We start from the raw sequence: 61,698 nt of genomic DNA on the forward strand, positions 1-61,698 counted from the left end.
GCAGCTTTATGTCAAGGAAATTGTCTGCCGCCATGGTACTCCTTTGAGCATCATATCCGATCGCGATGGCCGTTTTATATCTCGCTTTTGGAAATCTCTCCAATCTGCACTAGGAACTCGCTTGGACATGAGTACGGCATATCATCCTCAGACCGACGGACAGTCTGAGCGAACTATTCAAACTCTTGAGGATATGCTCCGATCTTGTGTTCTTGATTTTGGAGGTAATTGGGATTCACACCTGCCTTTGATTGAGTTCTCTTATAATAACAGCTATCATTCCAGTATCGGTATGGCCCCATTTGAAGCACTTTACGGTCGTAAGTGCCGCTCCCCGATTTGTTGGAGCGAAGTGGGTGAAGCTCAAATCACAGGACCCGAACTTGTTCAAGAGACAACCGATAAAATCGCCAAGATCCGTGATCATCTGCTGACTGCCAGAAGCCGACAGAAGAGTTACGCAGATCGTAGGCGAAAGCCTCTCGAATTTCAAGTTGGTGATCTTGTTCTCCTCAAAGTGTCGCCCTGGAAGGGTGTTGTCCGCTTTGGGAAGAAGGGTAAGCTTGCTCCTCGTTATGTTGGTCCATTTAAGATTCTCGCGCTTGTGGGAAAAGTTGCCTACAGACTTGACCTGCCGCCCGCGCTCAGTAATGTGCATCCAACGTTCCATGTATCCAATCTCAAGAAGTGTTTAGCTGACGAGAACCTTTACATTCCACTTGATGAAGTTCAATGTAAGGCCCCGTTACCGGTAACCCTACTTTCGTGTTGGATTTACTCATAAACACAGTTCTAAATATCAGAGTTAATTAAAACTTTACGCGGAATATAAAACTTTCATAAAACATTACATATCAATTCATAATCATGTCTTAAAACATTCCTCTTGTCTTTCAAAATCAAAACATAACTTATAAAACATATCAGATCTTCAGATGCCAGGCTTTAATCTTCTGCCATGTGTCCTCCACTCAAGCCAGCTGTCTCATCCTACTCACCTGCGTGCATACTAAAAGTCAGCTACGCTGAGTGAGTTCTAGTTAATCATACAATACTATACAACACCTTCTTACATACATACGTACTTAACCTCATAACTTTCTTTTATACACACATAAGTACTCATACCTTCATTCTTACTTACATACTTTCTTTACATTCATAATCATACGTTTTAAAGAGCCTTTCGCCCTATAACCTCACAGATATTATAAGGGTCTGGTCCCTAACATCACAGATATTATAAGGGTCTGGTCCCTAACATCACAGATATTATAAGGGTCTGGTCCCTAACATCACAGATATTATAAGGGTCTGGTCCCTAACATCACAGATATTATTAGGGTCTGGTCCCTAACATCACAGATATTATTAGGGTCTGGTCCCTAACATCACAGATATTATTAGGGTCTGGTCCCTTGTTTTCGGATATTAGTAGGGTTCGATTCCCTCTTCGTTACCATACAACCATACATAATACCTCGAGTATTATTAGGGCTCGGTACCCTTTTCGTAACCATACAACCATACAACCGTCATTTCCTTCCTTTATTAACTTTATTACGTTCATACACATAAACATACATATCATACTTGCCATATTTATAACGTTACAACCTGACAGTACGTGCAATATCCGAAGATCGTTCACGTACCATCAAGCAATCGTTCATACATATCATACTTACCATATTTATAACGTTACAACCTGACAGTACGTGCAATATCCGAAGATCGTTCACGTACCATCAAGCAATCATTCATACATATCACATATATCACATATGGCATACACTTATCACTTAGGATAAATGTATTAACAACACATCAAGTATGCACACAGCCCCGAAAACATAACAAGGAATGGGGCTAGAAACTCACCTGGATCCTGTTACGTTCGCCGTTGATCGTAATTCCTTTCTTTAACTGGGCTCGGCTAACTGTATAATATTTACACATATCAATTAACTACTACTACTCGTTTTGTATTTCTATCTATATATGACCCACAACGAACGGGGGTCCGGGGGCAGCGCCCCTGGCAGCGGGGTTCTAGGGGCGGCAGCCCCTAGCGGGGTCCAAGGGGCAGAGCCCCTGGCTGGGGTTAAGCTGCCAGGTCAGCTTGGAAAAATTTTATTTTCGATAACTGCCTTAACACATTTTCCATTAGGTTTTTAATTTATTTTCTAAGCGAACTTCACTTTAGGCGAAGTTAAACCTTAGACGAACTTGGCTTCAGGCGAAGTTAAACCTTAGGCGAACTTGGCTTCAGGCGAAGTTAAACCTTAGGCGAACTTGGCTTTTAGGCGAAGTTAAACCTCAGGCGAACTTGGCTTTTAGGCGAAGTTAAACCTTAGGCGAACTTGGCTTTTAGGCGAAGTTAAACCTCAGGCGAACTTGGCTTTTAGGCGAAGTTAAACCTCAGGCGAACTTGGCTTTTAGGCGAAGTTAACCCTCAGGCGAACCTGGCTTTTAGGCGAAGTTATCATTTCAGCGAAGTTGCCATCAGGCGAACTTGGCTTCAGGCGAACTTATCATCAGACGAACTTGGCTTGCAGGCGAAGTTCATCAGGCGAACTTAGCTTGCAGGCGAAGTTCATCGCTTGAAGGCGAAGTTGCCCAGATGAAGGCGAAGTTGTCGCGCTGCAGATCTGTTTGCCCATAACTCCTTCGTTTCTTAGCCAAATAACTCGATTTTGGTACCCACGGAATCGTATGATCGGCGCCTACAAATCCCAACCATCAAATCGGCCTAAAATCGACGTTTTAGGGGTCCGATTTGGGCAGTTGTGTTTCGGGTCCGATTAACCCGTCAAATCCTAACCATTTTCAGTAATATTAGCTTTGCGGGATTAGTTCTTACCTTTCCAACTCAGATCTACCAGCAAAATCTCGGGTCTCGACTTCGGATCTCGGTCGGTTATGTGTGTGTTTTTGAGTGTGTAAAAGAGAAAGATGGAAATAAAATGATATCTTGGGCTTGGGATGGGTATTTATATCTCTCAAGCCCACGGACCCAAAGCCCATTCTCATTTAACCCATCTTACGTAATCTAAGCACATGACCCGTTCCTTACTCGACATTAAATAACTAAAACGTGAAATCACTAAACATAACTTTCTTTATTCAACATTATAAATTTTAGGATGTTACATTCAAGTTGATGAATCTATGCATTTCGTTGAGAAGCCTGTTGAGATTATGGATCGCGAGGTTAAGCAAACCAAGCGCAGTCGTATCCCTATCGTGAAAGTTCGCTGGGAGTCCAAGCGCGGAGCCGAGTTTACATGGGAAAGGGAAGATCAAATGAAGATCAAGTACCCGCACCTGTTCTCTGCGCAACCTACTTCGAGATAAATTTCGGGACGAAATTTCTTAAAGTAGGGGAGACTGTGACATCTGCCCCGATCCGACCCGACCCAGGTACCCGTTTCTCTGACCCGATCTCTTTCTTGTATGATTTAATATTTATTTATACTTATATTTTACTTTTAATAATAATAATATACTTTTCCTTCCCGCCTCTCTCTCTTTTCCTTCCCGCCGTCCCGTCTCTCTTCTCTCTTTCCGCCTTCTTTTCCCTCTTGTCGCCGTCCCGCCCTTACGCCTTGTTTCCCTCTTTTTCTTCTAACTCTTTGCTTGTCCTTTGTTCCTTCCCGCCTAAGGTTGTCTGCGCAGCTCCTCACGCCAGACTCCTTACAAGGAATCCTGCGTGAAGACCACCTGTTTCAGCGATACGCGAGATGAACTCTTCTCGCAGTGCGCTAAGAATTGTAATTCTTCTCGCAGCGCGCGAAGGACGGTAGTTCTTCCCGCGACGCGCTAAGGATTTGTAGTTCTTCTCGCAGCACGCTAAGAATCGTAGTTCATCCCTCGACGCGCGAAGAATTATAGTTCTTCCCGCGGCGCGCTAGGAATTTTAGTTCCTCCCGCGGCGCGCTAAGAAATGTGATTCTTCCCGCGGCGCGCTTAGAAATGTAGTTCTTTCCGCGACGCGTTAAGGTTAGTTCTGTCTGCCTTCGCGCTCGCGCTCTCTTGACCTTCTGTGTCTGCCTTCGCGCCTTAGCCTTCTCGCGCTGAATCCTTCGAGTTTTCTTTTGTTTAAATCTAGCCGTTTGCTTTTGTGTTGTCTTATCTTTTGAGCTGTTGACCTAATCTGCTTTATGTCTGAAAAGTTACTTTCGGCGCAGCATGCGCACCAACCCCATTGGTTGACAGATAAAGTGACTGACATAATCTTTTGAGATCTGCTTTTTCCATGCTTGACCAGTACCTTTTTCTGATTCGCCCATGCTTTTTACTGTTCCCTGACAGCTTTATCTTGCCTCTGCAGCTGCCATATCTTTTGATATCTTTTGCTTTTGGAATCTTTTACTTTTTGAGATCTTTTCCCCTTTTTCTAGGGATTGTGTTCCCTAGGGTTTCTCTATAAATAATAATAATATTTTCATAACACTACACACACAAAACACTTAATCTCTCCTGTCCTCCTCCTTGCTCTCTCTGCCGCCTCCCTCTCTGCCTCCGTCTTCCTCCCTGTTCTGCCCTGTTTTCCGGTAATATATTATATATAATAACTTACTTATTAATTATGCTAACTTATAATCAAGACTTAAAACAAATCATTAAAACAATAATCTTATTTATAGGTTAACTTGTGCTTGTTTAAAGTTGGTTCTTGCTTTATCTTACACCGCATCGTTTATCAAGTGAGTAATCTCGTACCTAATCCCTTTTTGCTTTTAATGTTTTGGGATGTTCATGTGTTCATACAAACTTAGAGTCTTAAACTTGTTTATGAACTTTAGTCGCGCAGTATCCCATGTGTTGAGGACGTAGACTTGGCTGTTTATTTGTATGTGTGGATCATTAACCGTCTTGTCGGTCTATTCCGCAGTTTTCATGGTACCATTAGATGAACACGGGAGAACTATCGTTTATGATTTTCTCTTTTGTTTACACATGCACAGTTTGTTTTGTTTGTGAGCTCAATTGTGAGCAATGGCAGTCTTATGAATCTTAGAGTTGGTCCCGATCAGATTACACCCTTGTTGAAAACCAGACATACACATGTTGCGCGCAGATTTATTGTTACCTATGTATTGTATTAAACTTGATTTCTCACCAACACGCAAGTGTTTGACGTTTATTTTAACACATGTTCAGGTTTGCAGTAGCTGTTTTGGAGCTTGTGGACACATAGGAAGTTTTCTTTATTTTGGACCTAGATTAAAATGTATCAAGACAAGTTATTGTTGTTCGAATATTATGATTTATAATATATTGATTTATGATGATTTATGTTATCTTGTGTTTACCCTGCGCGGCGCGCGAATGAATGTATTTATTAAATATTGACACCCAATAGTGTCACGAGTAATGAAACAATATGTGGCACCCCGATGTATAATCCGCCTTTGGTCGGGGTGTTACAGTGAAATCCACAACCGCCTGTCGACAAGTTCATAAAAACGGAATGCAATCAAAGATCCGTCTATTTACAGGAAATTCATAACCAATACAAGTATACAACTCCTGATAAAGATAGGCAACCCAAAACTAGGGGCGTAAACGAGCCCGAGCTTCACTTCTCGATCCGGCTCGTGAACCTAAACTAGCCGGCTCGTGAGCCTAAACAAGCATATTATTTATATAATAATTAAATTTCAAAATGTTCGATATATATTTATTTAATCATTATTATTATATGTAAAAGTATTATAAAAACAACTACATATGATAAAAACAACTAAATAATATATATATTATGTTTTATATAAAAGTATAACTAGAATTTAGAAATATATGCAAAAACAATTATAAATTTATAAATATATAATCTAACTATCTATATAATTGCCTACCATAAAATCTTAGGTGTCGCTCTCAGGTTGTTCCCCCCATTCTCTAGAGCCTCCAGATTGCTTGATTTATAAATGGAGGCTTCTCATGCAATTGACCCGAATTCGCGGGTATGGGTTTCACCAAACCCGGATAGTCTTTAAATGGGTTATAACATCTCATCTAATTGTAAAACTATTTCATAAACAAACAATAATTTTCACGGGTTACGGGTCTCACCAAACCCGGATAACCCTTAAACGGGTTATAACATCTCATTTATTTGTGAAATAACCCTTAATTATCAAAGAATAACATTCACGGGTTATGTGTCTTACCAAACTCTAATAGCCCTCAAATGTGTTATAAGATCTCCTTTATTGATAAACTCTTTCATTATCAAACCCTAATTTAATTTATTTGCTTTACATGTTCTTCGTTACTGGTCTATCATCTCCATCGTCGGTTAACTTCCAATACTACCAATCATCGTCAACTAAATCAACGCCTCTTTTTTGATTAGACATATATTTGTGTTCATGTTTGTACATTTAAAAAAATCAACATGCTCGTGTTCGTTTATGTTTGTTCGTTAAAAATCTAAAAAACCTAAACATCTCAACTGATAAACCCAAACGTTAAAAAATATAATAACAAACTAATATATATGTATTAGATTAAAACAAAACTACATTAAAAAATAAAATAATCATCATAAATTAGCAAAACGATTAAAAACAAAAGTTTAAATAAACTCCCGTAACACGGGAGGATCAAACTAGTTTAATTAATAATAATTTAACGAGCCAAGCTCAAGCTTGAAAAACTACTCATGAACCGAGCTTGAGCTTTAAAATAGAGCTCGAAATGATCCCAGATCAAACTCAGCCGCTCGTGTACACCACTATGCTAAACCCTAAATTCAGCAAAGATATGTCGCGATTAAAGATGTTAATACAAAACCAGGAATCAATATCAAACGAAAAATGATCGAATGAATCGATTACCGATCGGTATAATCTAATCAATGAACCCTAAAACGAAAATCAAGCTTATAATCTTCATCGACAACATTAACAACATCGAATTCAACATAATCGAGTGCGTAACGTGTAAACATATATAAGAAATTATTAAAAATTGAATAAAAAAGGGGGGATTTAGGGTTAATAATATACCAGTTTCTGAGAAGCCTTGTGCTTATCAAGCTGTTCCTTCCACTGATCAACGTTGTGGCACCCAATCACAACTCCTTCTTCTGCCATAATATTCCCTTCGATTATATATCTTAGGCTGAGGGGTGTGGGGCTTCAGCGGGGGCGCGAGAGCCCCTCCGCTCGCGCCCCCAGGCGCGAGCACCACACCACCGAGGCGCGAGAGGGGCGCGAGAGGGGCGCGAGCACGGGAACCAAGGCGGGCGCAAGGCCGGTCGCGGGAAGGCTGAGGCGTAAACGGACGTGGGAATGCGTGAAAGAGCCGTTGGGATGAGAAATGAGGCGTTGGACTTGTTTATTTTTATTCACATAAAATCTGTTTATCCTATATATAAACCTAAACCAATTACCACACCCTAAATCACATACCACACCCAAAATCACATAAAACAATTACCACAACTTCAAAAAAAATCTAAAATCAACCCATCTTCCAAACCTTTTTTTAAAAACATGGCTGGAAATTGGTACCCAAACCTAGATTCAGGTTATAGTTACGACGATTTATGGTCGTCACCAGACCAATCGATGTTTTTTTCGGGGTCGCAAGAAACATCCGGCTTTCAACCATCCAACATACAACCGTCTCCTAACTTTGTTGTTCCGGAGACACAAGAATCACACGGTGAAGCTACGGGACAAAGAAGACGCGCCCACCGGAAAAAACAAGTTGCAACGGACGGGTCGGGACCGGCTTCGACTCCGAGGACGAAACGGAAAACCACTCCGTGGTCATCGGATGAGAAGGAAGCCTTGTGTCGGGCTTGGATAGTCATTTCTGAGGATCGGCGTTGCGGTAATTGTTTTAACGTTTTTAAAAATGATTTTTAATAAAAAAGTTAAATAAAAAAGTTAACTGGAAATCTAATTTAATTATTCATTTTGCAGCCGACTACCAAAAAAGCAAGGTTTTTTGGACAAAGGTTAGGAAGACGTTCTATATGCTCGTTGGGAGTATAGAGCGAAACGCCGATATGATTTCGGGTCGGTGGTCCGAAATCAGAAAATTTGTCGGCTTGTTTACTAATCTTTTCAACAGGAACGCCGGTCGTATGAGACCAAGTGGCAGTGATGATTTGGCGGTTTACAATTTCACTGTCGAAGAGTGGAAGCAGGAGTGTTTGCGGAGGTATGAGACGGTGAAGACGTGGGACGATGTAAAGGTGTGGGAGAGGTTGAAAAGGTGTTCCAAGTGGGTTGAGCTGGTGGCGCCGGACCATGATGCGGAAGTAGGGCCGAAACGGTCTAAAACTAGTTCGTCTGGAGCGTATAGCACTACTGCCGGGTCGGATTGCCGCGTTGGATTCGACCTAAACCTTGCGGGGGAGGAAACGTCTTCACCGCCGAGGAGGCGGCCATTGGGACGGGACGCCAAGGGGAAAAAACCGGCTGAGGGGGGAGCCGTAAACATCGTCGATCTTGTTGAATGTCTCAATAAATTCAACAAAACCATGGAGGTGGTCTCTAATGACAAAAAGGAAAAAAGTCGAATGAGAGATTTGGACTTCCTTACAAGAGACTTCAGTAACCTAAATCCGGTCGATCAAATGCTGATGGAAAAGCAAAAGGAACGTATCCGAAAGAGGTTGATCGAAGAAGACCAAGCCGAAGAATAAGAATAATGTTTTTTTAGTACTTTAATTTTTTTTTTATTTTTAGATATTAATGTGTTTTTTTTTTAATAATTTATGAGTTTTTTAATAATACGTTTTTTGAATATATTTATAAAAAAATAAAAAAAAAAATCCGCTGGAGCCCCTGCTGGAGCCCCTCCACACCAGGGCCAGGGCTCCAGCGGGGGCTCCATCACCCATCTTATCCAGTTTCTCTCTCTGCCACACGTCACAATATTATTGGCTGGAGCCCCCACTCGCGCCCCCGTTAGAGCCCCCCACACCCCTCAGCCTTATAGCTTACAAATACTCTTTCAAAATACACGACTAGAATGATTTTGCACTACCTAACCCCAACGGCCTATATATAGGGTCAATGACTTTATGGTCATAATTACGTAAATGCCACTCAGTTTCTAGATGAAGGCTGGTGTAATTACGGAAATGACCCTAGAAGTGTATAATGCGTGTGTATCTGTAATTCTTTCATTTGTTTAAATTGCAAAAACAAAACGTGACTTGTCTTACGTTATATTATAGTAGATTCTAGAATACTGATGTTGCGATTGCGATATTCAAATCGGATAGGGCTTTGATATCGTGCTAGCGTCTTATATCACTAGCGTGTTATTGGGAACTCAAAATTCATTTTTGATGTTCCATGTTCATACATTTTCTATGATGGATTCATTTTATATTAGGCTGTTAAAAGCATTTAATATGTTTTTTTAAATAACGATGGTAATTCGGACTTACTGGTGTGTCTCTTCATAGCCATGTGTGTCCATATCTTGGACAAGATTTCAACCATCCATCATTAGTTTGACGCTCGAGGATGACACCATATATTAGCCGATGAATTAGTAATTGTTGTTCTTGCTTCTTTAGTACTTTCAGTGGTTCATATCTCCGTCATGTTCCTTGGATTATTTACAAGTAGTATTCAAGCTCTTATTTTTGCAACTTTAGTCGCGGCTTATATATGTGAATCCATGGAAGGTCACCATTGACTAGAAAGTCTTTTTTTTAACCTAAGGCAATGTGTGTGTAGCTAAAAAAATGACTTAGGGAATGAAAAGATACAACTACACTATATACGATCAGAGTAATAGAAAAAAAGATTACAACAAAGATATTAGAGTAGAGAATTGAAAAAAGGGGGGAAAGGGAAAAAAACCGACAGCTTGTAAAACCCCCCGATTTGGTTAAGTTTTTTATTAAGTCTTTGTTAACTTGTTGGATGACAAGAAGTCAGTACTTCCTACCGTCATCAGTGCCACCACTTTTTGAGCGATGCTAAATGACAGTGTTGTCATCACCCTCACAATTCTCGTAAACATTACAACCATCGGTGATCAAGGCACGTTGTTCTTCAACCATCGCTTTAAACCTAGATGTGAGATCAATCACCATGTGTCCGAGTTCTTCAGACTCATGATGTTAGTCTAACCTTTCGTAAGTATGGGGACCTGATTGTCGTACTTACAAACCTAGGGTTTTTGAGTTAGCTTCTCTTATATACTTGTCTAACAAGGAATGATTATAAATACGGGTTATTAGTAATCAAGTAATCATAACAATTAATAATACAATCAAGATTTAGACTTGAAATCTAATTGTCTTTTACATGCCTCATTCCATTCAGACGAATTTTGTTTAATATCTTCGCAATCAAGATGCTAACAAGCTTATATATCAACTAACACAAATTGAAAGCGGCTTGTGTCAAGTTTAAAACTGAAATTGACTGCATAATTATGAAATTGAATTCCTAAATAACCGTATGAATTACTTAAATCATTATTTTTCAACATAAAGTTATATAATTTAAAAATCAAAGTTTTGGTTTTGGGGAAATTGTTAACTTCAAAATCGAGACTTCAAGTGATGCAATTTGAATATGTCGGTTTGTATAAACCGCCTATGACAGTTTGCCACAATATCCGCCTGTACCGTCAAAACATGATGGTACATTGTTATGCTAAAAACCAATTCATAGAAAACTTATTGGTAAGCAAATGCTTTAAGCATGGGGTTGATAGCAATTCACAACTCAAACCTAAAAATTAATCCATGATATGATACTTTCTCTATTTTACATACCCATTTCCTCCAAACCCAAATTAAAGGTTTTGATTTGTGATAAATATAATTGAACCGATTGACTACTTGCTTTTTAACTTTTTTAATAATCAAGCTTTATAGTTCGGTTATGGTTATACGTTCCATAAATAATCGAGTCAACCAATCAAAAACTAAAACTAAAACCAAAATTTACATTTTATATAAATGATAGTATACGTCGAAAAAGTTTTGTTTTCTTTTTTATTATAATTATAAATAACACATATTCCAATAACCGTCTTTACCAGTAACATATTAGTTGTCATTTAACCGAACCGTCTTTTCCAATAAACAAATTAATTAAATCGATTTTAACGGAAATCAATCCGTTATGAAAAGTTATTGCACACATAGTACATGTGAAATCAATGCAATATTAAAATACGTCATACGTTTGATCTTTATCATTTAACGGTTGTTAAAAAGCAAGTAAAACAACATAAAATTATCATTTTATCCCTCTTAGCAAAGCAATGGAGTTCCAGATTATGGCTTTTAAACATGGATGACAATTGGGTAACACTGAATGGTGGCAAGTAACCACCACAAAACGCCGTCACCAAAAGCATCACATATTTCACCAGTAACCCACAAGTTACTAGATTTACCATCATTAAAGACATGTTTAGCATTATTGGCTCATTTTTAGTCGCTAAAGCTAAAAATTAAGCTATAAGTATTGAGAACCGTATGTGAAAGAATGCATCAAACCGATAAAGTTTGACGCGTAGCTATAATTAGTTAGTCATTGTTATATATATACATGCACAGCAAAATTAATTGCAACAAATTAAAAAGTTGAGACAATGTACTCTGATGTGTAATTAGAAGCGCAGTTATAACATGTGCATTTCTACAAGTTAAGCCTAGGAAGTGAGATGTGTCAACACATCGTTGTATACATTTGTATCAAAACATGTTACAACGATTCAAAATCTGAAAAGTTAGATGCAACCTTGTTGCGAGCTAGACACACTATTACGATGTTATCACATGCGAACCCTTTATAATTGTCACAAAATTTCTATGTTTTAAGCACAGATTAACCCTTAATAGTTACAAACTTAGCACTACACCTTGTGTTTTACTAAACTCTCAAATCCACATCAAAATTCCATCTTAAACATGTCCATTGAGTTATGCAAGTAAAAAAATTTACTGATCCTGTCAAGCCAAATGCAAGAAACCAAAGTCTTGGAAGTCAGAAAGTAATCACTCATCATTCATATCATTTTACAATCCCTGCGTGCACAATAACTTATCTATTCAGCACCCGTCTCCTCCGCCGACTTCTTATACTCCGGCTTCAACTCATACGTCCCTTGATTTGTTCCCCTTTTATTATACACGCAAAGCTCACTCAAAATCTCCTTCAAAAATTGCTGTAACAGACAACAAAACAACTCGGTATCATAAATTTATAACAAATAACCACAAAGTTAAATCAAGAACACTCACTGCTGGTTGATCGGTTTCTAAAAGCAACTGCCTTAAAGTCCAGTTCGGCTGCCTCTCAAAAAGCTTAAACATGATATCCTCCAACTCCCCACGGTCTCTTCTCGTTCGTTTTACCTCAGGTACCTTAACCGGAACAGCCTTTCTCTTTTCCTACACACATAAACACATACTTATAAACACAATTAAAAAAGATGATAGCTTTACAAATCTACAAAACATTAAGGACGCGCATACCTTAGAATTCGAACCAACTAAACCAACCATTCCAGGCAAAGGCCTCATATGCATCCCTCTATCATTATCAATCACCTATATAACCAAACAGGTACAACAACATTTAGCATAAACTTATAACCAACCACCTAAAAAGCTAAACTAATACGAAACCAAGTACCTGTACTTGTCGATTCTTGATCATCGACTTATTCGTTCGTTCACGACACATTAAACGATACTCCTCCATGTTCTTATTATTCGGCTGCATATCAAACTTATTCTCAACCTTCCCTTCACTAGCAACTTTCCCTATCACACAAAAACATAAACACCATCAAAACACAAAGAACCGATTAACGAAAGGTGTCATCATCCATAACCCGTAGCCCGTTGATCCTCTTACCTTGGTTTGACTCAGAGAAAATAGCCATGGGTACAAAATCTCTGCCCATATTTAAGGCATAGCTTTTGGGGATATTCGCATTCTGACTGCCAGCCATTTCCATAGTGAACTATTAACAAAACGCCCAATTAACAAGACAGCGTTATCAGATACGTAATTAATTTAAGTATTAATAAAATTAGGGTTTGAGAAGTGGAAACCTGAAGAGAATTGGCTTCTTCGGGTTGCAGAGGATCGAATGAAACGACTACTTTGGCTAGGGTTTGTTGGGAATTAGATGGGATAGAGTTCCATGACTTGGCTATGATCATTGGGCACTTCATAAGCCATACTGATCTATCGGCTTTTGATGTCTCCATATCCTTCTGATCGTCTTCCATTGAGTTGTGAAGTCTTCTGAGAATGTGGTTGGTTGGTTGGTTGGTTTGTCTGTAGAATTAAACCTGGCGTATGTTATGTATCACCGATTCCGGCGACTTACGATTTGTGTGAATATTTGGGGTTTTACTCATTGTTTATGTAAAACACGAATTTTATATGACCAAATTTGATTTTTCACCGACTTAAGCTTTTTTTTTTCCTTTTCTTTTTTGATAAATGTTATAATTAATCCAAACCTATGTAACTAATTAACCGATATTTTTTAACAGTCAACGAATCCGTCAAATGGATTACTGGCTAAATTTATCACATTGGGATAAACTCGTCTTTTGATCTGGGGAAAACCCTCACATCAGGTCGACGCTCGTGAACACTTGCTCGAAGGCACGTAGTACGGTAAGGTAAAACTCGTTCAGTTCAAGGATCTAACTAGTGAACATCACTTACTCGTTTAGTCTTCCATCATCACCCGGTGCTACCGAAAATAAATGTTGAGGAGGGGGGGGGGGACAACAATCGAACTTTGGTCACATGAAGCACCTAAGTATTTTCCTTAGTACTCTACCATCAGTTCATTTATAATTCATGTTGACAATTTAATCAATGAAAACTTTCATTTTCATTGTTATGCGAGATTTTCACTCTATTAAGCTCATGTGGATGTTTAAGCAAAATTGGGAATTATATATATATTTTTTTTACGAATGAAAAAAAAGTGACACGGTTCATCGTAAAAAGATAAATATAATTCACCTACTAGCGTGTTTGTTTCTTTTCAATTCTTTTCTTGTCCGTGAGTTATTTTGAGGTGTGTGGATGGCTGCTTGTTTTCTTATTATTTTTCTTTTATGCTCCAGCCAATAAACCAACAGCTCCTATATTAATTTTCCTCTCCAAGACTCCAAGACCTGCTGCGTCCCCTAACTACTTGGCTACTCGATTTTTTTAGGGGTTCCTTCAAAACTTGCCATCACGTCTTCTTTTATTTCATAATTGTAGGTTATCACATGGGCTTTTATTCTTGTATGGGTCTTTAACGCAAACTCCTAATAACAAAACAAAGAAATGTTCGTAATTAGTATTACTAAAATTTCACGTGTTAATTAATCAACTAGCTCAAATAACTTTTGTTTAGTGATTATTAAAATTATAAGCATAAAATATAATAAAATCTAAATTTGAGCTAGTTAGGAGTAAAATTCATTAACAACCATAAAAAAAACTTAAAAGTGTATGAAATAGTTATATAATAATATGTATATTTTAGACCATATCAAATATTCTCACACTTGAACATTTTTCATCCCTGAAAAAGTATTTTGCAATGGAATCAAAATTCGAAACTAATATTTAAAACATATAGGTTATTTTTTTAAGCACAGATAAACGCAAAAACCGCGATTGCCGATATTGTTGTCCACTTAAACCCAGCCACCAGCCTATCAAGCCCCAATTGCATTAAGCGTTTTAATTTCAAAAACCACGGCTACACCTACCCATCTCAGACAAAGAGAGCTAGAAAAACTAGAGTCAAAGCATACTGGTTTGACAAATCACCATAAGCCAATGACTCGTTGATGGTACTAAGTAGATGCACTCGGTGAAATTTGATGGATGAATGGTCATGTGGAGGCCGTACGAGCATACCCTAAATATTATTGGACTTTGTCCTATATATTCAGTAAAAAAATATTTATTGACTAAAAACCTTCGAGCCCCAATAGTGTATCCTCGGAGTCATTATCCCCTTGGTAACACGTAAACTCTAAGTTTCGTCTAGTATGTGCAATTTTGGCCTCTTTTTCTATTTTTGAGAATGATTCTTTGGCATTTTTCATTACATAACTTTCTCATGGTCATTTGCTTTTCGGACCAATTTTTGGAATACTCATAACTTTCATAACATACTTTTCTTCTTCATTTTTTTTTCCTTTTTTCTTTTCTCTTTTTTTTTTCTTTTTTCTTTTTTTTATATCACCCTAAATTATATAACTATTTTCTAAGCTCGTAAAAAGATGGACATGTAGTTGTGTGCTGATTTGAGTGCATCTAAGTCTTACCATCTCAAAGTTTTTAGATTATGGTAATCCTCCCTAAGCATCGAAATTCGGTTTCACCGTTTTTCAAATTATTAGATATATAAAATCTGCCAAAGAGAACTATCAAAGCTAGTTGGGCCTACCGACACATCCCAAGCTTAGTGCGTTATCTTTTATTTAATCTCATATATAATAGTAGTTTTAAAAACCAATCTCAAATTTTTCTATCATTTTCCATTATTTGCAAAAAATTTCAATAAAAATTCGGGACATTTTTTTTGATTATTTTTTTAAACTTTTTTTTATTAAATTTATTTTTAGTATTTTTTAAACATTTTTTAATATAAAAACGTCAGTTTTCCATCCCCACACTTTTGATAGGGATCAGTTTCCAACACCGTCCGTGAGTTCTCTTCTTGCTATCTCGCACCTATAGTACGAGTATAACTTTTGTTAGTCGGATTCACGATTCGGCTTAAGACCTTTAGTCTTATTTATCTCGATAAACCTTTAGTTCATTATCTCTTTTACTTTAAAACCTTTAGCTGAAAAGTTATAATAACCCGAACTTTAGTATTATATAATAATAATAATAATAATAATAATAATAAATAGAACCTTGAAGAGTTCAAAGTTCAAACTCAAGATTTAAGCACATGTGTATTATTCTAAATTCAATCATCATCTACTTACCTTCTTCAAATTCAAACTTGCAGATAGATCGAGATGATATGTTCGTTTCTTTATAAACATCTTCAAACTCTCTCAATCACATCTCATAAAACCTACTAGCTCCTATTCTCACACGACCTTTGTTCTTCGTTACCACCGCATCGCCCCGCCACCATTAAATAAGCCTCATCCTACGCTGCCGCCGTAGACTGCCTCCGCCACTACAAATCGGACACTACTGGGCCGCTAACAACCAAACATCTATTTGGTTCTCAGGTCAGTTTGATTCATGACCAGCATTTAAGATTAGTTGCTTCTTTGATGTTCTAATTGATCAGAAACTTTGTTGGTTTGTTGGACCGATGCAGTCGTAAGCGTCTCCGGATTATCGTATCTGACGCCTCACTTCCTGATCATATCATCTCATAGTGCGGGTAATAATTCCAGACATTCCTTTGTTTTATTCATCCCGATACGTTGCGGCTGTGACGATTGATGGTTCCGGCCATTTAAGGCTTTAAATCTCTATGCGTTAATAGATACATGTTTGCGTTTAAAGATAAGAATCATTCATCAGAAATAAAGTAAATAAATAAAGAAAGAAAAGGAAGTTGACTAAAAAGCAAATTAATCTGACATTGTTGAATATGCACGTGAGTTTTGTACTAACTTGTTTTGCACCACACAATTATATAAGACCATTGGAAATTGTTTTATGAAACCATCATATAACTAAAAGGAATAAAGCAACAATTTTGCTCATACACTTATATCTATACACATATTATAAGTAATATATAACATGAACTCTACTGCGTAAATTAGTTTCATACATTATTTTAGTTTAACTAATAGTATTATTCTATTAGTGTTAAATTCAAAACTCTTGCCATCCATTTAACGTTATATATTAATATTAGTAACAATTACATGACTTTTATGAAATCAAGTGTCGAATCATTATTATTATTTTTATTTATAAAAAGCCTTTGTCGCCGGAAGACCGATCGGTTAATCACGCAATATATTTTGAGTTCAATAAATCTTATGTGAACTATATTATAATGTAGATTCTCAATCTAGTTGAACACAACCTTATCTTTTCTTTTTGCTTTGTTTAAGGTACGGATTCTGGTTTCTGTCACTCATAGTATAAATTATATTCTGTTACTTCATAGTACGAATTCTGGTTTCTGTCACTCATAGTATAAATTATATTCTGTTACTTCATATTACGGTTTCTAGTTTCTTTCTCTAATAGTATTAATTATATTCCGTTACTTCGTAGTACGGTTTCTGTTCTCGTTTACTAATAGTATTGAATCTATTCCGTTACTTTGTAGTACGGATTTTCGTTACGCGTCAGTTATATTTTGAGTTCAGTTATATTATATAATATATTTTTGTAGCATGCAATAGATTATTTATTTTGTACTCTTTATTGCATGTTCCGGTTTGAATATGTTTACTTATATGGTGTAATCTTTTGTACTCTGTTACCCGAGCAAATTCTGACTTGTCGTTGGGGCGTCAACGACATGGCACTTATCGTGACAGTGCGTAATCAAAGTTCACGGCGTCTCTGACAGTACTCATGTAGTACCTTGGCCACTTAGAGGCGTATAGATCGATCTTAGCTTCGACTCCTGACTCCTGACTTCTGTTTGAGATGGAACAATGTGTGCACGCCACCCACACCGTCTCCTTGGTGCATGGACTAGCTAGCTGTGTACCCCTCTGTTTAGGCTCTGGGTGCTTCCGTATTACACGACCTATTTATTTTAACATCATCGTCGTGTATTTTAGTAATTATATTTTGTTTCGCTATATTTCTGGTCCGTTTTGATATGTGTATATGCATTTGGTTAAATTTGAGTATATTCAGATTACGTCCCGATCGTGTATCGGATTATGTTTCGCATCTAATTATAGTTCGGTCTAAAACGTGGTTTTATATCCGCAATAGTTTCAGTTTTATTTCAGTATGTGTTTTGTCTTATGTATGCCTTTACCTGTACTATTGTTCTCTCCGTTACTGGGCAATTTTTGGCTCAGCCGTATTTTCTTGTTTGTGTCTGTCTTATTTGTTAACAGGTAATTCGGGAAATCGGGGAAATCAGTGATGAGAGTAAAATGAAGCTCAAGAATAAGGACTTGATTTAATTTTCTTTTATTTAAGCATTTAATAAATTTGCCTTAGAATTTCTTTCAGTTGTTTTTAACTCTTTTGGTTGCCATGGGATTCTTTTCATTTCATTTAAATGGATTTTGTTTGGTCTATGATATCTGTAATAGTGACACGTCAGCCTGCTCCAGGATGGGGTGTTACAAAAGTAATCTTTATAAACCTTTAGTTTATTTATAAAACCCGACGTTTCTTCTTCTTTAAGAAACGTATTCTTTTCTTTATTATTTAAGTATACTCATTATACTTAAATAATATATTTTATAACAAAGAATAATCTTATATACTTATATATATTCATATATATACTTTATCTTTCTTTTCTTTATTTTCTTTGTTATGTCTTTCTTTCTTTAACGAGAATAATATCGACTCGGGGTATTAAGCCTTCATATTATTTTATTATTATTTTGGTCGGGCATTATGCCTACCTTTCCTGGCTTAGTAATACCCAAGATACTTGGGCAGCACTTCGACACCACTCAATCAACACTCCTTCATTGCAAAACTCTTTCTCCTCACTTGGCACGCTTATCGAGACGCCAACTATTCACGGCACGCACTTCGAGGTAACCTGTCGGGATGTCGGGGCAGCACCTCCCTCTTGTTCGGGATGTTGTCGGGGAGTGGCACGGATATCGAGGTTTCGGCACATTTTTCGAGGAATCTGGTACAGATTTCGAGATGGATCGAGGGCACGTTTTACAAGCTAGAGAGAGAGTGAATGTATGAGATTTGGTGTAGGAACAACTGAACCCGTAGCCCTCTATTTATAACCAAATTTTGGACCCCATCGCGGTACGCGATGGGTCACTTGGCAGGCCTATCGCGTACCGCGATATAGGCCTGCTGAGTCACATAGTAGACCTGCCACGTGTCGACACGTGGCGAACGTGTTGCCACGTGGTAACACGTGGCGGCAGACGTTGCCACCGTGTGCCACGTGGCACACGTGTCAATATCTGTCAGACACCCCATCGCGGTACGCGATGGGTGTCTCTCTTGACCTGTCGCGTAGCGCGATGGGTCAAGAAAACAAAATTTTCATTTATGCCCCTGGAGTTTGGAAATTGGCAGAATTGGTACCTTGACTTTGAACATTTGACATTTTTAGCCTGAAATTTACGTGATGTTACATCCTCCCCACCTTGAAATAAATCTCGTCCTCGAGATTGCTTACGAGAACAAGTGGGGGTATTTTTTTCTCATCTCGGACTCGAGTTCCCATGTATACTCGGGTCCTCTTCGGGAATCCCATCTTACTTTCACGATTTTCAAAGTTCGTCTTTTAAGTTTCTTTAATTTTGAATCTTCAATTTGGATGGGACGTTCTACAAATTTTAAGTTTTCGTTAATTTCTACGTCTTTTAAGGGCATCGAAAGAGATTCATCGACTAGACATTTTCGTATATTCGAAACATGGAATACGTCGTGTATCCCTTGCATTTCCTTGGGTAGTCGCAAACGGTATGCGACAGTACCAATTCGTTCGAGTACCTCGAAGGGTCCAACGAATCGAGGACTTAACTTGCCTTTCTTGCCGAAGCGGACTTCGCCTTTCCATGGCGAGACTTTTAAAAGAACTTTGTCACCGATACTAAACTCTAACGGCTTACGACGGACATCGGCGTAACTCTTTTGGCGATCACGTGCCGTCTTTAGTCGTTCGCGGATTTGAATAACTTTGTCGGTGGTTTCTTGGACTATTTCGGGTCCAGACAATTGATTGTCTCCAGTTTCAGACCAGCACACGGGCGTTCTACATTTTCGACCATATAACCCCTCGAATGGTGCGGCTTGAATGCTCAAGTGATAACTATTGTTATATGAAAATTCCATTAGAGGTAAGCGGTCATCCCAACTTCCTCCTAAGTCTATCACACAAGCGCGGAGCATATCTGCCAACGTTTGGATTGTCCTTTCGCTTTGCTCATCGGTTTGTGGATGATAGGCGGTGCTAAGGTTAAGCTTTGTACCGAGTGCTTGTTGGAAGCTTTTCCAAAAGTGAGACGTGAAACGGCTGTCTCGTTCAAAAATTATAGATAGCGGTACTCCATGCAAAGCAACAATATTGTTCACATACATACGCGCTAATCTATCCATTGAATAAGACTCATTAATAGGTATGAAGTGTGCGGACTTTGTTAAACGGTCCACAATCACCCATATAGCGTTATGTTGTCGAGTCGTCTTTGGGAGTTTGGTTATAAAGTCCATGTTTATTAACTCCCACTTCCATACTGGAAGTTCGGGTAGCTGAAGCAGTCCCGAAGGCCTTTGATGTTCAGCCCTGACTTTCAAACAAGTTAGACATTTCGCAACGTGCTAAGCGATGTCCTTTTTCATCCCATTCCACCAGTAGTTCGACTTGAGGTTTTGATACATTTTGTCACTACCGGGGTGCATCATGTACTTGGTTTTATGGGCTTCGTTCATAATCTTTTCACGCAAGTCCCCAATGATTGGTACCCAAATCCGGTTTCCCATTCTAAGGATACCATCGTCACCTTTGACTAACGAGTCAATGGTGCCGTTACGTTTTTCATCGGAGATCTTGTTTTCATTGATCGCTTGTATTTGAGCGGATTTGATTTGGTCAATAAGATCAATTTGAAGTTCTAACCTTAACGCTCGGACTCTTTTTGGCTTTTCGTGCTCTTTACGACTTAAGGCGTCGGCCACAACGTTGGCCTTACCTTCGTGATAAACGATCTCGCAGTCGTAGTCGTTCAGAGTTTCCATCCAGCGTCGTTGGCGCATATTAAGTTCTTTTTGATCAAAAATGTGCTTTAGACTCTTGTGATCGGTGAACACGATAAATTTTACTACATAGAGATAGTGCCTCCATATCTTTAGTGCAAAGATTATGGCGCCTAACTCTAGATCGTGAGTTGTATAATTCTTTTCGTGCACCTTAAGTTGACGTGAGGCGTAAGCGATAACTTTCTTGCGTTGCATTAGTACGCATCCCAAGCCGGAATTAGACGCATCACTAAAGACAACGAAGTCTTCGGTACCTTCTGGCAAGGCCAGTATCGGAGTTTGGGTAAGCTTTTGTTTTAGTATATCGAACGCCACTTGTTGCTTTGCTCCCCATTCGTATTTTATGTTCTTTCGAGTTAATGAGGTTAAGGGAACAACGATTCGAGAGAAGTTTTCAATGAACCTTCGATAGTAGCTAGCCAATCCCAAGAAACTTCGAATCTCGGTTGGCGACTTTGGGATCTCCCACTTGAGATAGCTTCAATCTTAGTGGGGTCCACTTGAATACCATTGACATTGATGACGTGACCAAGATTGTACTTCGTGTAACCAGAATTCGCATTTTGAGAACTTGGCGTACAGCTTCTCGGTCCTAAGGATTTCAAGTAAGGTTCGAAGGTGAATTTCATGATCAGCCTTGGACTTTGAATAAATAAGTATGTATTCGATGAAGACGATAACAAACTTATCCAAGTATGGCTTACAAATTCGATTCATCATATCCATGAACGCGGCTGGCGCATTAGTAAGTCCGAATGGCATAACAGTGAACTCATAATGGCCATACCTTGTTCGGAAAGCGGTTTTCGGAATGTCTTCGGTTTGAACTTTAAGTTGGTGATAGCCGGGACGAAGATCAATTTTAGAGAAGAAGCTAGCACCTTGAAGTTGATTGAACAGGTCATCGATTCTGGGAAGTGGATAACGGTTCTTGATTGTCACTTTGTTGAGGGCTCGGTAGTCGATATACATACGCATTGACCCATTTTTCTTATTGACGAATAGTATCGGCGCTCCCCATGGTGATGAACTCGGTCTTATAAAGCCTTTCTCGAGAAGTTCGTCCAATTGTTTCTTCAGTTCCTTCATTTCGGTTGGCGCGAGGCGATATGGAGCTTTAGCGATCGGAGCAGTACCAGGAATAAGATCGATCCTAAACTCTACTTCACGATCGGGAGGAATGCCAGGAAGTTCATTGGGAAAGACGTCGGCATAGTCGGAAACAATAGGAACGTTTTTGATTTCTTTGGGTTTTGATTCTTCAGTGACGTAGGCCATGAATTCTAAGCATCCTTGATTTAAACATTTGTTAGCCCTTATCATGGAGATTAGGCTAACTCGGCCAGCGTCTTTATCCCCTTCAATTCGAATAGTTCGTTTATCAGGGGCTCGAAGTTCAATGGTCTTGCTATTGCAAAGGATAGGAGCATGGTCGTCGGATAACCAATCCATACCCAATACAACATCAAAACCAGAAAGAGTCACAGGTAATAAATGAATAGGCAAAACGTAACCGGCTAATAGGATTTTTCCGTTTTCTAAAGCTTCGGTAATTTTAATAGTTTCGCCGTTAGCGATCTCGACGCTTAGAGTTTTATTTAGTTTGATTAAAGGTTCGTTTAATAGACTACAAAACTTATAATCTATAAAACTTAAGTTGGCACCTGAATCAAACAAGACTCTAGCATAAGCGTTATTAACAAGAAACGTACCGGTGATAGTTTCCGGTGTGTCGGCCGCTTTCTTCGTATCAAGGACGAAGACTCTTGCATTGCCCTTCTTGGGCTCATTCTTTGGACCGCTACAACCCGCACCTCCCGTCGCGGGTTTATTCTTAGGGCACTCAAAACTAAGATGTCCCATCTCCTTACACTTGTAGCAGGTCATCTTCTTTTTCCAGCAATCGGTCGTGGCGTGGCCGAGTCTATTACATGATTCACAGACTCGTGAGGCAAAGTTGCATCTACCTCTATGATATTTCTTACATGTTTTGCATTGAGGGATGCCAAGATTTGTATAACTACTTTTAGCACATCAGCTACCCCAAAAGTATCAAAAAGAAAACGAGGATGAAATTACTAGCCGGAAAAAAGTGATGTTGATGAAGAAAGACTTAGAATAAATCCTTAAGTAAGCGAGCCCGGCGGTTCGGTTTAACATGCATGTCCTTGAATAAATAATCTTGAGTTAATATTGAGTCTTAAAGATGGAGTATAAATGGTATAGTTGTTCATAACTTAAGACTAGCTTTTCGGGATTTTAAGTTATATTTTACAAAATGCGGTTAAACAAAGTAAGTATATAATGAAACGAGATCTACATGAAATCGGGTATTTGATGTTTAATTTATTAACTAAATAAACACCAATCTAGACACTAAGTAATAAATTCAAGACTCTTAAACTTAACAAAAACTACTAACCGGCAAGTGTACCGGTCAACTCTAGTACAACTAAGTAAGTCCGGATATCGAACCCACGAGACTCTTGATGTGCGAAAATATATATATAAATAAAACACGAATCGCAACTAAGCTTTAAAAAAACAAACAATCTATCCTAGTTCACACAAACGGCAAGTGTACCGGTCGCGTATAGCAAAGATGAGGAAAGTCCGGATATCGAACTCGAAGACACGTGAGAACGGCTCAGATTATAAACCCCAATACAAGTCGTACCTTAATAACTAATTGATTTATAATTTTTTTTCTTTTCTTTTATACTAATTTAACTAACTTACTTAATTAGCGAAACTAACGAGAAAATTTAACAAGACTTAACGGTACAAACGGAGCTCTCAAATATGATGAAGGTGAACCACCTAGGTAAGGTATCTTGACAACTATCAATGTCACCCCCCCATTTTAGGCCTAGGAGTGTGAACCATCGTTGGTACCATATTTGTAAATAAATCAGAGTAGCGGGTTTTAGCGGAAGACTTTATAAAACATAAGGATTAATATTTACAAATATTTACATTACAAAATACGAGACGGAAGTCTCTTTTTAAGTTTACTTGTTATGAGTTTTACAAAACCACCATATTTTAATAAGGGAAAATAGGTCCCCACGGTCAGTTTTACTAAAGACCCCTAAAAACGTCTAAAAAGAATAATAAAGCACGGTTGATTTTCTAAGTACCCAATTGATTTATTACTTGGTCCATATCAAAATCACAAATTCCTCTAAAGCTCGTAATCGTAACAAACCTAGGGAATAAGGGGCAATTCAATATTAAAGATTAAATAATTAGGCTTACAAATTAACCTAATCAACGGCTAGAAAACCGCACGTGGTCTCGCAACGGCAAACTAAATCGAATAGACCAAAGAGACAAACCAACTCCTAATGTCTTGGTCCAACTAAAAGGAGATGAACTATTGAGATAAACAACTTTAAACAATCAAACCCTATGGTGACGTCTACCACAAACAACCAAAAACACCAAGTAATTAGTCTAACATGCAATCCTAAACAAAACACGAAACTAATTCATGTAAAGATAAAATCACACGGGGTTTAATTAATATAATAGTGAACAAACTCAATAGCAATCATAGAATAAAATCACAATAATATGAACTTGACAATAGAAAATCAATTATATGTTCGTTAATCAACCCAAAACAAACGTCAACACGTTGTCAGTCAACCTAGGTAGTTTTAACGATTTAGCAACTCATAATATTAAACGTAATATAAGCCAAATCAAAATATATAGTAGCCAAATTCATGTCTAATAATTCTTGAATGTCGAAAACAATGATTAATAAGTAAAGTTAATAATAGACAAACCAAAAGATGCTATTTTTCTGCTCCAAAATTACTAACGTTGATTACCAGTAGGTGGCCTTCAAATCTTCTAGCAATTCTCCAGTTGGAACTCAAAGAATACTTGTAATTATGTTGCCGTCCAAACTCTCTGTTCCAACCGTAGGGTTTTTCTTCTCGGCACCAACTATATATATATATAATAGTGATCTTCTATATAAATTAAGACTCCAAATTGCCGCCTCTTATTTTCTTGTTTCCCAGTTAATCTCACCGACACATAATTCCTTCCACTTGGGCTGGTTTAGTCCATTTACTCATTTGGAACCCAATCAAGTCAAAGTCGGTCCACTCGTGGGTGTTAACTGTATTTGAATATATAATCAAAATAAATTAAATGAACATGAGATAAAGGAGTCTTCAAAATTGACGTACAATAATTTCACATATGTTTTTTTTCTTTTCTTTTTTATGTAAATAGTTCAAAATTATTAACCAACATATAATTGGTTTTCAATGAACTGCCTATCAAAATAAACAACTTTTTAGAATTTTTCATCCGTCTATCTAAAGTTTAGTAAATGCAATTCGTATTAGCTCGTTGTCACTTGAAACCCAAACTTTAAACATGAATCACGAACGCATATAATTTAACAAAAATAACCCCAAAGTAACTCAAAAGTGTAGGAAATAATTATATTATAATATGTATATTTTAGATCACATCAACTCTTTAAATTACGTAACTAGCTAATTACACTCAACTAAATGACACGACTATTTAAATATTATTATTAAACGGGGGTTTTAACCTAATTAATATTAAACTAAAACTTAACCCTAAAGTAATTAAATAATAATAAACTCTAATGATTACTCAAACCCTAATTGATATTTAATTAATAAATAATAACCTAATTAATTAAAAGATTAATAAACTAGTAAATTACTTAGATTAATTCAGATGATGAAAGTAACTACCTAGGCTAGAAACCCCTAAGTTATGGCTATCAATTGATTAGGAAAATTAATTTATGGAGCTGGGATCGTAAGATAAACCCTTGAAAGAAAACCCGAACAAGACCCTTTACCCTTCAAGAAGACACCTATAGGTTTCTAACAAGTTTTAAGACACGCCGGTTATATGTATTAAACTTCCTTACGGTTATTTAATTGTTTATGTTTAAGTATCTTTATAGTGAAATCCTACCTTATAGCGCGAAAATCAAATATAGCTAAGCATACTCAATTGACTTAATAAACTAAGTTGACAATCAAACCTAGACGAACTCCTTACGAAGAACTAAATCTAGCAATCCTGATCAACAAAGATCTATCAATAACCTATCACATTACAGCTTTCTAGGCTAGCAACTCACTTTTATTTATTTGATTAGTTTTATTGTTTTCATGATTTTAATGCATATAAATCACAAAATAGTCAAGAAAACATAATAAATGACCTAACAAAACCCTATCCTATGAAACAATCAACAATGGTGATGTGAAACAATAAACCTAAGCAAATAAGACCAGGTAATCATGCGCATCAATTAAATCAAACTCAATAATTTACTTAAAACATAAAATCCATAATGAACATAATCTCAATTAAAATATAACCAAACAAAGTTTCATCATGACCTAGGTAGTTTAATAAGTTTAGCCTAGCATCATGTAATCAAAATCAAGCAAAGTAATAAAATAAGAAAACATGGTGAAATAATAAAGAACGGAAAATTAAAGGTGATAAAACCCGTGATCTTCACTCTCGAACGTCTCTCTCTTCACCGGATGCTCTATTGCCTTCAAAACCACCAAGAATCTCAAATAATAGCTCAAGTAAACTCCAAATTCGTCTGGTGGTTGTAGGTTATTTTTACAGTTAAGGTTAAGAGTGTTTATATAGTGAAATAGGCCCTTAAACTGATAAAACCGGAAACTTTCTGGAATTTCTAGGTCTAGGTGACGTGCGACCATGACTGACCCCCGTGGCCGCGCGGCGCGGCGCTATGAATATGGGGGGCCGGTCTGACCGTCCGGTCCGACCGGTTCTCCTTCCGGTTCATTTCCTGATGCGTTCCGGCTTCTCGTTTTGGATATTTTGATTCGTTTTTCGCCCTTTTCGACCACGATCAACCTCCGGAACCTACAAAACACAATAATGTTAGTAGTGTACAAATATTAACTAAAAACGAATAAAAAGTAATTAAATATAAAATAAAATATAAAAGAAAAACATATATATTTAGCATTATATCAGTAGCATGCATACTTACTCAAACAAAAGTGATTTAAGACTTATATCCTCAAACTACAAACTCTAGGTTATGTGTTGCTTAAAATAATTGTCCAATTATGTGTTATATGTCTCATATGAATTATTTGCTAACTATTTACTGCTTTTTTGGTTGGTCTCATCCTCATCCTCAATAAGTATGATCATGCGCTCCTCCTTGTAATTTGATAGCCTTTATTTATGATTTACATACCTCAATTGTCGTTATTATTTACGGTTTTACATATGAGTTGTGGATTTTCCCTCATGTTATAAATACAAAAAATCATGGAATTACTCACCAACATTCGTGTTGAAAAAAATATATATTATGCAATGCTACATGTTTAATAATTGGTTGATTGAAGATTCGTTATTTTATTTGGGACAATTTAGGTTATTAGTTAAATGAACTATTTTTTTCTTTGTAATTTGTTTTATAGTATGAACAAGCTGTGTTGTTATTTGATGTTGAATGAAATGAATGAGTTGTTTAGATATTGTCACTTTAATAGTGTCATTGTGTTCATGCGCAATCCGTCGTGTCTCAGTATGTTATGCCGCCTTCGGTCGGGGTGTGACAACCAGGCCCGGCCCATAGGGTGAGTAGGGAGGGCAACAACCCAAGGCCCAACATCATTTAGGGCTCACACATATTTTTTTGTATTTTTTATATAATAAACAAATAAATCAATATAAGTTCATAAATTGAATTTGGTTCAACTTGTAGGATGCCTTTCTATCACATTGCCTACTCAAGTTCGATTATTGCATTTGACAATTTTTTTTGAATTTATTTTTTGAGAAACACAAGCCTCGCTTAAATTTAGGGTCTTAATTATGAAGGCTTGTTAGTTAATTTTACATGCCCCTTTTTTATCTATTCATTGTGTCTTATATTTTGTTAATGTTTTTTTATCATATGATTTATTTTTTGTATATAAAAACCAATATGACTTTTCATTAAAAATAAAAGACGTTAGAAGAGACTCACGATTTGTTTAAGTATACAAGTTATAATTAGATCAGTGTTACGATAACTTTATTTTGTTAATTGTTATCATAATTATCGTTATAATATTGACCTTTTATGTATAAGTTATTAAAATTTTATATTCAGACCAAGATGACTTTTCATTTAAAATTAAAAAAACGTCAGAAGAGACTCACGATTTGTTTAAGTATACGAGTTATAATTAGTTCTTGTTAATTTTATTATAAATATCGTTGTAAAAGTTATTAAGTTTTTATTTTCAGAGCCATTTTTTCATTTGTCCTGAAGCCTTGAATTCTTAAGGGTTTTCGGGGACGCCCCTGATGACAACGACCCTTCTACCGTTTTGACACGAACAAACATGAAACTTTGGGACAATAAATAGAATTAAAAACGAGAACATAGCCGTTGGAATCAGGTCAAATGGATATATAAAACTCAGGATAAGAAATATTTAATGTTTAAACGAGCTGGTACTGTTCAGAATCCAAGCTTTGAATATGGAGTCAGTTTCCAGTCAGTGCACTCAAAATGTCTAAGCCATATATAATAAAATTATCGGGAAGTACCCCTACCTTGTATGGCTAGTTTATATGAAATGCCTAAGCTTGATGCAGGCAACACTTATACAAAGTTTTAACACTTGCACGTACTTCGAGAAACAAATCTTCGGAACGTCGGAATTGAGGCACGAATATCGAGAAAGTATATGTGAGGTTTGATTTGGGATGCACAAAGCAGAGCCCGACACCCCAATTTATAAGGCTGAGATTATGACCCATCAAGATATGCGATGGGCTAAAAAGGGGATTCATCGCGTATCATGATGGATTGCTTAACCACCTCTGAACATTATATTCCATCGCGTATCGTGATGGAATTTTGGTTTGGCCATCGCGTATCACGAAGCCGCTCACTAGGTCTGATTGGTCACCTAGTAGGTCTGCCACGTGTTACCACGTGGCTGGACACGTTTCCACGATTACTTTGCATGGTCATCGCGTATCGCGATTAGCCAAATAGTTAGGTGATTGCATATCGCGACACCACCCATATTGGGGCAATGTGATATACCCGTCGCGTATCGCGATGGACTATCTCCTGAACCATCGCGTATCGCGATGGACTATCTCCTGAACCATCGCGTATCGCGATGGGTCTTGAAATCCATAATTTTCTTTTTAGTCCCTTTACTTTTGACCACTTGTCACGTCTTGTTCTTGCTTCCATTTTCCTAAAACAATAAGGTGGCTCTCAAGCGGCTCGCGGCGATGCGCGTGCGCCATTAAAGCGTCACATTGCGCCCATTGCTCGAGCCCGTGCGAGTCGGGTGATTCGTACCCTCTGCTAGGACCACTAGTTCATGCATGACATATAAAATATTAATATGGAAACTTATCTCTTTATAAAGATCTTCAAAATATTTCCACTTTCAATGTGGGATGGACTTTATCTTTCTTATTTATATCCATTTGAAGGAGTTCAATTTTATTCTTTCTTTTCATATGGGATGGATCCCTTTCCCCTAATTTCTTTAATATGAAATTCTTCCAACTTAATATAATCTTATTATTTCTATATCATATTTATTATAAAAATATTTTTAGGTCCTTTTTATTTTCAAAGTTAACATTTTTAACCCAAAAATAATATGGTATTTTTCGAGATATTACAGGTCTATAGATGGATAAAGCATATGACAATTCTTTGTTTTCTTTTAAACAACCTTTCACATATTATATAGATAGATAAAGATCCATATGTCGATGCCATAACTTTTGTAGAAAACACACAGTTTGTGTATTTATGTATTTAGTTTCACTTTTCAATCAACTTTGTTGTTGGCTGATGTTTGTTTTGTTAACCTCTTTGGGTTTTACTTTGCCCGGGTTCAAACCTCTTCTGCCATTCATATGTTTCTCTTTATTATCTATCTATTGTTTAATTGTTTTATTTTATCTGTCTATTATTTTAATTTGATGGGTTGTGACGTCATGTTTTTTAAAGGTCTTTGAATTTAGGATTCCGTTTAAAGGTTTTTATTTTAAGTATACTAATTTGAGCAAACTAAGTTTTAAACGTGGTTTCCGATATTGTAATAAACTTAAGCGATGCCAACTAAATACGCAATGCCTCGTCGCCGTAACACCCGTATTTTTTATTTAGTTTTGGTATCCTAACGAACCTAGCCAATAATGGAATTTTCTTTTATGTTTACTTCTGGTACGATGACCGAATGTGTGTCGACTCAACGCTGCAATGCCCGTGTTTTCTTTTTCTTTTTTAAATATGTTAATTTTTCGAAATTATCTTTTGTGTTTGGTTCCAATATCGTGGCAAACCTATCGATACTGACCGAATTTCCGCCACTACCCCTGTATATTGCCAACAAAAAAAACGTAGTTTTACGTATATATATATTTTTTGTATTATAAGTTATACGTTTTCATCATAAGTTGTATGCATGCTGACACTATTTTGGATGTTTCACATATCATTTTTTTATTTAGTGTAGATATCGTGACAAACTTTATTAGATACCGACCGAATATGCGTCAAGCCGCAACGCGGCGGGTTTGAAACCTAGTTTTATATTAGAAATAATTCTAACAATCTATTTTATTATATTGACACAAATATTCGTTTCCAGATACAAAACGTGAGAAGTTTGTTTTAACAATATGTTTATATGGATGATATACAAACATCATCCCTCATGGTGTTTATACATCCCTATAGTGCTCTATACGACTCGTATAGGTTAGTATGACACATATATGCCACACATGACAAACAAATTTATGGAAGAAACAAAGAGGCAGCTTTTTGCAATATATATGACTCGTTTTGCAGCGTACAAGCCATATAATGCTTCATAGCTCTTATAGAGCCTGACACAAGTATAGACTTTGCTTCCATGACAACATAATTTGAACTGCTAGTTTGTTCTTTGACCGCCATTCTATACATAATCAACAGGGCTATACGAGGGTATCACATGACGACTATAGAAGGCCGGTACCCTGAAATGCCCATTTTGTTTGTAGTTATTTAAATAATATAGAACAAAATAGGTACTTTTAAATTACGTGGTTATTTATTAACTTGTGTTTTACTATTTACAAGTTCTAATTAATTTAAGGAAAAAAAATTACAAATTTTGTGTATATGAACGGTATAGCCTTTTACAATTCATATAGGATAAAGATTTACAATAATTTTATACAAAGTAAGAAAACATAAATTAATATAAAACTAGGGCTATAAAGCTGGTATAGCCTTATATTTGAGATAGCCAATCTGGTGTTGTCTGTAAACCAAGCCTTACATGTAACTTTACTTTATTTTATTTAATGTATTATTTAAAGTTATAAAACCATTTATTTCAACGAACAAAGCTGTTATCAAAACAAACATGGAGGATCAAAATGCAACTTACACTCAACTTTCAAGGACCACCAAGAAATAAAGGCTCGATACCCAACGCTACACGCCATTATCCAGAATAAGATATTTTCAGTAATCGAAACACCACCACGTGTCATCATCTCAACGGCTGGATCGCCACCTACTATCTTCTCGGAATCACTATAATTGGACATGAAGCTACCGAAGAAAAATATATCCCATACCACCACCATGAGCCGCCTATCCTTCTTCTCACTCCTCCTCCTCATCTCCGCCGTCACCGCCATCGCCGGTGACGAAGCCTCACCGGATCCGTTGATCCGGCAAGTGGTCACGGAGGACGAGACACCTGCTGCTGAATCCGAACCGTTGTTGACAGCTGAACATCACTTTAATCTGTTTAAAACTAAGTTTGGTAGGACTTATGGTACTCAAGAGGAGCATGACTACCGGTTGAAGGTGTTTAAGGCTAACCTACGCCGTGCTAAGCGTCACCAGCTGCTGGATCCGACTGCTCAGCACGGTGTTACTAAGTTTTCTGATTTGACTCCTTCTGAGTTTAGGAAGAAGTACCTTGGGTTGAAGAGCTCGTTAAAGTTTCCGTCTGATGCTAATAAAGCTCCGATTCTTCCAACTAATAATTTACCTGAGGATTTTGACTGGAGAGATAAAGGCGCCGTTACTCCAGTTAAAAATCAGGTCAGTATCTTGTTTGTTTGATAATGGACAAATAAATTCATGTCAAAATTGGTTGTTATGAATTAATTAATAAATAAATTTATGGGTTTTAGGGTTCGTGTGGATCGTGTTGGTCGTTTAGCACAACAGGAGCTTTAGAAGGATCTCACTTCCTTCAGACTGGTGAGCTGGTTAGCCTGAGTGAACAACAGCTTGTGGACTGTGATCATGAGGTTTGTTTGTCCGTTTTAATCTGTATTGAAATTAGGTTTTGTTTAGATTTAGAAATATCTAAAGGTTTTGACTTTTGATTAATTGTTTGGATTGTTGTGGTTTTTGTAGTGTGATCCTGCTGAATACAACTCATGTGACTCGGGTTGCAACGGTGGATTGATGAACAATGCATTTGAATACATACTTAAAGCTGGTGGTGTTCAAAAGGAAGAAGATTATCCTTACACTGGAAAAGATGGTACCTGCCACTTTGACAAGTCCAAAATTGCTGCGTCCGTCACCAACTTTAGTGTCGTTTCCACCGACGAAGACCAAATCGCTGCGAATCTTGTCACATACGGCCCTCTTGCAAGTAAATAAGCATATCCCCATCACCATCATGATAACCTAAGCTTATTGTATCTTATCTTAATCGGATTTTTATGGTTTTTTGTTGTGCAGTTGGGATTAATGCTGCTTGGATGCAAACATACATCGGTCAAGTGTCATGTCCATATATTTGCTCAAAGCAGAAGATGGATCATGGTGTGCTTCTTGTCGGGTTTGGGTCTGCTGGGTATGCACCGCTGAGGTTCAAGGAGAAGCCATACTGGATCATCAAGAACTCGTGGGGTGCGGACTGGGGTGAGGATGGGTACTACAAGCTTTGCAGTGGGTACAATGCTTGTGGAATGGACACCATGGTGTCGGCCGTGGTTGCTACAAACACTTAAAAGTTGTTGGATTTCCATTTGTATATATTATGTCTGTATCAGTAAGGATGTATTGTTATTGAAACCATCGACACTAGATATATGTTGGCTTGTAGTTAACATCATGAAGCATAACTCACGAGCAGCTCATGATCTAGATGTTGGTCTTATGTAGTTTGATTATCTTTATCTATCAAACAATTTGGATGCTACTTATTACTAAAAGCTTTGATTTCCATTCAATGGTATGTCAGGCAATATCACATTTTGTGGATTCATGGGTGCGATAATGATTAGAAGTAGAATCGTTGAAATATCTTTTCCTCATTGAACTCGATGTAATTAGAATCAAGTTTTTTATTTTCCAATCGTGTTTAGTTGCCAAAGTTCTTTTGAATTGGTATTTGAATCAATGGCTAACAAGTTTGGAATTAAAGGCAAACATTTTCGGTTAAATGTTGAAATTAAAGTTAGAATAAATGATTAAATTCCCTTCATAGTTCATATCATAAGTAGACAGTAGACTTAACTCGACATCTCTTTACTGATATTTTTAAAACAACCCATTTTGAATGGTAGATGTATTTGTCATAACCAGATCTGACCAGAATTAAAATGATTATTTCTAACGCACCCCATTTCGACCGAGCCCACTCTAACCCATTACCCAGCCTAACTCGACCCGCCTGTTTTCTCAGGCATGTGTACGCCTTGGGCCCGGGGGATAAAGAGAAGGTTTAGAGTGCATACAAATAAGACTGTCCATTAATATTGATACACAAAAGAAATAATAGTCATTTAAAACAGAAACAAGCACAATTAAGATCTCAAAATTAATACGAATACACAAAGAAATATTGCTAAGTCCTTTAAAATGGAATAACATGCGAATTAAGATCTCAAAATTAATACTGATACACAATGAAATATTGCTAAGTCGTTTAAAATAGAAAAACAAGTATAATGAGTTGGCTCTTATAACAAATCTGAATTCTCCTGTTTGAATTACAAGAATTTAAGCAAGGCATCAATATGAAGAAAGAAAGAAAATAATATAAAACATAACACACATATGATTGATTACCTGATAGTATGAAGACGAGATAGAATTTCAAATTATCTGATTTGAGCTGGAGAACACAGTAAACCAGATGCATCAGATCCAACCACCGAAAGGTTACAAACAGCGCAAATCTCCCCTTCTTGAGAAACAACAAAATGTGAACCACAGTAAGGACACAAAACATCCTTCTGTCCACGATAAATAGAAACATAAGTCGCCCCACAAACCACAAACGGGTTCCTAAAATCATAATTCAACTGTATGGCGTCCCTCATGTTCCTCTCAGCCGCCTGTATAACCGAACGCGCTTTCTGAGCATGAGCTTCAGCAGGATTAGCCTCCAAAAGACGCCTAGCAAAGTTTGATGCGGTAATTAAATTGCCCGCCTTGAAACATAAACTCATAGCATTCACTAAAGCCAGCCTCAAATGAGGCAGTTGAAGGTTGCAGTGAGTGAAATAAGCTGCTAGCTCCAACTGGCGAACAGGGTCGTCTTTAACTTCCCTCCGTTTAAGCTCCATTTGTAAACCCAAAACATATTCTTTGACGATAATAACCAACTCTTTGACTTCATCCACTTCTCTTCTTGTTTCAACTACAATAAGAGGAATTGTATGAAGAATGCTCATAAAAACCCGTAAAGCTTCGGTGAATTTCCCGGCAGTAGTCGCCTTATAACCAGCTTTGAGTTTGTCTTCCAATTGGGAGAAACTGAAAACGAGCGCGGGTGGGTTCCTGACATTCGGACTTGCTGACTCACTCCAGCCTCTCTCAATGGCTAGTGAGATTATTGGAGATGACGGGAAAGTGGGTAAGTGAGTATGACTTCCCGTGTGAAGGTCGAGAAAAAACGATTTTAACGGTTTAAAATTCTTTATTCCGAGCTGGCGGTTTAATAACCGCATAGCGGTGTCGAAGTTACCCGCAGCTGCGTGTTCACCAGCTAAAGATGATTTCTGAACCCAGATTTGGCTCACGGGCATGCCAGGTGTTGGCGCCACAAAAACCGATGACCTGGCAGTTGTAGCTCTTGGTGTCTCAACATCGACGGGAAGTTCAAGATCTTCAAGATCCCAACCACCCTCTTCATTTTCTTCGTGTGCTTCGTCATTCTCTGACACCATGCTAACATCACCATTCTGAATATTCTCCACATCCACAATATCCAAATCCTCACCCCAATCAGCATCGGCTGCATCTTCATACTCTTCCGGAGCATCCCGTCCTACACTATCCAAACCACCCTCAAATATCCCTTTCATGACCCGTAATAAGGGCCAATCTCCACCACACAATACAGGAGTCGGTGGGATTAAAAGCGAATGAGACCTACCACTCGGTAAAACCGGAACATTCCTTTCAAGTTTATCCGCAAGACCTTCAGCAATATCATTCAACCCGTGAGTCTTAGCTGTCACATAAGCTAGTGGCAAATGACCCGCATTTTCCAAAATCTTGACCCGTTCTTTAACATCACCTAAATACAACGCGTTATGAAACTGGCCCATAACATCGTTTTTCACCTCTGCAATTTTCATCATTTTCGACAACTTATCTAAATTTCCCGTAATTAAATACAGAAACGATAGCCTCTCGAAGTTCTTCGTCCTCTGATACGCGTATTCAACAATACCCGAGTTACCCTGACGAAGCGCTTCAACACCCAACTTATACCAATGATCTTTTTCATCAATTTCTTTAGCAGAAGCAACTGCAATCTGAATATTTCCACTTTCAAGTGCTAAATTGAAACGGGTTCGTTCATCTTTCACAAAATGTAAAGCAACTTCTGGAAACCCCTTTTGTTGTAAATATGCAATCATGGCTTGCCCACATAACTCTGAGTTTCTTATCATGCTCATAACATGATCATATCTCTTTTTCAAAAGTGACAGTTTGAAAAGATATTCGGTTGCATCAATAACAATTGACCTGTTTTTCCCATCTCGATCCAAGCAAAAGATATTATTTCCAGATATCTTTGTAATGTATACCGGAACATCAACCGTCTTTATAATTCCACAGTCTCCGTTAGGTAAACAATACTTGATGTGAGTTAAAGTTGTGTATATAAACACACCGTTATCATCCCACGATCCGCTTTTAACACGGATCGTTTCATGAAGTGTGCAACGGTGCACAAGTCGTTTATCAGCAATGATTATCGAGTGTTTGCTAAGTAAAGCAACAGTCTCCATGTCACTTGACCATACAACATACCTTACAAAAGAAGCTTGAAGGTCACCAAGAATCATTCTTTGTTGAAGGTCAAAGATGATCACCCGATCCTCTGCCTTGCACAGCAAGTTACCCGTACCCGCGTAGAATATCGCATCGGTAACAATTGGAAGTGCACTTTTCTTCACTATCTCATTTTTTAGATTTTTGACTAGCACTTGATTTGTGCTCTTTTCAAGCACTGCAAATCTGTTTCGTGCCACAAAAACTGCTGAACCACCAACGCCTCGTTTTGCTTCGTGGACCGTGTCACCTTTGTTAAAACTATCTTTTGGTATGATATACAGTTCATAAGATCCACCATCTACATCTGAGCATATTAGAACCGCATTCTCAGTAGGGCTATAAGACAGAGTTTTAGGACCCTGGTTCAATGTGGCAGAACCAGGCCTGCGAATTGGTATTATTTGTGTGTCTTTTTGAGTAGAGTACTCGTATAACTGAAGAAAACGGTCTTTTACATAGTACAGAGAATTGTTACTGACAGAAAAGGCAGGCCGTTCTCTTTCCAGTTTGAAAACTATCATGCCACTATCATGACCAGCGGCCAAAAGGTTCATTTCAGGATGACAACATAGGATCCAGAACCGGTCATGCTCCCTCCTGAAAGTTTGGAGAGCTGTTCTTTTTGTAGCATCCCAAACACGAATGCTCTTATCCTCCGAGTTTGATACTATAATGTCCTGCCTTGAATGAAAAAGAACTGATGAAACATTGTTCATGTGACCTCTCAATGTGTCTACTTCCCAAGCTTTTGAATCTGAAACATAAAAACATATTACTCAACATTCCTAATTAAAATAGTATTATAAATCTTTAGTCATTTTGTGTAATGGAAACTAATAAATAAAAGTTGTTTTCAGATTTCTTGAATCACAAAAAGCAATGGCAGACTATATATGCCTTTGAGAATTTTCATTATGAAATAATTTCATATATATAGCATATAAAAGGAATAAAAGAAATGAGACCATAAAATCTTACCATTCATTCGCCAGATCTTAATTTGGCGATCATCAGCTCCTGAAACAATAAGAGGAAGGGTGGGATGAAACGAAGCCCAATTAACTCCACGATCATGACCCTCCAAAACATACTTAACAACAGCATCAACACCACCAAAGAAATCAGTGTTCATTTGACCCAACCGAAGGATATCATCAGCAGGAGAAACAGATTTCTTCCTAAGCACACCAATATCCCAAACCCTAACAGTCTGATCTAACGATGCAGACACCACAAGATCCTCCTTTGGATGGAACAAAGCACACATTACATAATGATTGTGTCCAGTTAACACAGAGATACAAGTACGAGACTGCCAGTTCCAGATCCTGATAGTTTGATCATCACTAGCACTAACAATCCAAGGTGACTCGTGATGAAATTGAACCGTTCTGATGTAATCAAGATGCCCTAGAAGGGTAAACAAACATCTATGCAGTTTATAGTTCCATACTTTGATCTTGTAATCATCTCCTGCAAGTATCATTTATCAATCCAAATTAATTTCCAATCATCTTCTATCAATCTATCCAAGCACATAACTTGAATAAACTTAACAATAGGGATTTAAACGAGCCGAGCCGCTCATGAGCTACTCAAGATCAGCTCGCTAAAAACACAAACCAAGCCGAGCTTAAAAATTAAAAATAAGTCAGTTCAATAAACGAGGCCGATCTCGATCCGGATCACGAGCCTAAACATGCCTATTATTTATCTAATTTTTACTCAATATATCAGATATATTTTTATAATAATTCTTATTATAGATAAAATTATGATAAAAATAAGTACATATGATGTAAAATAGGTATAAACATTAGTAAAATAATTAATAAACGAGTCGAGCTCGAGCTACTTGACAATGCTGCATGAAATTGATAGCTAGATCAATCAACCTAATTAAACATCTTGATCTGTTGGCTTGAGATGATGAAGATGCAGATTTAAATGGAGTAAAATCAAACAAAAGATGACTAATTCATCTTGAGCCGGATCACGAGCCTATTATTTATCTAATACATCAAATATATATTTTATGATCATGATTATTATAAGATGTAAAATAGGTATAAACATTAACAAAACAATTAACAAACTACTCACGATCCGTGCTCGACAATGCTATATGAAATTGAGTGCTAGATCAACCAAATGAAAATGTACCTCCGGAGACAAACAGAGGCTGAGATTTGTGAAAATTGACACCGCGAACGGGTCCATCGTGTTCTTCGAACCGATCAATAAGCGTGCCCATTCGGTAATCCCATAGCTGGATGACACCACTGTGAAGGCTAGCTAAGATCCACGGCCTCTTGCTGTGGAAACTTAGGCCTTTCACTCTATTACTCTTCGTCTCGAACTTCGTCAACATTTCCAAAACCCTAATTAATCAATCAATTAAAAGGAGATAGCAATTCAATAGTAATAGATCGGTATGGTTATTAAAATGCAGTGGATTGAAACGAATGTTTACCTTCAGATCTGATAATTTGGTGGTGTAATTAGAACGGTAGTGTTGATTGATGGATCGATTGATGATCTGTCGGCTTGAGATGTAGATTTAAGATTTGTGAGTGCGTAGATCACAAGTTATAATAGACCTCTGCTGGTAGATCCACAGCGTGGCAATTTCGTAATTAAAGTGAATTTTATGAGATTTGGACCGGTTTTGGATGAACCGGAGGTGTGATTCCGGATTAAAAGCGGTCCGTGAAATATACACCTGGCAGGTTGTCGGTCATGAAGTAAGAAAAGACATGTTTTACAAGTGGTTGAAATGTTGAATGTATTAAGAAAATGAGTTTCATTAGTGATACATAAAAAATTATAGAATGAATGTGTCAAAAGGGATGTTACAACTTACAAGAAAACAATATGAAAGGCATTTAACTAACCCATTTTTAGAAAAGAGTTCTAAATCATAGTGGATTACTAAAAATTATATCATTCTTTTACCCGAAAACGATTTATACTCAAAAGGTCATAAATATGCATCAATGATTGTTTATCTACACATAGGTTCTTGAACTTTGACAACTTCCAGTTCTTGAAAATCAATCATTTATATCTATGAAGAGCTTACTTTTCAATGATCACACATACATTCATCTTCATTCAAGAATATCCAAAATTTGTTAGGTTTTAGTTGGCAATCACATACCAAACTCATTATCACTTATGGATACTTATGGATGATTACGAGGTGATGACCGTCGTTCGAGTCAATCAAAAATCTAATTATTCTAAATAGTTAGAGCAAGTAGGGTATCGTATCACAAGGAGTATGTGGTCAATGCAAGTCGTGTAACAGATTTAATATTATGAAGTAAACGGTTTTAGTGCTGATCACACAAGCAATAGTTTAAATTAAGAGAACTAAGCAACGAACGAACAAGCGAGTTGTAAACAGTTAAACAAGCAAATCACACCCGGGAATTCAAGTAAGCAACCAAACAGTATCTCGTGCAACCTAACAGATTTATTATTAACGATTAACTGAAAACTGATCAACTAGACAAAACCTTAGACGCCAACAATTACTTTACACATGGCACTGGTTATCAAACAGTCCTTGCTAGTGTGACTCAGTTAAGGGTAATTGCACGTTTTATCGTATTCAATCTAATCAAACAGCTATATGACTAATTATCTAGCAACTGGTAACAGATCGTTCAGACCAACGTAAACCTAAACCGACCGAACACACGGAAATACTAAACATCAATAATCATATATCAATCTTTCAATAACAAAACATAAGTATTCTTAATCACATGAGAAAAACTGTAAATGGTTACAAACTATACATCCCGGGTGCGATTCAAGGAGATTAGCCGAGCCTAGACATAATCGAATCTTCAATATAGATGATATGGATCATATGTAGGGTCTTGACACAAGCTATGATGGCAGAAATCGCCTTCTTGGACTGCTGGAATCGCCTCTTGGTCTTCACAAACGAAGTAAGGGTTTTGTTGTTGATGAAAATAAAGATATAAACTCAAAATCCCGTCTGCACTCCCGTCGCGTACCGCGACGGGGTCTTCTATGGCCCATCGCGTACCGCGATTGACCAAAAAGTCAAAGTCTTCATTAAGTCCCATCGCGGTACGCGATGGGTTCTGCTACAGCCAATCTTCATTCTTTTCCTCGTTTTGCGTGCTGGACATCCCGGGTCTTCATTCCGTGTCACAACAGGTCCATACTGAGTACTTTAACGCCTATGACCTGGAATCCAATTAAACACGTATGAAGTATCGATAGTTCTAAAATAAACAGTTAAACTAAATAATAAACAAACTAAAACATATACAAATTAACCGACCATCACGAGGTTTTTGTGTTCTTGATTAATCACTTTAGAAATTTAGACACGACAAATCAACCGCTCATGTTTCAAAGTTTTTAAAAGTTAACACAAACTTAACTAAGTAGTAAGTTTTTTAACTCTTACTTTTTTTTTATTAATTTAACATTTTAAATAAGTTATCCATTGTATTTTAAAAATCCTTGCACAACTAGAATGTTTATAAAAATCTTCATGAAAATGGAATTCTACAATGTTGATCTTGTTGTTGTGTATTGGAATTCTACAATGTTGATTGGTTAGAGGGTTGTTGATGATCGAGCAATTTGAGTCTTATGATCTTTGGCTAATTGTTGCAAAAAAATGGCATGAAAATTGTGTACACAAGAATAACATAGGAAAAGTCGAAAGCAATTAGTCACTGGGCTTATGAACACACCCTAATAGTTAGATCTATTGTATATTTGTATCCATAGATTTGTGCCCTTATATATGCACTATTCAATGCATCATATTTATGGATTTCAATGCATCTTTCAACACACTCAGGAAATCATCATTATCATCCCTATGATTTCAAATTTTCAAGTATAGGTCATCTTATTTTTACTCTCAATATGTAATTTTGTTAGATGACTTTTTCCTTTTTTCTGATATGTGATTAAATTAATATATAAAAAATATTAATAACTTAATTTACTGCAGGCAAAGGAATAAATTACCAGTCTAAACACCCATTTAATGGAAAGAGTGATGTCCTGTACATGGAAATGTCATGTGTTCAATAACATGTGGTTTTCAAATTTTGACTTGCCAAGGGGTGTTTGGCCTAGCTTTTATTTTTAAGCTTATGCTTATATATAAATCTAGCTTATAGTTTTTTTTCTATTATTTGATATGCTTTTTAAGTGTTTGGATTAGCTAATATTCTACAAGTTAATTATGTGTTTTAATAAGTTGTTAAATTCAACATTCTTTAATTTGTTAGAGTAATAATTACTAATCCACCACCATTTGAGGACAAATGAGTAATTTACACCCTTAAACAAATAAGCTTTTATCAAATAAGCTAAATAATCATCTTCAAATAAGCATCTTCAAATGAGCTTATATAAGCTAATAAGCATAAGCTTAAAAAGCTAATCCAAACACCAAGTTAAGCTTATTTTGTAAAAAAACACTAAAAAAACTATAAGCTTGGTTAAAAAAGCTAGGCCAAACGCCCTCTAAGACTACTATTCAACAAATCAAACTATTTTTATTAGTAAAAATAATATTTCTTTTAATATTCTTTATATAATACCAAATGTCTTGTAAGATTTTTTGAACTATAATATTTATAAACAACCCCCCCCCCCCCCAACACACACACACAAAAGCAAGTGCCAAACATCCTAAAGAGAGTGAAAGAGGCTAAACACATCAAAAACTACATCAAATTAAAAAAAAAATCGTTCTAAATTTCGACCTATACTTTAACTAAAGGAATCCTCACGATATTATTTATCCAATAATGTCTTCAATCTTGATATCTTTACCGCGAAATCTCTTCTCATTCTTAACTTTTCAAGTACTCCAGCAGGGTAGAACCACGATCCCTTGGAAAGCCTCTTTTTCGACTTTCCCCAAACCCACTTGATCATGAAGCATAAGTAAACCTCTAATAGCCGCAATCATGCACACCTTACACCAGTTGCTAACCCACTTTCAAACCGCCGAAGCCACCGAGCAATCTAAACAAATAGGGCCCACCGATTCAGACGCCGAGCCACAAAACCTACACCTACTCAGCTGAACTTAAACAATTCTCCTAATTAACGCATTTTAAGTTGGTATTTTATTCCATTCAGCATCCACACGTTGTAACACTTAAATGGAACCCATTTATACCATTTTTTTAACAAAAAGATTTGCTCGCGTCTTGTAAGTTTCATGAATAAACAGTTTGTTGGGATTCGTATTTTATCTTTTCTAATATAATCTAACATAATAAATTGAAAGTAAAATAATTAATTCAAAGTAAAAATTGAATCACAATATTATCCAAACCAAAGCAAAAACCGAAACAACTGTTGACAATCACCCTCTCTTACTCCTTTCACATTTCAAGTAACACTTCCCTTTTATGGCAACTCTCTCTCTTCACTTTCTGCCTGTTTCCTTTCCTTAATCTCTATCTTACTCTCTCTCACACACACACTTAACCATCGTCTTCTACATCTCTCCTACATATATATCCACAATAACCAAAAACATCCATTGTAAATTAATAACTCCAATGGCTAGAGGAAAGATTCAGATCAGGAAGATTGAGAACTCAACCAACAGGCAAGTAACGTATTCCAAGAGGAGAAATGGGTTGTTCAAGAAGGCGAGTGAACTGACGGTGTTGTGTGATGCTAAAGTCTCCATTATCATGGTCTCTTGCACTGATAAGCTTCATGAATATATAAGCCCTTCTGTTACGTATGTTTTATATGTATAATTAATAATTCTCTCACTCTCTCTAGCTAGAAACCCTAGGTTAAGTTATTGAGTTTGTTTTGTTGGCTGGCAGGACGAAGCAATTCTTTGATCATTATCAGAAGGCATCTGGAATTGATATTTGGAACTCACATTATGAGGTTCTTAATTTCTTGTTATAGCAATTTTACTTCTTTGTACATACATAATTACTATAAAATTTACTAATCGGATCGGCTCGTTTGAAGTTGAGAGGGCTCAAGCTCAAGCTTGATTAGTTTAGAGTTTTATTTCTAAACCTGAAGCTCGACTCTTGTTTTTCAAAGCTCGAGCTTGGTTCATTATGAATAAAAGCTTGTTCAGGCTTGTGAGTGGGCTCGATCTTGATATATATGTAAAGCTCTGGCTTAAGAACGTTTATTAAATGAGATTTATAAAAGCTCGGGTTTGGATTCAAGCTTGACTCAGTTTGAGTAACTGTTTGAATAATTTTTTTGAGACTAATAAAATATCATAGCCTCGCAATGAAATCATAGGATAATGATTGATTTATTTAAGAGGGTTTTTAAACGAATTTTTTTTCAAAATAGTGTGTATTTACAAAAAAAAAAGGAAAACGGGCAAAGTCAAAAAAAAGAAGGTAAACGGTGTATCCTTTCCTGCCACAAGAGGATTAGGAACAATGCGGATTAGGATCCTCCATTGGCAGGCGAGGTTCAATAATTGGGACTTATTCCTTCCACGCCAATGGAGGATTAGAAACAACACTTTAAAACCCTGTTTTTAATCCTTTTTTTTGTAAATAAACACCATTAAGTTATCAAATTAAGGGTCTGTAATCTGTATATTGTTTAGGGTGGCAGATGTGACCCATTGGGTTGAATAAGTTGTATTAAAATGTATAAAATGGGTCCAATAGGTCAAACTAAAAAAGGAATTTGATTGAAACGGGTCAAAACGGATTGACATTTTTGAAAGTTTTTTTTTATTATTATGGAACGAGAAAATAGAAGAAACTTTTTAATACTTTTACTTTTTTAATTTTTGATTTATATTTCGAGTTATGATTTTTTAATTATTATTATTTTTTATTTTTTAATCAGTGGTTTTTGAAATGGGTCAAAATGGGTTGAGATTTCAAAAAACCCTCATTAAAAAATTCAAAAAAAAAAAAATTAAAATGTTCTAACTTGAAATATAAATCAAAAACTTAAAAAGTAAAAATACTAAAAAGTTTTCTCCGTTTTGCTCTTTGCATAAAAAAAACTCAAGAAATGTCAACCCGTTTTGATCTGTTTCAATCATTTTCTTTTTTTAGTTTGACCCATTATATACATTTTAATACAACCCACGGGTCATATTTGCCACCCCTAATATTGTTTATTGACTCTAAAACGAATGCCAAATTGGGGTCGGCTAAGTTTAAAGATAACGAAATAAAAACGGGGTTTTAAACTGTTGTTCCTAATCCTCCATTGGCATGGAAGGAATAGGTCCCAATGATTGAACCTCGCCTGCCAATGGAGGATCCTAATCCGCATTGTTCCTAATCCTCTGGTGGCAAGAAAGGATACAACGTTTACCTTTTTTTTTTACTTTCTCCGTTTTCCTTTTTTTTCTGTAAATACACTCCATTTTGAAAAAAATTTCGTTTTAAACTAAACTAGCTTTGAAACGTTAACAGCAAATGAAAATTACTAGAGTAAGATTATTATGGTGGTGGGTTGCTCCTTTCAATTTTTCAAAGTACCTTGAGACCCGATCAATCTTACACTGTCACCTAAGTTTTATTCTGAATATCCTAGACTATCTTAAGTGATGGCGTCACTTCTTTCATTCTTTTAATACCCTAAAGAATTTTAAGGGGTGTTTGTGATTCCTTATTTTGCCTCCTTATAAATTTTCATTAAGTTAATAAGTTTCAAAAGTGTAACTTATGGAACTTTTTATCTCCCAATATAAACAAACTCATACACCTTATTACTTTTCAAAAAGTTTATAAGTTATAAGTTGATGAAAATAAGCAATCCCAAACACCACCTAAATGTCTAAAGGTGAAAAAAAATTTGCTGCATTCTCTCACTCTCTCTTGGGTAGTTGTACCTCAATTCATCACCCCCAAAAGAAAATGGGAGGGGTGGCGGCGGCTTACCGACGTACCCAGGATACCTGAGGGCACTAGCCCACCCTCACCACCCTTAATTAGTTACCCTTAAATCAAATTAATAATTATTACCATAGTGAGAAGCAATCAATTACAATTTCTTTAATTAATTAATGAAAACCGAGCACATTTTCTTCTCTTGTGGTTAATTCATGTTGAATTCACATTTTAAATCGGTCCAAAGGATGCCACCAATGAGGGTAGACACAATTGATTTGTAGTAAACCGAGTGTAGCAACATGTTATAAATCATTTTTTTTTTCAAAAAACATGATTATATTAGGAGGTATGTATATTGATGCAGAAAATGCAAGAAGAACTGAGGCAGCTGAAAGAAGTGAACAAAAACCTTACAAGGCAAATTCGGTAATATATATTATAGTTTATCTTCTCCTTTTTTTTACAATTTTTCAAACTTTTGTTTTTTTTATATTTAATTTCTTGAGTAAAGGCAAAGGTTGGGTGATTGCTTGGAAAATCTGGGTTTCGAAGAACTGCTTGATCTTGAGAAGGAGTCACAGGAGGCTGTAGTTATCGTTCGTGAACGCAAGGTCAAATTCTTTTTCAAGTTTTTTTTCTTCATTTAATTAAGTTTAATACTAGTTTTTATTAGAAGAATTCTTCATTTAATTCTACTTTTTTACACTTATACCTTTTAAAAGTTTTAGTTTAAGTTTCATCTAAATCTTTAGTTGATCTGTTGATGTAACAAATGTCAGTTTAACAACAAAACTGATAAACAAAGTTAAGTTTCACCGAAAGTAGGGGCTGGATCTAGTAGTTTGTTTACTTGTGTCAATTTTTTGAAAATGTTCGATAAATGTGTTAATTATTCGTGGATACATGTATAATAACACATATTAAAACCGAGTATCGTATAATATATACAGTGTAACAAATAATATATCGTAAGCTTAGTTTTAAGTTGAATGCAAAAGTTATAAGCTCTAATGATGTGCTTTTAAGAATGGATTACAAATAATTGAAACTAACATATATCAGTTTTTTTGGGAACACTATTTGCAGCTCAAAGTGATCGGTAATAAGGTGGAGACTTTGAAGAAGAAGGTAATTAAATTAGTACACAATAACAACAATATTTGAAGATATATATAACTTTACTTAAAAATCATTTCCAAATCATATATATCTTTTCAGGTGAGGAGTGCTCAAGACGTATACAAAAAGCTTATGCATGAATTTGTAAGCCCTCGTAACTTCCAAATTGTCGCTAAGTAATTTTGTTCGTAACTAAAACCGTTAAAAATGTGTGTTATTTGTTTCTAATGACGTTATTTACATATTGGAATCATGATTACTATTTAACGATTATTCATTGTTACCTGTTAGGATATTCGAGGAGATGATCCGCAATATGGGATGATAGATGACGCGGGAGAGTATGAAACCATGTATGGGTACCCGCCACATATGGCAGTTGAGCCACCGCACATTCTCACCTTACGGCTGCAGCCCGATAATCTTCATGCTGTTTCGTCAGACCTCACCACCTATGCCTTGCTTGGCTAGTTCCATTGTACCAAACCCCTCTTTCTATAATTAAGCCCTTGGGAGACATTAATTATAGTTAGTATTCAATTTCTGTAGTGTGACTGGTAATGTGTGAAGTAATACTTATTAACTGTTGTTTTTTTGTTTCAATACTCTTGTGACTTGTTTATTTCCAGAGCATCCGCAACAAGCGTCCATAAACGTGCTCAGTCAACTATTGTATCAGAAAATTACAACATTAACTAATGTAAAGGATAAAAATGTCTCGAACAATACAATGATACACATCACTAAAACCGACTTCATGTTCATGGGCGTAGGGCGCAGGGTCAACCGCTCTCGGAGTTTCTTTTATTTCGTATGTAACTTATATTACAGGTTTTATTCGACCCACAATAATCTTAATTGCCAACCCTTTGGATTCTTTTTAACTTACATTTGAAAAACAAAGCATGAAAAGAAAAAAAAGAGTATCATATTCAATGAAGTTCTCAAGTTATTCTGGTTACATAATGACACATAACCTTTTTATGATGATAATTATCTCAACAACTCTTTTTATATTTTTTAGTTTTACCCGTTGCAAACTCGCAATACAAGATATCATTATTTTTGTGATGCCACTCAGATTTTTAAACATCGAATTAATTAGGAGATATCCGAGTATCCTAAAAAAAAACCGTGAACAAAATTCTGGATCTATTACTATTGTGCAAAAGTTTTATTGTATTGAAACCCATTCTGTTTTTCAGAAGGGGTTAAGCTTGAAGTTATGAAACTTTGATTAAAGCAAAAATTAGACAACATCGACCGTTAAATGAGCAATCTGATTTGATGAGGTTTCTTGCTCTGATTATCATATATTCATATGTATTCTGTTCTGGTAAATATTTTCATGTATATATATATATTATAATAATAATCTCTAAAGTCTTAACAAAGTTCTCCGTTGACTTTATGCCAACCTGGTTGACTTCTACAATCAAGGCCCATCTTCCATTTATGTATAAGATGAAACTTTATTTATCAATCATACAACGATTTACATTCCTTTTCTTTCACATAAATAAGACGTATCCATTTTGAGCATAAAATATATATAAACGTGTAAATACATTATACTTCAATATTATCAACCTATAATATCAATATCATCATCTTCAACTTCATCAACAACTTCATCATCAATTTCATCATCTATTTCCCCATGAGGTATTCGCCCGCTACCCGGTTTCCCCCCTGTGTACGGTGGCTGAAACCAATTGCCATAATCCGGGTAGACCTCAAGTGGCTCAGATACTGGCTGGTCCACTGGAAACTCTGACTGCTTAAATGGCTCGACCTCTTGAAACTCTGGCTCAGGCATGGCCATTGGCCCGTGTTCAAGCCCACGGGCCATGGCTTTGAAGGAGGTAACCATGGTTAAGATGAGCAAAGTCATGCATAATGTGTGCATGAACAACTTTGCAGAGAAAACGGGGTTGTTGGAATATTTCATTTTGGTAGGAAGGCATATGAGTTCTCAAATGATGTAAATTGTGTAAGTATTTAAGGAGTGAATGAGTGATCAAATGGTGGATAATGTGTTCATGCGTGTTGGGTTACATGTCCATAAATCCATGGTAATTCTTTGCCTTGACGTATTTTATAAGATTAAAAATGAAGATGGTTGGTGTGTTTTAGTCAAAATAGGTGGTCGGTACGTTTATATTGTTCTTAAATAAGAACAAAGTTAATTTTATGGAGCTTGTGGTCTATGATAGTTTCTTTAACCAAACTCTTTAAGCACGAAATCCTTCCATCTAACCATTAATAATGTTAATGTCCATTGATATACATTATGCTATCAAAGTCAACAATAATTTTAGAGAGTGAAACGTCATAATCGTGTTAATTCAGCTAAGATTACTTGGTTTTGGTTTAATAAACGATAGCAAAATTTTGCGATATAAAATAATATTAGGAGTACTTTTAAAATAGTTATAATTAATTTTATTTTTCACCTGATTCAATCTCTATTAGAAAGATAATAAATAAGGGACATGTTTGAGTCGGATATTGTTAACCACAACCACATCTCCTATTGTAGATTCATTTCACATACCCGACCCAATACTCGCTGTCTAGTCATGTCAGGTAAGTACTTGTCAATCATATTATTAGTTTGTTAAAAGTCACCGGTTTGGCAATTTGGTTTACTGGATACATTTCTTACTAACATACCCCCTTTGAAGCGTTTTTTGTTTGAGTTTTAAGCGGTTTCCAACCGCTTTAAAGAGCATCGCTTCTAATCAATTTTTTGTCATCTTTAAAGCGATTCTAAATTATTACATTTAATGAAAAGCGGTTTACCAACACTGTTTCCAACAATACAAATAAAGGGCTATTTATTATAAATTAAAAGCTATCAAATTAATTATCAAAACCCACTATTTTATTATAATGACACAACGATACAATAACCTGCTATATTAACTACCAAAATTTTCCAAAATTTCCAAATTCAACAATATAAAAATTATACAAATTATCCGCATTCAACAAAATCAAAATACATAAATCTAATTTAACGTGGGCGTTATTCTCACAATCGTATCGTCGATCTCTGTGATCGTAGCAAATCCCGATTCTTGCTAAATCTAAATGACAAATAAATAAAGTTAGAATAACCCGAACAAACCACAATCTTATATCTAAGAACCCGATAAACCTCAACAAAATAACCCAAACAAGCCAACAAGTAGAAAAACCCGTAAACAAACCCGGAACAAAAACCCAAAACTTTATACTTTTCATTTTACCTCTAAAACCGAATCCGACCGAAACTAACAGAAGCCTGAATATGCAAAACTCTTATTGTGGTTTTGTCCAAACAAACTTAAATATTTACATGGGTAATGTAATTGAAAACTGAAAACTGATTGTTTTAGTTTATTGTGGTTTTGACCATAGTTATCTAAATCGCTCATCAAGCCACGATTTTCATATTGATACAATGAGTACGCTAGCATAACAATTTGTTAAAAGTCGCGATTTCAATCGCCTGGTACATTGCACCTGTACGAAGACGAACCGAATTGAAATTCCGAACGTATCGATCGGTATCCGAATGACGATTCAATCGGAACTCGTACCGACCTCATTATGCAGTTTCTTATACTTAACCTAAAATGACCTATATACTTAAATTTTAAGTCCAAATAAACCCATAGTTTTATCTATGACAGTTAAGCGCCCTCCGTACCGAATATGTCCCCTCTAGCAAAATGCGTACCCGGTCCGTGTTCCCTAACCGGAGTGAACCTTGATTTAGGTAACTATGATTTTGACCAAACAAACTTAGGTGTTATTTCAAACTTAAAGCAAAACAGACAGTATTATAACTTTATGTTTTAGTGAAAAAGAACCATAAATTGTTAATATATTATGATGAAAAGAACAGCTTGCCTTAGTGATTTATGGTAGGCAATGGGATCATCTCCAAGTTGTTTTATGGATTTTGCAACTGATTCAATGTATACAATAGAGATAGCTGCAGGAGCAAAATCTTGAACACTTAGGAGCACCAACAAGAATAGATCTTGAAATTAAAATTCATATTTAGTTAATTAACTACCCCTTTTAAATTACCTAATGCCAATCTAGTATTACCTAATGCCAAACATGTACCATACTGACGAAAACCTCTAAAACTAATCACATACCCAGTCCGAGTCCCAACCCCATACCCGAATATCGTCCCTTTACCCATCCCAAAATGTTCCGGCTTTTCTCGTCTGGTTAGGATTCGTTTGCATCGCTAATTCTGAAACCGGGTCACTCCAATCCATATTAACATTTGACCATAAGCTTAAGGGCTTAAAATGTAATTTCTGATAAGCTCAAGGGCGATATGCAAATTAATATCAAACTTTTCATTTTTCAGTTAGGTTGTTAAAAATGGCGGTTTATTCTTAGAGGTCCATACAAGTCCATCACACACAAGAATGAATTAAATCTTCAGCAATTTCTCTCATCCTCATAATAATATTCTTTTCTCTCAATCAATGATCATGTCAATTGAGCTCATTCCACTTGCATTTTGCAAATTCCGAACGCTTTGAGGATTGTTGCTTTCTCGTTGTTTTTCTGCGTTGAATCGATTAACAATGAGGTTATATATCTGATTAATTTTAACTGCATTACAAGTTTTATCTGAATCATATGGTTTTTAGGTATTTAAATCGGTTTTTGTACAAATGCGGTGGTGAATATTAGGTTCTTTCAAATCAAATTGGTGTTCTATTAAAAGGTTCATTGTTGTGTCCATTATTTTAGTTTTTGAATTTATTTATTCTGATGATCGGAGATTTCAATGTTTATGATATAGGTGATGATTTAGGGTTAGGTAAATTGCGGAAAATAATAACATAGAACTAACTTCCAATCATGTTGGTTTAGGGTTAGGAAAATGTCAGATTTCATGTAACATTTGTGTTGAAATATCACGTATCGGTTAATCTGAGAAACTTAAATTCAACTCTGTCGAGCTATATGCTTGATTGTTGATCACGAGCTTAATTATTAGGGGTCTTTTTGTACTTGAACAATGAGCTAATGCTTAATTAACTGATCTGCACAATCTTAAAACAGATATAGGTATGTCTTTGTGGGAAATATAATTTGAAGCTAAATAGAATCAAATTCATAAACATCAGCTACCAAGTTACGTGGCTTCATGTTGCTCATCGCTAGAGCTCTTAAAGGTAGAGAATATTGTTATTTGATATTTATAGTTTGTAACAAATGTTATGCCAAAATTCACTATGAATGTTGATTCACTTTTTTGGTACTTTTGCAGATGTTGTGATAAAAGGGCTTTTGATATATGATGCTATGAAGAGAAGTTGAATGGTTTGTGATATTATATCTGACATTTTAGCCTCTTAATCTTTTAAGAAGATATGGAGTCAAACTCGGGAGACGAGTATGAAATAAGTGATGAACAAGAGTCAACTGCACAAGATGAGAAGATTTTTGTTGCAGTGAGGGTTAGGCCTTTAAATAATAAAGAAATTGGAAAGGGTGATGCATCTGATTGGGAATGCATTGACACCACCACCATTATATTCAAAAACAACCCTTCAGAACGATCGATGTACCCAAACGCCTATACATTCGGTAAGCTATTGCACTTCTTATAACTTTTTACCAATAAACATGACATGTATATGATGTATTTTATGGAAATAGACCGAGTGTACGGGTGCGACAGTTCAACGAAACAAGTGTATGATGAGGGAGTAAAAGGAATTGCTCTTTCTGTTCTTAATGGCATTAACTGTAAGTAACTAACATTCTTATAATATCCAATTTTACATAGCTGTCAGTAATATGTTTTAACATTTAAGCCAATAACTGTTATCCCAGCAAGTATATTTGCCTATGGGCAGACAAGCAGTGGGAAGACATACACCATGTCTGGTATTACAGAATTCGCAATAGAAGATATATATGACTACATAAGCATGGTACTTATGTAATTTTCTTGAACTAATTAAAAACACATTTTCTTAAAAGCTTTGTCTTAAGGGCACATATTGTTGTTTCAGAAAAACGATAGAGAATTTGCATTAAAGTTTTCCGCCATAGAAATATACAACGAATGTGTCAGAGATCTTTTAAGCCAAGATGGTGGTCAACTTAGACTCCTTGATGACCCGGAAGTAAGAGTCTTTTTTAATAATAATATTTTCAAAGATATAATTAAGATATCTTCAAATATACTTTCAGAAAGGGGTCGTTGTAGAAAAACTAACCGAAGCTAATCTGAAGGACTGCAACCATCTAAAGGAACTTATCTATGTGTGTGAAGGTAATATCATATACTTATTCATATTATCATCTATTTTTACATTTCTTTCATTATGTAAATTGATAATATAGTTGGCCTTATGTATTTGTAGCTGAGAGACAAACCGGAGAGACATCATTGAATGAAATGAGTTCCAGATCTCATCAAATTCTTCGCCTGGTACCTATTTATAATCCAACTACTTGTAAACATAATGAAATTAATACACAATAATCATCGAGTAGATATTAATAATTTCAGACGGTTGAAAGTTCTGCTCGAGCATATAAAGGATCTGACAGTGGAAGAACTCTTGCAGCTACTGTGGTACGAATGCTTCTTAAGTTCCTATCAGTAACCATTACCTAAAACTTTCACTTAATTATTAGTTGTTATAGATTCATGATATTGGCAACAAAATAAATAACAAAACTGGTTACAATGCAGAGTTTTGTTGATTTAGCAGGAAGTGAGCGCGCTTCTCAAACAAATGCAGCTGGTACACGTTTAAAAGAAGGCAGTCACATAAATCGCAGTTTGCTAACTCTAGGAACTGTTATTCGCAAACTGAGGTGCCCGTTTTCATCTTATTTTCTAATATTTTAATAATTTCTAATACTTATTTGTTTGGATGTAGTCAAGGTGGAAACAGTCATATTCCTTACAGAAACTCAAAGCTAACACGCATACTACAAAACTCACTTGGCAGCAATGCAAGAACTGCTATAATATGCACTATTTCTCCTGCACATTGTCATGTTGAACAATCAAGAAACACACTTTTATTCGCTTCGTGTGCTAACGATGTTAGCACAAATGCACAAGTTAATGTAGTAATGTCGGATAAAGCATTGGTAAAACAGTTGCAACAAGAGTTGGCTAGATTGGCAAACGAGCTTAAAACTCCTGGTTCAAGTGATGCTGCAACATTAATAAAAGAAATGGAGCTTCAAATAGAAAAGGTCATTATTCAGAAATTTTGTTACCTGAAATGGTTTTATAACGATAATTAATGTTCATTCTGATATCTATTTTTATTAGATGGAGAAAGAGATAGAGGAGCTAACTCAGCAACGTGATCGTGCTGAATCTCGTCTTGATTATTTGATTCGAGTAACTGGAACAGATCCAAATTCTCTACCTTGGGTAGGGCTAACCAATGAATATCCTGCATCAGACACACATGATGGTGATTCATTGAAAAATAATGGTCTTGCTGACATGGCAAGTTCAAAAGTTGACTTGATTGAAGAAAACTCCCCTAGTCAACATTATGTGCCAGACCCATCTCAAGAAACCACAATTTATCCAGATGACATCTATAAAGGTCAAAGTATAGAGAAAGCATCAAACATAGATAAAAATAATATTATAAAAATTTCAGAAGACAACATCATAGAAGAAGATCAAAAAATCAAGCAAATATCTGACATAGGATATAACTCTACAAGAGATAGTGAAAAAAGCAGCAATGAAGATCAAAATATTGAGAAAAAGCCGTCTATAGACAATACTATTACTACTGAAGATACTCAAGACATTCAAACAACATTAGAAAAAAAATCTCCTTGTTCATCCGACTCAGAAATATCTGATTCAGAAGGCATCTGTTTAACACGAAGCAAAAGCTGTAACGAGTTAACTACAAATGTATCATCAGAAAAGGAAATTATAATAGAGACCACGAACGATAATATATCTGAAACTGGAAAACAATTACAAGACCAACTTATACAAATCTTACCAAGATCAAAGTCAGAAACAGATGTTAAAACGATAGATCCACAAGAGTCTGGAACTCCCGTCACGAATCTTGATGAAAAAGAAATAGAGCAGAAGATAATATCATCAGACGAAAAAGATGGTTCAAATGAAGTACTAGCCCATGAACCAGAATCTGTATCCAGTCATGAACCGGTTAAGAAGACGGAACCGAAAGCTAATGAGCCAATAGATCCTGAAAAAGACTGGTCTATAGTTTTTGAGAAGCAAAGAAGAGATATAATAAAACTATGGGATGAATGCAACACGCCTTTGGTTCACAGGACCTATTTTTTCTTGCTTTTTAAAGGTGATCGGTCCGATTCGGTCTACATGGAAGTTGAGCTTAGAAGACTATCTTTTCTAAAGAACACGACATCGCGTGCCACCAGGTACCATATTTTTTATATTTCCATTTATCACTTCCCATATTTTAGTCGTTTTAAAGTTTTTAAATGTTTAATAATGTGACAGTGCGCGCGCTCTTAGTCGCGAAAGAACAATGTTGAGCAAGAAACTGTTGAAGAAGTATTCATCAGCACAAAGAGACTGGCTTTTTAAAAAATGGGGAATTTCATTGGAGTCGAAATATAGAAGGTTTCAACTGTCTCAATTATTGTGGACTAAAACAAATGTTATTAATCATATTAAGGAGAGCGCGGAGATTGTTGCTAAGTTGGTTGGGATAGTAGAGCTAAACCATACACCAAAGGAACTGTTTGGACTGAGCTTTCTTCCTAAGCAAGATCACTCTAGGAGCTCCTTCTGTACAAGTGCCATCTCCTTTACATAGGATCACTTGCATGTTTTTGAAAATTTGGAACATGTTCTGTATGGGGTTAACACAGTGTTTTGGTTCTAATATGGATCAGTTACAAATTTTGAGATCTTATATCGTGTTTTGCATCCGCAGGCATGTTAAATCTAGGTATATTATGAATCTTGATTTGTAGAACAACGTTGGCGCTGTGAACAATGCGGACCATAAATGTGATTTTTTGAAACTTGAGACCAAAATGTGATAGTTAACGCCACATGCATACATAGTTACATACACTAAAAGTACAAGTCAATTTTTTTAGCACTTCATAGTTTCAAGGTTAAAAATCAGCAAAAATCAGTTTTGACACTAAAAGTAGGTATATGTATTTCTTGATGGATTATGTACAATGCAATGCCTCCTAATCTCCTATATACAAAGTTGTAACAAACTCAAACAAATGATAATCAAAATGACATAAATGCCCTTCATACATAATCTGTAAAACAAGATGTTAGGATTGCAACCTTTTAACATGCTAGTCGATATATGTTCCAAAAGGTAACACATGCATAACACATATTATTTGATTAACTAAAGTTAGACACAAATCATATCAAATCACACCAACATGATATCTTCTACACATCCGGAGTCTTTGTGGTTAAATGGCACCATTGATAAATTTAACAATAATCCATCCAAAAACTAACTAAGCCAAATATCACAAGAGAAGATATGAACCCAAAGTCACAATTTATAAATATTCACATACAATTACCATACACATCAAAGTTACACGGCATTTTCTACCTTTTATTTCTTTCTTTCATCACCCGTGATGGAGGCCCATGTCACCTGGATTGATGCTAAGCCCATCAATCCATTACAAACTTGCAAATTCACTGACCCAGTTAACCTTTAATGTAACTCATCTAAATTATTTTCTTTTCTTTTTAATTTCTACTGATATTCACCTCATATACTTTCTATTACAACGTAGTCTGGCCATATAAAGAAATGCTTTCTCATTATTTATTTCAACAATATTTAGGATAAATTAGTAACTTCGTAAAGATAAATATTAACATTTTATCTATTCCAAATACTATACTTTGTGAGACTGGTTGTTGTGAAGGGGCTTTAAAACCTAAGTTAAAACTTAAAACGTCACATCATATTAAAAACTCACCCCTTTAAGTTAAAGACCCTTTAGAGCCCCACACATCATGTGTTGAAGCTTAATCTTTGCCGCCCGGTAATGCCTTAAAACACCGGTAAAGTGTTTGCAATTTTAAAGCCATGCCACATCAACTTGCCTCCCCCGTTTCACGCCCACAACCATGGGTATAAGTTTTATCATCAGTCATCACTATAAAAATAGTTCTCCTCGTGTGTGCATTAATATATTTTATCCAAATTTAATTAACACAACTTATAAATAATTATTGCAATACATAGCATACCCTTCCACAGTTCCACTTGCTCAGTTATAAAAGCACCAAAGGACACATGACACATACAAGCTGCAAATCTGTTTATACATTCATACAATATATATGCCAATGCATTAAATTTTTCTTCATTGTTTCTTCTGGCCATGTTTACTAAGTTCTAACATACACACTTCTCAGTTCACACATCCAAACTCATTCCCCATGCAAACTTCACTCTTTCTTGCTCTTATCGCCACCGTGCTATTCCACGCCACGGCCGAACCAGCCGAAATACAAGCTCTAATATCCTTCAAACAAAATGTACGCGACCCCCTCGGCGCGTTAGACACATGGAACACATCCACTCCATTTGCACCGTGTGATTGGCGCGGGGTATCCTGTATTAACAACCAAGTCCACGAACTCCGTTTACCTCGGCTCGCTTTATCCGGCCGGCTCACTAGCCAAATATCCGAGCTAAGCCACTTACGTCGGCTAAGCCTTCACACTAACAACTTCTACGGCTCAATTCCTTCAGCTTTCTCACAATGCTCACTCTTAAGAGTTGTTTATTTACAATATAACTACTTCACTGGTGTTATACCACCAGCATTTGGAAACCTAACTAACTTATTAATACTCAACGTTGCAAACAACTTCCTGTCAGGCGAACTATCCGGTTACTTACCTCCTGATATTCGATACCTCGACGTTTCGTCCAATGCATTGTCCGGAAACATACCGGCGAATCTCTCGATTAAGAATATCCAGCTGATTAACTTATCTTTCAATTCGTTCTCCGGAGAGGTTCCACCGGTCATCGGAAGCTTCCAGAGCCTAAAATACTTATTCCTAGACTCGAATCAGTTATACGGCACACTTCCATCAGCAATCGCTAACTGTTCGTCGTTAATTCACTTCACCACGGATGATAACTTACTCGAAGGACGGTTTCCAGCGAGTATCGCCGACCTACCTAATCTCCAAGTGATCTCGCTTTCTCGCAACGTGTTATCAGGTTCAATCCCTGCTAATCTTTTATCAAACACTAACAGTTCAATTAGAATTATTGAATTAGCGTTTAATGAGTTCACGGGTTTTGGAACACCAAATTTAACCACGTTTTCGACGTCTATTGAAGTGTTGGACGTTCACGAGAATCGCATTAATGAAACGTTACCGTTTTGGTTAACAAAGTTACACACGCTTACAAATTTGGATCTATCTGGAAACTCGTTTTCTGGTAATTTGCCTGCTGAAATTGGGAATCTGTTAAGTTTAACGGAACTTAAACTGGCTAACAATTTGTTAACCGGTGAAGTTCCTATTGAACTTGATCTCGAAGGAAACCGATTTTCGGGTCCAATTCCGGATATGTTTGGGGGATTACAGAGCTTAAAGTTTCTTTCACTTGGAAGAAATCTTTTCAATGGAAGCATACCGTCGAGTGTAACTCGCCTTTCAGAGCTTGAATCCTTAAACTTAAGTAATAACAACTTCACCGAAGCTTTGTCGAAAGAGTTTATACATCTTACAAACTTAACTTCATTGAATTTAAGCAAAAACAACTTCTCCGGAGAGTTTCCATCCGTCATTGGTGATTTACTTGGTTTAACTGAGTTAAACATGAGTGGTTGTCAGTTTTCGGGCGAGTTTCCGGCTGCTGTTGTGAGTTTACGCAGTCTCGTTATCCTTGATTTGAGTAAGCAGAGTTTTTTTGGAGGACTTCCGGTTGAGTTATTTGGTTTGCCAAATCTGAAAGTGGTTGCTTTGGAAGAGAATAAGTTTTCTGGTGATGTTCCTGAAAGTTTTAGCAGTTTGTCAAGTTTGCAATATCTTAATTTGTCTTCCAATTCGTTTTCCGGAAACATTCCTGCAGAGTTCGGCTTCGTTTCGTCACTTGTTGTGCTTTCTCTTTCGGATAACCGAATTACTAGTTTCATTCCAGCTGCATTGGGGAATCTTTCGAATCTTGAAGTGCTAGAACTTGGCTGGAATGCTTTAACCTTGGCTGGAATGCTTTAACCGGATCAATTCCAACAACTCTTTCACAACTGTTTGATCTAAAAAGACTTGAACTAAGTCATAACAGATTAACCGGTGAAATCCCAGAAAACATTTCAGATTGTTCTTCTCTGAACTCTTTGTTATTGGATTCAAATCATTTATCCGGTAAGATACCGGAGTCGTTTTCGAAACTCACGAAGCTAATAGAATTGGATCTCTCTTCAAATAACTTCACCAGTGAAATTTCAGCAAGTCTTTCAAGGATGCCTAAATTGAAGCATTTAAACCTTTCAAGAAATAATCTTGAAGGTGAAATACCAAAGATGTTAGGTTCTCGATTCACAGATCCTTTGATTTTTGAATCGAACATTCGGTTATGTGGAAAGCCATCAAGAAGATAATGCAAGAAAAGGATTTCTTCAAGGGAGAAGAAACTAATTCTATTGATTTGTTTGGCGGCTGGTGGCGGTTTGATATTATTAATATCGTGTTGCGGGTAAGTTTTTCTGCTTTTCCGGTGGCGGAGAAAGTTGATAAGAATGGGGAAATCCGGTGAACCGAAGAAACCGAGCCCGGCCCGTGGAAGTTCGGGCCGAGACAATAGCAGTGGCGGAGAAAACGGGCCTCCAAAGCTCGTGATTTTCAAGAACAAACTCACCTACATGGATGTAGTTGATGCGACGAGACAATTCGATGAAGAAAACGTGATGAACCGTGGGATGTTCGGGCTTCTTTACAAAGCCTCGTTTGCGGATGGAACAGTGCTTTCCATCCGCAGGCTTCCAGACACTTCTGTTCCGGAAGCCACATTTCAAAGAGAAGTGGAATCACTCGGGAAAGTCAAACATAGAAATTTGACCGTTCTCCGTGGGTATTTTGCGAGCCAGTCGGATAATATCCGGTTACTGGTTTACGACTACCAGCCGAATGGAAACCTAGCCACTCTTCTTCAAGAGGCGACACATCAAGACGGGCAAGTGTTAAATTGGCCCATGAGGTATTTGATCGCGCTAGGTATAGCTCGCGGGCTAGCTTTTGTGCACTCGATACAACCACAAAACATACTCTTTGATGCAAATTTTGAAGCACATATATCGGATTTCGGTCTCAATAAGCTAATTGGACCAGCACAAGCCGAACCGTCAACATCCACAACCACAAGCCCAATTGAGACACTCGGGTATGTGGCCCCCGAAGCCACATTAACCCGTGAACCGACAAAAGAAGGTGACGTGTATAGTTATGGGGTCGTGTTATTAGAAATATTAACCGGTAAAAATCCGGTTTTGTTTAATCATGATGAGGATATTGTGAAGTGGGTAAAGAGGCAGTTACAAATGGGTCAAATATCTGAACTTTTGGAACCGGGTTTATTGGAGTTTGACCCGGAGTCATCCGAGTGGGAAGAGTTTTTGTTGGGGTTAAAAGTTGGGTTGCTATGCACCACATCTGACCCGACCGGTAGACCTTTGATGTCGGATGTCTTGTTCATGCTTGAAGGGTGTCGGGTCGGGCCGGATATGCCATCATCAGCTGACCCGACTTCACTTTCTTCACCTGTTTGAATTATTAACGTACTTTATGTGCATTCAAAGTAATTTGTATTTTTGTAACCATTTTCTTCCTTGGTTTTGTGCTGATTTGGTGGGAGTCAAAAAGATGTGGAGTCAAAAGAGTATAAAGAACAAATTGTCACCAAATTAAAATATGGAAGTAACTATTTCCGTAAAATAAGTAAAAATTGTGCTAATAGAATTTTAATAATCTGAATTATTACCTAGTGGCGATTAATAATGCATGCACTTAGTTTGACGCATGACGCTCGTAGCTTTTGCTTTTGTTGTAAGTACAATCATTTTTCCTTTTGTTTGAACGGCTGCTAAGTACAACCCTACTCTAGCGAAAAACTATGTTTATGTCGAATGGGCAATTTACTGATTTCATCCGGATCTTAATGTTTTAAACTGTTTGAAAGGCCGTAAATGAAACTGAGGGTGGACAAAAATATTTCTTTTTTATACCATATTGCCCTTGGTGACGAAAATGAAAGTTAGAAGCATAATTGGTTAGATTAATAGTATGGATTAACATTTGCTAATAATAGTTTGAGTTATTTTAAAATCTAATTCGTCTAAATTATAAATGATTATGAAAATACTCCAACATCAATTACCAAACGTCAGTGGCTCTCTCTTATCTGATCACATTATACTATATATTGAAGAGGTATGCACCCGTCTTAACATCGAGCGGGGCGGGTCAACCCACAAGATATAGACAAGAGGCTTGAAATCAGGATGTCATGAAGACACAAAGCCAAAACCTATGCGCGTGGCGCATATCACATATGCTCACGCATATCACATATGTTCACGCATCACATATGCTCACGCGTATCACATATGTTCACGCATCACATATGCTCACGCGTATCACATATGCTCACGCATCATATATGCTCACGCATATCACATCTGCGCGTGGCGCATCTGCGCGTGGCGCATATCACATATGCTCACGCATATTACATATGCTTGCGCATATCACATCTGCGCATGAAACATCTGCGCGTGAGAATAAAGAGAAGACCTCGCGCATCCCCAGGATAGGCGCATATCACACATGCACATAATCAACCACGTCCTTATCCAAATCAGGATAAGGACAACCATGATTGTGCTCATCAGACAACCTTCCAGAAGGTATCCTTTAAGGAATAAAGAATATGCTGATGTTGACAGCTGCCAATGAAGGGTGGACAACTCAGCAAAGCCCATGTTCTACCACGTGATTACACATGGGTCAGGTGAAATACCTTGGTCAGAGAATATTCAATGAAAAAGCACCAGGTGTCCTAAGGACACGTGGCGCGAAGCAATAGGAGGAGGCCAAAAAGGCCCTAATTGGTTCTGAGCCCAATCATTGGAAACCCTAATACTATAAATACCACACCACCTCCACAGTGGGAGGTAAGCAAGAAAATACATTCTAAGTCCTTACTCACTTTCAGATTATTATTATCTTCTCCTACAATATCTTATTCTCACACCGGAGGGTTACCCCAAAGAGGACCCCTCTGTCCCTTTCTGAGGGGTAAGTTCACGGTGCTGCTCGTTTTGTAGGTGGAAGAATTCATATTCCGGAAAACCATCGGTGATATAGCACACTCATACCCGAGGAAAGTTG

At 36.6% G+C, this 61,698-nt stretch overlaps 5 protein-coding genes and 1 pseudogene across 6 annotated transcripts; 4 read left to right on the forward strand and 2 right to left on the reverse strand.

Annotated features, from left to right (window-relative positions):
* Window positions 1-11,794: 11,794 nt before the first annotated feature.
* Window positions 11,795-13,305, reverse strand: LOC143543702 (transcription initiation factor IIF subunit beta-like). Its single transcript, XM_077035962.1, has 6 exons — window positions 13,070-13,305; window positions 12,870-12,978; window positions 12,645-12,775; window positions 12,485-12,559; window positions 12,251-12,400; window positions 11,795-12,174 (listed from the first exon to the last, which is right to left on the reverse strand). Exons 1-6 carry the CDS (start codon window positions 13,247-13,249, stop codon window positions 12,055-12,057), a joined length of 765 nt encoding a protein of 254 aa, XP_076892077.1. The 5' UTR covers window positions 13,250-13,305; the 3' UTR covers window positions 11,795-12,054.
* Window positions 13,306-31,559: 18,254 nt separating this feature from the next.
* LOC143543714 (cysteine proteinase 15A-like) lies at window positions 31,560-33,206 on the forward strand. Its single transcript, XM_077035972.1, has 4 exons — window positions 31,560-32,058; window positions 32,151-32,270; window positions 32,380-32,623; window positions 32,713-33,206. Exons 1-4 carry the CDS (start codon window positions 31,591-31,593, stop codon window positions 32,982-32,984), a joined length of 1,104 nt encoding a protein of 367 aa, XP_076892087.1. The 5' UTR covers window positions 31,560-31,590; the 3' UTR covers window positions 32,985-33,206.
* Window positions 33,207-33,918: 712 nt separating this feature from the next.
* Window positions 33,919-38,908, reverse strand: LOC143543715 (coatomer subunit alpha-1-like). Of its 2 annotated transcripts, XM_077035974.1 has the most exons (4): window positions 38,434-38,908; window positions 37,249-37,743; window positions 34,048-37,024; window positions 33,919-33,959 (listed from the first exon to the last, which is right to left on the reverse strand). In XM_077035974.1, the coding sequence occupies exons 1-3, from the start codon at window positions 38,639-38,641 to the stop codon at window positions 34,080-34,082; spliced, it is 3,648 nt and encodes a 1,215-aa protein (XP_076892089.1). In that variant the 5' UTR covers window positions 38,642-38,908; the 3' UTR covers window positions 33,919-33,959; window positions 34,048-34,079. The 2 variants fall into 2 exon arrangements, with proteins under 2 accessions (XP_076892089.1, XP_076892088.1); XM_077035973.1 differs by having other exon boundaries at window positions 33,919-37,024.
* Window positions 38,909-42,567: 3,659 nt separating this feature from the next.
* LOC143543703 (floral homeotic protein PMADS 1-like) lies at window positions 42,568-46,961 on the forward strand. The gene is made up of 7 exons (XM_077035963.1): window positions 42,568-43,042; window positions 43,134-43,200; window positions 45,508-45,569; window positions 45,655-45,754; window positions 46,230-46,271; window positions 46,362-46,406; window positions 46,554-46,961. Exons 1-7 carry the CDS (start codon window positions 42,855-42,857, stop codon window positions 46,731-46,733), a joined length of 684 nt encoding a protein of 227 aa, XP_076892078.1. The 5' UTR covers window positions 42,568-42,854; the 3' UTR covers window positions 46,734-46,961.
* A 4,249-nt stretch (window positions 46,962-51,210) lies between these two features.
* Window positions 51,211-55,186, forward strand: LOC143543690 (kinesin-like protein KIN-7F). The gene is made up of 11 exons (XM_077035953.1): window positions 51,211-51,875; window positions 51,948-52,037; window positions 52,125-52,225; window positions 52,307-52,420; window positions 52,488-52,569; window positions 52,661-52,728; window positions 52,810-52,875; window positions 52,996-53,120; window positions 53,186-53,510; window positions 53,590-54,701; window positions 54,784-55,186. Exons 1-11 carry the CDS (start codon window positions 51,659-51,661, stop codon window positions 55,100-55,102), a joined length of 2,619 nt encoding a protein of 872 aa, XP_076892068.1. The 5' UTR covers window positions 51,211-51,658; the 3' UTR covers window positions 55,103-55,186.
* Window positions 55,187-56,622: 1,436 nt separating this feature from the next.
* Window positions 56,623-60,154, forward strand: LOC143543716 (uncharacterized; annotated as a pseudogene).
* The last annotated feature ends 1,544 nt before the right edge of the window (window positions 60,155-61,698 follow it).

Source organism: Bidens hawaiensis, unplaced genomic scaffold (genome assembly GCF_021521415.1).
Source record: "Bidens hawaiensis isolate Kalapana, Puna unplaced genomic scaffold, B.hawaiensis_p1.1 tig00013251_1, whole genome shotgun sequence".
Classification (NCBI taxonomy): Eukaryota; Viridiplantae; Streptophyta; class Magnoliopsida; order Asterales; family Asteraceae; genus Bidens; species Bidens hawaiensis.

What these genes read in the sequence shown, in the direction of transcription:
- LOC143543702 (XM_077035962.1), bottom strand. Translation starts at nt 13,249, where the DNA reads ATGGAAGACGATCAGAAGGATATGGAGACATCAAAAGCCGATAGATCA. An exon ending in TTTCTCTGAGTCAAACCAAG is followed by an intron (nt 12,776 to 12,869) that starts GTAAGAGGATCA and finishes TTTGTGTGATAG; the next exon opens with GGAAAGTTGCTAGTGAAGGG. An exon ending in TAGTTGGTTCGAATTCTAAG is followed by an intron (nt 12,401 to 12,484) that starts GTATGCGCGTCC and finishes TTATGTGTGTAG; the next exon opens with GAAAAGAGAAAGGCTGTTCC.
- LOC143543714 (XM_077035972.1), top strand. Translation starts at nt 31,591, where the DNA reads ATGAGCCGCCTATCCTTCTTCTCACTCCTCCTCCTCATCTCCGCCGTC. An exon ending in TTACTCCAGTTAAAAATCAG is followed by an intron (nt 32,059 to 32,150) that starts GTCAGTATCTTG and finishes TATGGGTTTTAG; the next exon opens with GGTTCGTGTGGATCGTGTTG. An exon ending in CACATACGGCCCTCTTGCAA is followed by an intron (nt 32,624 to 32,712) that starts GTAAATAAGCAT and finishes TTTGTTGTGCAG; the next exon opens with TTGGGATTAATGCTGCTTGG.
- LOC143543715 (XM_077035974.1), bottom strand. Translation starts at nt 38,641, where the DNA reads ATGTTGACGAAGTTCGAGACGAAGAGTAATAGAGTGAAAGGCCTAAGT. An exon ending in GCCTCTGTTTGTCTCCGGAG is followed by an intron (nt 37,744 to 38,433) that starts GTACATTTTCAT and finishes TGATACTTGCAG; the next exon opens with GAGATGATTACAAGATCAAA. An exon ending in TAAGATCTGGCGAATGAATG is followed by an intron (nt 37,025 to 37,248) that starts GTAAGATTTTAT and finishes TTTATGTTTCAG; the next exon opens with ATTCAAAAGCTTGGGAAGTA.
- LOC143543703 (XM_077035963.1), top strand. Translation starts at nt 42,855, where the DNA reads ATGGCTAGAGGAAAGATTCAGATCAGGAAGATTGAGAACTCAACCAAC. An exon ending in TATATAAGCCCTTCTGTTAC is followed by an intron (nt 43,043 to 43,133) that starts GTATGTTTTATA and finishes GTTGGCTGGCAG; the next exon opens with GACGAAGCAATTCTTTGATC. An exon ending in TGGAGACTTTGAAGAAGAAG is followed by an intron (nt 46,272 to 46,361) that starts GTAATTAAATTA and finishes ATATCTTTTCAG; the next exon opens with GTGAGGAGTGCTCAAGACGT.
- LOC143543690 (XM_077035953.1), top strand. Translation starts at nt 51,659, where the DNA reads ATGGAGTCAAACTCGGGAGACGAGTATGAAATAAGTGATGAACAAGAG. An exon ending in TATATGACTACATAAGCATG is followed by an intron (nt 52,226 to 52,306) that starts GTACTTATGTAA and finishes TTGTTGTTTCAG; the next exon opens with AAAAACGATAGAGAATTTGC. An exon ending in GACTCCTTGATGACCCGGAA is followed by an intron (nt 52,421 to 52,487) that starts GTAAGAGTCTTT and finishes ATATACTTTCAG; the next exon opens with AAAGGGGTCGTTGTAGAAAA.